Source organism: Apteryx mantelli, chromosome 2 (assembly GCF_036417845.1).
Source record: "Apteryx mantelli isolate bAptMan1 chromosome 2, bAptMan1.hap1, whole genome shotgun sequence".
NCBI lineage: Eukaryota > Metazoa > Chordata > Aves > Apterygiformes > Apterygidae > Apteryx > Apteryx mantelli.
In genome coordinates, this window is record NC_089979.1 from 7,653,101 (window position 1) to 7,724,598 (window position 71,498).

At 48.8% G+C, this 71,498-nt stretch overlaps 1 long non-coding RNA gene across 2 annotated transcripts; it reads right to left on the reverse strand.

Annotated features, from left to right (window-relative positions):
* Positions 1–30,013: 30,013 nt before the first annotated feature.
* LOC106498420 (uncharacterized) lies at positions 30,014–54,581 on the reverse strand. 2 transcript variants are annotated; one of them, XR_001294968.2, is made up of 3 exons: positions 54,315–54,581; positions 38,379–38,443; positions 30,014–32,100 (listed from the first exon to the last, which is right to left on the reverse strand). It is a non-coding gene; the product is annotated as an uncharacterized lncRNA (long non-coding RNA). The 2 variants fall into 2 exon arrangements; XR_001294967.1 differs by lacking the exon at positions 30,014–32,100 and adding an exon at positions 35,191–35,602.
* Positions 54,582–71,498: the final 16,917 nt, after the last annotated feature.

Here is a 71,498-nt window from a genome sequence, read left to right on the forward strand (position 1 = left end):
AGCCCAAAATCATCTCCTTGGAATAAGCCCCTACAGTCGTCCTGCTAAAGAGCTCATGTAATCATGACTTACTCTTTTCTTTTAAAAGAAGGAGGAGGAGCAGTGGTAGTGTCACCCTTTTCCTTTCAAGACAAGCAGCTTGAGTTCTTATTCACAAAGTGAGTTGGACACTGGTCCAAGGACTTTCTCGGCCAGAATGGCTTCAAAACTGCATCTGCCATCTGTTCAAACACCACCCCCACCACCGATAGGGATGGGGAATCCTCTTCCCCAGCCAGCTTAGCCTGTTGCCTGGGAGGAATTTGCTAAGTGATATGTCATATGGAAAAGGTTGGTAGTACCATCAGTAACACCAAAAATATAGATATAATCTGCAGCTTCCAGACAACTGTTGGTGTGAATGGGTTGTGCTGATTATGTGACTCTGAATAGACTGAATGGGCTCATCAAAGCACTGTGGACTTACTTTGTTTACTCTTTTGGCCCAATTGTGGCCAAGGTAGAAAGTAGGGAGGGTAGAGGCCTATCTGCTTACGTAGGGCAATTCTGGGTGTGCACCATGAGTCCAGGGCCAAGAGGAGAAACCTACTTTGGCTGAGGTGTTTCAATATTAGGCATCAACCGAACTGAGCGCAGTGTTGGATTTACTCCTTCCGTTTTTGTTTTACTTGCCTATTTCCTTTTCCCCTCTCCACCCTTGATCTTACCCTAATTCCTCTTACATCAGACAGTTAATGAGCAGTGCATCTTAGTGAAGCTGTGGTCAACTTTCAGTGATAAGAATCATTGTTCTTCCTAGTACCAGCAGTTGCCCCAGTGTCCGAGGGCACTTTTTAAAGAGCCCATGAATATGGATTTCTTAAGAGTGATGGCAGCTATACTAATAGGTTGAAACCCCCCTACTTAATTATTGAGAAAAATTCAAAGATTCTAATCGAGAACATGAGTTATTTAGAGGGAATAAATAACGTGGTTCAGTTGACTTGAGAGGGAGGTGGTAAAGACATGCCTTTCAACTTCAGCGCTCTGAGAGGTTGGGGCAATAATCCTCTTTAAGCTGTTAAATACTAAGGAGTTGACTAAAATGTTTCCCTTTCAGATTTTACTCAAAAGCTGATTTACCGGTGCTTTAACACTCAGGCACATTCAGTAAGTAGGACCACAGATGTGGCCATATTCCTGACACGATGAGCCTGATGAATTATGGGATATGGCAACTTTCTTCTTGCAGCCTGTGGTCAAAAATGAGTGCAGTGATCTCAGCCCCATTTCTAGCAGCCTGCTATCCACTTAGTGACCCTAGTTGTTGGCCTTTGCAGTTCTTTCTGATGACAAGATGATGACTTACTTGTTCCGGAGGCATATATGCAGAATAAATAACCTTAATAACATACTTGTCAATCCATGACAAAGAAATTTTCTTTGCTCTTCCCTGTGCTTTTCCTGTTCTGGACAACTTGTCACCTTCTCTGAGAAATATATTCTGTGCTTAAAGGAAAAAGTTATATTCTAGCATGAGTTAGTCAGTACCACTGTTTGACATTTTGTCACTACAAGGGGAAGATGGAAAAGATTTTTCTTCTTCTTTTCAGAACTCTCTTATCTCACCAGTCTACCAGTCCCATTTCCGTTCTTCTGTGCACAACACTGTAGGAGCACCTTTAGGAGCATAGGATCTTCCCTGGACCAAGCTCTCTGCTGCTTAAACCTTATGCAACTCCACCAAGACAACCAATTCTGTTTCAAAACTCTCCCGAAGCAGGAAAATTTTCCCTCATATTCTTTGTGGCCTTTGACACAATCAAAACAGAAGAGTAAAATTACTTTTATCCATTGTACCTGTTGGATCCATCTTTTCTGGGATTGTCTTCCTCTCCTACAGCCACTATTTTCATAAACTGCCTTAAAAACATGTATTACTGGTAACTACACTGCATTTTTATGATCTGTGATGGCTGTGGGAAATCAGTTCTGGGGTAGCCAAGCTGCTTCTACCTTTTCTGCAGGTAATATGGGGGATTATAGGAAGGGGGGAGAAGTGCTAATGAAAACCCCCTACCTAAATTTGACCTCACAGCTGAGTTAAGTCAGTTCTTGTCAAAGTATGGCAGAATTTCAGACAACTTAAGTCAAGAATAACAGCACAGAGGAATACTTCCCCTGTTTCACACAGTCTTGTTATTTTCCTTACAGGGCTTCAAAAGGCAAGGAAGACATTCCTGTGCACCGGCTTTGAAGGTGAGCTGCTTTGTGTAAGCTCCCTGCAGTGCTGTGCTGCTGAAACCAACGGTTTGAAAATTTGAGCTGTGCTTTTTTATCACCTATCTTTTAAGTGGCTGTAGGAGCTAAACACAACTCAAGCTGTTTCTTGAGCTACAACACAAAAGGTGCCCAAACTGAGCTGTGCTTCCCAGCTCCTCTATGCAGTTTCAGGTCCTGCTCTACATTTGACTTCATGTCCCCATAAAACCAAGGTCTTCTTCCTCTCTCATCCATGAGCAGAGAAGGCAAACAAGCCTGCTGCATGGCCCCGTAAGGTTCCCAGCCTGGGCACTCAGGGATGAGGAAACTCTGGATGGAGCCTTGCATGTTGGACCGTGATGCCTAGGGATGAACCATAATACGGAGTAGACAGAGAAAACACCGTCTTTCATTACTCATGATACTTGGCTATGTCTGAATCTTCTGGTCTGATGATAGCTTCAGACTACAGGCATACCTCATTTTATTGTGCTTCGCTTTATTGCATTTCGCAGATATTGCGTTTTTTACAAATTGAAGGTTTGTGGCAACCCTGCGTCAAGCGAGTTTGTCGGCACCATTTTTCCAACTGCGCATGCTCACTTCGTGTCTCTGTGTCACATTTTGGTAATTCTCGCAATTCAAACTTTATTATTATATCTGTTATTGGAAGAAGATGCCATCTAGGACTTTCATAGCTAGAGAGGAGAAGTCAATGCCTGGCTTCAAAGCTTCAAAAGACAGGCTGACTCTCTTGTTAGGGCCTAATGCAGCTAATGACTTTAAGTTGAAGCCAATGCTCAATTACCATTCCAAAAATCCTACGGCCCTTAAGAATTATGTTAAATCTACTCTGCCTGTGCTCTATAAATGGAACAACAAAGCCTGGATGACAGCACATCTGTTTACAACATGGTTTACTGAATATTTTAAGCCCACTGTTGAGACCTACTGCTCAGAAAAAAGATTCCTTTCAAAATGTTACTGCTCATTAACAATGCACCTGGTCACCCAAGAGCTCTGATGGAGATGTACAACGAGATTAATGTTGTTTTCATGCCTTCTAACACAACATCCATTCTGCAGCTCATGGATCAAGAAGTAATTTTAACTTTCAAGTCTTATTATTTAAGAAATACATTTTGTAAGGCTATAGCTGCCATAGATAGTGATTTCTCTGATGGATCTGGGCAAAGTAAATCGAAAACCTTCTGGAAAGGATTCACCATTCTAGGTGCCCTTAAGAACATTCGTGATTCATGGGAGGAGGTCAAAATATCAACATTAACAGGAGTTTGGAAGAAGTTGATTCCAACCCTCCTGGATGACTTTGAGGGGTTCAAGACTTCAGTGGAGGAAGTAACTGCAGATGTGGTGGAAATAGCAAGAGAACTAGACTTAGAAGTGGAGCCTGAAGATGTGACTAAATTGCTGCTATCTCATGATAAAGCTTTAACAGATGAGGAGTTGCTTCTTATGGATGAGCAAAGAAAGTGGTTTCTTGAGATGGAATCTGCTCCTGGTGAAGATGCTGTGAACATTGTTGAAATGACAACAAAGGATTTAGAATATTAGATAAACTTAGTTGATAAAGCAGTGGCAGGGTTTGAGAGGACTGACTCCAATTTTGAAAGAAGTTCTATTGCGGGTAAAATGCTATCAAACAGCATCACACGCTACAGAGAAATCCTTTGTGAAAGGAAGAGTCAATCCATGCGGCAAACTTCACTGTTGTCTTATTTTAGGAAATTGCCACAGCCACCCCAGCCTTCAGCAACCACCACCCTGATCAGTCAGCAGCCATCAACGTTGAGGCAAGATCCTCCATCAGCAAAAAGATCACGACTTGCTGAAGGCTCAGATGACGGTTAGCATTTTTTAGCAATAAAGTATTTTTTTAATTAAGGTATGTACATTGGGTTTTTTAGACAAAATGCTGTTGCACACTTAATAGACTACAGTATAGTGTAAACATAACTTTTAAATGCACTATGAAACCAAAAAATGCATGTGACTCACTTTATTGCACTATTCACTTTATTGCGGTGGTCTGGAACCAAACCTGCAATATCTCCGAGGTATGCCTGTATATTCAAAGTTTATGGAAAGATATTAATAGACCTTTTGTTGCAAGGCGATGATTGCTTTGAAGTTTTTACGCATCTTGGTACATCAATATTGAATTGATACAAGAGCATGTAACACATTTTGGAATTGCTTTAATTGCAAGACCCTGTGCAATGGTATTTGTGGATATATGTTAGTAATATGCGTATTAATTTCATGTCAGAAAGTACTGTTTGGACATGCTGACTTAGAGTAAGTACGTAAAAATGAATTGGTGTAAATTGTTTCATAGTAGCCCTTGTATTGTCTCTATTGAACAGTATTAAAACTAGGTACTATGTATCTTCATTTCCTCCTGAAAATTGCCATGAACTCATAGAGGTTTATCCAAAGTCCATTCAAATCAATGGGATATGAAAGGACTTTCAACAGTGAATTAATTTTTTCTGGTGGATTAAATGGCTTTAGGTAAAAGGCAAATTAAGTAATGTGAATTATCATTATCCTGAAGTGTTATTCTAATATTATTAGTTTTACTACAGTTTCCAGGCCAGGTTTTGAAATCAATTACTCTGGTATGAATGCAGCTAACTGTTGACTTAGAGCTACTAAACTTTTTCTGAACCTTTATTAATGTTATAAATCAAAATCTAGACCAATTGTTCTTCTTAGTATGACTTAAAATGAAGGTATCCTTTTCTAGTTTTCCACCTGATATTTCTGGCACACTCTACAATAGTAAAACACAATATTCTTTATCAAATTCATTCTTATTGCCAGACATGTCTTTTTTCCTTTTACCTTTCTGTGTTCTTTCTTCGGAGAAGAAAAAGTGATGCAGTTGCACAGTTAATAACTTTTTGCCTTACTACTGATTTAAGTCCTCGTTTTCTTTAAGAAGTTATCAAAAAAGAATCTCAGCTTTCCTCTAGCTTCTTTTAAAAAGGTACCAGAACAAAACACAATTCCTACCCATCTGGAAAGACAATATTTTAATGTCTGTTTCCCTAACAAAATCTAGGGAAAGTTTTATTTCTCCTACATATTCCTGTATGTGCATAAATGACAGGGTTTATAAACAAGTACCCTGATCCATATGGTCACCCAGCTGGTGGTGAAAGATCCCAAGGGAGATACCAATTAATGGGAGCACAAACATAAAGTTAGGAAAAGCTGCTAAAACAATGTTATTTGTATAGTTTGCAAGTGATGATAGACCCTGTTATCAAAATGATAACTAATATGTTTCTGAAGTGTCTTTCATCTTGAACAACCCTGCTGGCACTTTCCAAGGAGGGCTTATAATAAACTTAATTAGGTGATGAATCCTTGATATACAGTGGAATTAAAAATAAAAGAACTTTCTGAGGAAAAGTGCAGTGATTAAGGGCTAGATCTGCTACATGACTCCGCTGTTAAAGACCTGGCTCCCTTGGCTTAAATTCAGAGCTGTGACTTTAGCACACAGAGAATCTGTATCATGGTGCAGCACCTCCTTTAGGACGTGGTTGCTTTGTTTCCCTATTGTTTTAAACCTTGCTGACTTGAAATCAGCATGAACGCTCTCCGCAAAAACATGCATGCATCTTCGCTGAGTAATCTTAAGTATGAAAATGCTTGGATTTGGCAAGTTCTTTGGCGTGTGTCTGTGATAGTTGCCAGTGTAGTCTGGAACAGTCAGTGGATGCAGCCTGACAGCCCATCTTAAATCTGTCTGCTCTTATATCTAGATTATCTTTGGATTCTGAGCATTCCTGAAAAGAAAACAAATTGTGCAGGGAGCAGGAGCAGAGGTGTTTTTAAACTGTTTTAAAACAGTGTCCAGAGTTATCCCATCGATGTTTTTTTATAGACCGCACCTAGGTGGCCGCACTCAGAGCATGAATACTCTTGAAAGCTTTCTGCTCTGCCCCGGGTCTCATTTTGTGGTGTGTTATTCTCCACATGCCAGAGCCCAGGCACCTAGCAAAGTTTTGGACACCGCCTAGGGGGAATCAGACCTCTAAATATCATATATTAGCTTCCAGCCATACAGTTCTCTTATTGGATCCAGCTTAGGAAGGAAGAAGTACATTTAGGGGAGTGAGTATCTTTGGTGAGGAAATATTCATGTCTTTTTCAATGGCAAATGTAGGATACTGCAGCTAATTATTTCTGCCAATTTTTATTACTCAGATACTATTTGAATGTGATTTGGAGGAATTAACTAACTAAAAGACCCTCAACTGAATATTTTGGAGCACAGAATGATTAATTTTCCAGCAAGATCTGAAAGAATTTCTAATGTATGGAGTACTTTGATTGGTAGTCAGGGGGAATATTTCCAAAGGTCAGGAGAGAAAAGGAATGTGGAATTTATCCAGGGAAAGATTAGAGTTTGTTATATAAGCAGGTTAAATTTACATCAAATTTGAGGAGAGGTTGATGTTATTTAGACTTCCAGTGCTCAAAAACAAATGAGTGCAATGTATACTATTCTACCACAGTGGTGCAGTACACATGCAATAAAGATTAGGGAGTGCAGGTTATTATTGTAGGTATGTACGGTTATTGAAAAACTTTGGATCAGAAGTTCAATTTATGTAAGGTTTTCTGATTGCAGTTAGCTTATTTCATCCAGACGTCTGCATTAAAAACATGACAAAAGAAGAAGTTATAGCAAATCACGTTTCTCTTCTGATCAGTGACTGTAAGAGCTGTAATGCATCATTCCAAATGCGCGGGGCATTCACGCAGGGGCTTTGAGTCAAATGCGATCACTTTGCCAGTGAAAAGATGTGTGCTCATTTCTTTTCGTTAGTTTTCAGCTTGGAATATGGCAGTCAAACTGTGCTTTTCTCTGCTTGCACTTTATTGCCAGCAGCAACCATTCTGTAATACCTCTATAACCCTATTGCTGTTTGCTTGTCCCCTTCATTGCACCAAGACAAAACCGCGCTTCAGAAAATGTCTTTTTAGGGACAGAAATTAGCGTCGTGTGGAGACAGTGGGACACCATCTGAAGACAGTGTGTATAAAAACGTGACACCACCTTTATGGCCATTAGTGATATCAAAGAAGATAAAAGCACCTGAGCCGTGTGTATTCGGTGGGTCCAGAGCTACCAGAGCTCCCCAGGAGATGACTCCAGGAGGCAGGAACGAGGTGGGCACATCGATGTGGCGTTGTGCTGTGAAAAGCACCAGCTCTGGTTAGAACAGCGTAGGCAAGGGTCAGCATTTGTGGAGCTGGAAGCAATGAAGAAAGAAAACACTCAGCTTTTAAGATGAGCTTTTTTGATATGAAAATCACTGATATGCAATGCTTATGGAGCCCCATAGTCACTCTGAAGAGCAGAAGCACACTGTAAATAGCTATCAAAGACAATTTATGGGACTAAAATTATCTACAGAAAGAATAGGTACAATAAGACACTGAACAATGACAACAAAAAGAAATCTGTGCTTGCATTGTCAGCAGGAGGAAGAATACGGATCTGTGTCTCTGACTAGCATGTTGCATCAGGGACAGGCCCGGGCTGGGGCCGAGCTGAGCAGTCGCCTGCGGGTCAGGGTTGGGGGGCCCATGGCCGGGAAGGGTGGGGGAGGCCCGGGCGAGGGCTGTCATTTCCCTCCGGGTCCAGACAGTCCCTCCTAATTTACCTAGAGGTGTCAAGTGTAAGGCATGGAGCTGAAATCTTCATGGAGTTGAGGGCTGGTGGGTGAATGAAGAGAAGAGCTTAGTGAAATCCAGACACACTGATGAGACAGACTGAGGAAGGAGCCTTCATGAGGCAAGAGGGACTTACTGACCTGGACATTGCTTACCTGTCACACATGTTGCTTTTCGAGGGATTTTTGTTAAATAATAATAAAGAGGATGTTATTGCTGCCTCCCAAGGAAATGTCAGGAGAATCACATGAGATCTGGGGAGGAGGTGAGTAACACTGAACCGCAGCCTGCACTGCTGGAGTAAGGGACTCTTCTCTGTAATAGCCGGAAACAATTTTTCCTCTCAGAGGTCTCATTTGTAGGCAAGACACCGACGTGGTTCTTTACAACGTTGATCTTTCTCTGGGAAGCTGAGACACTGAGGAGGATACTAGCTGGTGCAGTGCTAAGGACCTCAGATTATGAGACTAACAACCTAATTTGAAGGACTTCAATGTAGGGCCCATCTACAATGGAGCTGAGAGACACAGGAGAGTGTTCTAACTGCAAGTTCCTTAAAAGAGACAGATATGTCCAAAAGGCAGTCTCTAAGCCTGAGCAGTCAACTATGAGTGGGTATAAAAGAGGGAGCAGTGGTTGGTTAACTCATCAGTGTAAGAGAGAGCGAGGGTCATGATTATTCCAAATGCTTGGTAATGAAGCAGGAAAATATCTTCTAAATTAATGGGGTATTAATATACCTTCCTAAATTTAGAGGTTGTACTAACTGTCTCATTCCCCCCAAAAGTTCTTTTTATTTTAAATTGTGAGGCTCACTCCTTTAGGTCCTGCAGCTGACTCTTCTCTGCCTGGAAAAGTGATCAGGCTTTTACTTCCTACCCATTCACCAGCTTCAGTATGAAAACTTGGATTAGCAATCCCTTGGCAATAACTTTGTTTCTCTAACAATGCTTGGCATACGATCTTGTCAAAAGACTTTCTGACAGTCCAAACATATTGTGTCTGCTGTATTCCCATTATCAACATGCTTATTGAACCCTCATAACACTGTGGCCAGGTTAGTGAGGCAGGATTTCCCTTTACAGAATCCCTGCTGACTTTTTTCCAACATGCTGTGTTTATCCATGAACAATTCTTTGTTACAGCTTCAACCACCTTATCAGTGATGGAAGCCAGACTTGCTGGTCTGTAGCTCCCAGAATGTGTGACCTCTTATTGCCTCCAAACTAGTTTTTCTATAATTGTGTCTCTTGAATTCGTCGGGTCAGAATGCACCTCTCTGGAGAACGGAGGTAAGAAATCTTAAGACGTTCCTTGTGAAGTCTTGTCAACTGTTATGTGACATCTTTATACCATATATATGGTACGGAGAATACCGTAGATGTACAGTAGATTGTTGTTACTGTCAAATCTTCCACTTTCAGAATGAACAAAGGGTGTGTTCAGGTTCTGCCAGAAAACTAAAGAAAATAACAATGATGTATGCTCCAAACTTTGCAAGGAGTAAGCAATATAGCTTCTAGAAGAAAGCATAATGCCCGGGATTTGGCTTTCTGGTTTCATAAAGCTGAGATTGTGTTTTCTGAGTGCAGAAACTCCTCATCAGGTTGGAGAAGTGTCCAAGTAGAAGCCTCTTTCATCTCCCCATGGCACCCTGGCTCTTGGAGGATATCTAGTCATGATGGAAGACAAAAGGAAACCAATGCCTCCATCCCCAGCCCAAGGGAGCTGCTTTGCACGGACACTCTTGCGCTTGGACCCTGCCATGTTACAGTCTCATCTGTGCCTTGCCACAGGCCTCGCTGATCTAGACACCAGCAGCGTTGAGTGTTTATAAGTAAAGAAACAGAGGAATTTGACAGAAGTCTAGGATAGTGCATCCAGTTTTGGAACCCCAATGCAAGAAAAACATCAACAAACTAGAGCGAGTTCAGCAGGGACTGCCAGGATGATTGGGGCTGGATTACTTGGCCAGTGAAGAAAGACTGATGGAGCTGGGGCTTGTTCATCCTGGAAGAGGAATGGCTTCAGGGAGAAATAACAGCAGTCCCCAGTACCAGTGGGGAGGTCAAGAAGGCAGAGTCCGGCTCTTCACAGCAGTGCATGGAGGTGGGGGCAAGAGACAATTGGCATAAGCTGAAACAAGAGTAGTTCAGACTGGATGTAAGAAGAAACTTTTTCCCATGGGGACAGTCAGGCAGTGGAGCAGGTTGCCCAGGGAGGTTGTGCCGTCTCCATCCTTGGAGGTTCTCAAGAGCCAAATGGATAAAGACCTGAGCAACCTGGACTGACCCCATAGCTGACCCTGCTTTGAGCAGAAGGTTGTGCTAGAGACCTCCTGAGGTCCCTTCCAACCTGAGTTATTCCAGGAGTCCATCATTCTATGTTATTGTTAATCATACATTTTTGTATTAGGAGCAACCAAGAATGGGTTTGTGCTAAACAGAGCCCAGCACAAACACAGCGTGACAGACAGTTGCTCTTTGATTGTCTTCTTTATTGCTTGACCTCTCCTTGGCTTCTCCTGCACTTTGATGGAATATTTTATTTCTTAGCTATGGAATGTTCCTGTCATAATAACACATGACAAGAATGGCATATATGCCTTTAAAAATTAAGGACAAGTGTTAATTTTCTTATTGAAAATAAACTGCTTAAAAACTCTTATGGAGCTTGTCATAGATTATTTCTGGAGGACTCTTGCTTTTATACTGTCCAGTGTATTTTTCCATTCATCTGAAAAACGATATTTGTTTAACGGACCCAAAATACAGCTTATGTGTGTAATATATGCAGCGAGACAAGTCCTTAGCAGCATAAATCAATGTGACGTCTTTGAAATCAGTGGAGGTGTATTAGTATGTCAGAAACTGATGTAACCATCTTTGCATGTGTATGTAAGGCCACATCCAAACTTGGCCACCTACAAAATTTCATTTAAGGCCTCATTTCATGGAGGTATTTTAATAGTTGCCAAAATTTACGTATGTCATTCTGTTGATAGTAAAAGGATTCATCCTGTCTTTAAGTAGGCTGCTGAATCATGACCTTAGGATAAGGAAAACAAGTGAGGGATATAAAAAGGACGGTTTTAAATACTGGAATCTGCCTAACAGCATACGGGAATGTTTTGAAATGCATACGCTCCTTTTTTCGCAAAAAAAAACAAAGGAAAAAAACAAAAGAGCATAACTTCTCTGCAGGGTTCCTGGTAGAGGATTTGCAGAGTCAGCAAATTCCTTTAGCGCTTGCTTTGCAGTGCAATACCTTTGCTTTGCAGTTGCTTTCCCTGTAACACGGACCTGTTCTTTGTCGCTTGACCTCCTCTGTCTCTCCCTTTACAAACTGCTCTTTTTAGAAAAGCCCTTCTGCTCAAAAGATTGTCAAGTGCTGTGGTTTCTATTTTCAGCTTGCAGTTAAAAGCTCTTTGTGATTTTTCACAATCCGCCCTTCTTTCTTGCAACTTATGCACTACACAAAGGATATCTAATTCCTGTCACAAGAATCCTGGTAAAAACACTCATCGGATGAGGCGATTTGAACGTAAGAAAAAATCCTGCCATGTTTTAGATTGCATTTGGATTAATATGCCTGAGGAAATAAAGAACAAAAATATACCAGAAATGCTTCAAAAATAAACAAGGGGGAAGGTTTGCTGTGGTAGTAGCATGTTATCCTTCTTGCACAGTCCCTGTGGCACAGTCCGGCTTGCTGATTAAGTAGCACCACAGGAAGATTTCAGTGTGATCTGGCAATGCAGCCAGTGACTAAATGTGGCGACGCTACGAGAAGGATCGCTCTGATGGACCAAGCAGCCTCGCTGTGCGAACAGGGTCAGAGGTGCAACTAACCATAAGGAAAACATGACTTTGTAAGAACAGGCACGCTCATACGTCGTTGGAATGAACAGCTGAACCAAACCCTGAAACCATTGCCCCTGAGCAGAGGGAGCTGGGGCCTTTGATCCCGGTGGCCCTTGATGGGGGCGGGTCAAGCACCCTCTTAGCCAGTGCTAGGGAGGGGTCTGTATAAGAGCCAGGCCTAAATAAGAGCCAGGCCTGAATAAGAGCCAGGCCTAAATAAGAGCCAGGCCTATATAAGAGCCAGGCCCAGAGTGCAGCGAACAGAGGCAGCAGTTTGTGCATGAAGGGACCTTCGTTTCTGTTCCCTGTGGTGTACGCTTCCTCAAGTATGGTCGTGACACGCCGCAGAGCGCCTTCCCCAGCGGCTGTTGGAGTTGCTGTGTCAGAGGCTTGGACCCAGACCGACCCTCTGACAGCAGATGCAGCTCTCCAGGTCTCAGGCTGCAGGGAGTGCTTGGGGCCTCTCCGGGAGGCCTGGGCTGGCAGCCAGCTCTCCTGCAGGAGGTGTGCTGCTGTTGACGAGCTGTGTCGTCAGGTAAGGGAGTTACGGGAGGAGGTCAGTAGGCTGCGCAGCATCCGAGAACATGAGCAAGGCATAGACAGGGTATTCTCGGAGACTGTACAGCTCCAGGAGTCCCAACCCCCTGCAGCAGTGGAGTTGCCAGAGGGCTCTGTGCCGTGTGAAATGGTACGTCATAACATTGTAGAAGAAGGCTGGAAGCTGGTCACTGCTTGTGGGAGGAGAAAGGCTCCTACTCCTCCTGAAGACTTGCAGCTGAAGAACAGGTTCAGTGCCCTCCAGGATGAGGAGGAGATGGGCATGGCTGCCAGGGAAGTACCTGGGACAACAGACCCTGTGCCCTGCCGGAACGCCCAGAAAAAGCGGCGGGTGATTGCTGTGGGGGACTCCCTGCTGCAGGGGACGGAGGCATCTATCTGCCGACCTGACCTCATGTCTAGAGAGGTTTGAGGCCTGCCAGGGGCTCGTGTGAGAGATGTCATGGAAAGACTGCCAAGGCTCGTCCATTCTTCGGACTGTTACCCACTGCTGCTCTTCCATGTGGTCGCCAATGACACCAAGGGCAAACTGGAGACCATCAAGCAGGATTTCAGAGCTCTGGGGATGGTGTCAAGGGTGTGGGAGCCCAGGTCATCTTCTCCTCAATCCTGCCAGTGAGGGGGATGGATGAGAAGAGGAGGAGACGGACTTTCCAAGTTAACGACTGGCTGCGCCGCTGCTGTTGGCAACAGGGTTTTGGTTTTTACGACCATGGGACCCTGTTCGAAGATCGACAACTGATGGTGAGAGATGGGATCCACCTCACGAGGCGGGGCATGTGGGTCTTTGCCAACAGGTTGGCCAACCTGGTAAGGAGGGCTTTAAACTAGGAAAGATGGGGGAAGGGGAGAGTTTTAATGCCAGGGTAGCTGGCAAAAGACTGCTCAAGTCGGGATGCCTCCAGCAGGTGAATGCAGCCAGGGAAGTGCGCATGGGATGTGGCTATGGAGGACCCTCTTTTACCCCTCCTGGGAAACCTGCATGCTCGATCATCTCCCTGAAATGCCTGTACACCAAGGCACGCAGCACGGGGAACAAACAGGAAGAACTAGAGATGTGTGTGCGGTCGCAGGGCCATGATCTCATTGCCATTGCAGAGACATGGTGGGATAGCTCGCATGACTGGAGGGCTGTCCTGGATGGCTACGTGCTTTTTAGGAAAGACAGGCCAGGAAAGCGAGGTGGTGGAGTTGCTCTTGATGTGAGAGAGCGACTGGAGTGTATTGAGCTGTGCCTAGGGGTGGATGAAGAGCGAGTGGAGAGCTTCTGCGTAAGGATTAAAGGGCAGGCTAGCATGGGTGACACTGTTGTGGGTGTTTACTACCGGCCACCTGATCAGGAAGAGGAAGTCGATGAGGCCTTCTACAGAGAGCTGGAAGTAGCCTCACGATCCCAGGCCCTGGTTCTCATGGGGGAGTTCAACCACCCCGATATCTGCTGCAGAGACAACACAGCTAGGCACAAGCAGTCCCGGAGGTTCCTGCAGAGCATTGGTGACAACTTCTTGACACAGGTGGTGGAGGAGCCAACGAGGAGAGGTGTGCTGCTGGACCTCGTACTGACAAACAAAGAAGGACTGGTGGAAGATATGAAGGTTGGGGGCAGCCTTGGCTGCAGTGACCATGAGATGGTGGAGTTCAGGATGCTGCGAGGAGGCAGCAAGGCACTAAGTAGGATTGCAACCCTGGACTTGAGGAGAGCCAACTTTGGCCTCTTGAGGGACCTACTTGGAGGAATCCCATGGGTTAGGGCCCTAGAAGGAAGGGACGTTCAAGAGAGCTGGTTAATATTCAAACATCACTTCCTCCAGGCTCAAGAGCGGTGCATCCCTATGAGTAGGAAGTCAAGGAAAGGAGGTAGGAGACCTGCATGGATGAGCAAGGAGCTCCTGGCAAAACTCAGCCAGAAGGAAGTGTACAGAAAGTGGAAAGGGGGACAGGCCACTTGGGAGGAATAGAGGAACGTTGTCAGAGTATGCAGGGATGCGATGAGGAAGGATAAGGCCTGTTTGGAATTAAATCTGGCAAGAGATGTCAAGGACAGCAAGAAGGGTTTCTTCAAACACATCAGTAACAAAAGGAAGACTAGGGACAATGCGGGCCCGTTGCTGAATGGGGTGGGCGCCCTGGTGACGAAGGATGCAGAGAAGGCAGAGTTACTGAATGGCTTCCTACCTTCAGTCTTTACTGGTAAGACCAGTCCTCAGGAATCCCAGACCCTGGAGGCAAGAAAGTCTGGAGAAAGGAAGACTTTCCCTTGGTCAAGAAGGACTGGGTCAGAGATCATTTAGGCAAACCTGACACCCACAGATCCATGGGCCCTGATGGGATGCACCCATGGGTTCTGAGGGAGCTGGCAGACATCATTGCTAGGCCACTCCCCATCATCTTTGAAAGGTCATGGAGAACAGGAGAGGTGCCTGAGGACTGGAAGAAAGCCAATGTCACCCCAGTCTTCAAAAAGGGCAAGAAGGAGGACCCAGGCAACTACAAGCCAGTCAGCCTCACCTGCATCCCTGGAAAGATGATGGAGCAGCTCATGCTGGAGGCCATCTCCAAGCATGTGGAGGACAAGAAGGTGATCAGGAGTAGTCAGCATGGCTTCACCAAGGGGAAATCATGCCTGATATATCTGATAGCCTTCATGGATGGAATGACAGGCTGGGTAGATGAGGGGAGAGCAGTGGATGTTGTCTCCCTTGACTTCAGCAAGGCTTTAGACACTGTCTCCCATAACATCCTCATAGGGAAGCTCAGGAAGTGTGGGCTAGATGAGTGGACAGTGAGGTGGATTGAGGACTGGCTGAATGGCAGAGCTCAGAGGGTTGTGATCAGCGGCGCAGAGTCTAGTTGGAGGCCTGTAGCTAGCGGTGTCCCCCAGGGGTCAGTACTGGGTCCAGTCTTGTTCAACTTCTTCATCAACGACCTGGATGAAGGCACAGAGTGCACCCTCAGCAAGTTTGCTGACGATACCAAACTGGGAGGAGTGGCCGATACACCAGAGGGCTGTGCTGCCATTCAGAGAGAGCTGGACAGGCTGGAGAGGTGGGCGGAGAGGAACCTCATGAAGTTCAACAAAGGCAAGTGCAAGGTCCTGCACCTGGGGAGGAATAACCCCATGCACCAGTTCAGGTTGGGGGTTGACCTGCTGGAAAGCAGCTCTGCGGAGAAGGACCTGGGAGTGCTGGTGGACACCAAGTTAAGCATGAGGCAGCAATGTGCCCTTGTGGCCAAGAAGGCCAATGGTATGCTGGGGTGCATCAGGAAGAGTGTTGCCAGCAGGTGGAGGGAGGTGATCCTGCCCCTCTCCTCAGCCCTGCTGAGGCCACATCTGGAGTACTGCGTCCAGTTCTGGGCTCCCCAGTACAAGAGGGATGTGGCACTACTGGAGCAAGTCCAACGAAGGGCTACGAAGGCGATTAGGGGACTGGAGCATCTCTCTTATGAGGAAAGGCTGAGAGAGCTTGGCCTGTTCAGCCTGGAGAAGAGAAGGCTGAGAGGAGATCTTATCAACGTGTACAAGTATCTGAAGGGAGGGTGTCGAGAGGATGGGGCCAGACTCTTTTCAGTGGTGCCCAGCGACAGGACGCGAGGCAACGGGCACAAACTGAAACGCAGACAATTCCACCTGAACATGAGGAAAAACTTTTTCCCTGTGAGGGTGACAGAGCACTGGAACAGGTTGCCCCGAGAGGTTGTGGAGTCTCCTTCTCTGGAGATATTCAAAACACGCCTGGATGCAATCCTGTGCAATGTGCTCCAGGTGACCGTGCTTGAGCAGGGGGGTTGGACTAGATGATCTCCAGAGGTCCCTTCCAACCTCAGCCATTCTGTGATCCTGTGGTTCTGTTCCAGGGATGGCCGTGCAGGTGTGCCTGGTGCCAGCGCAGGGTAGCAAGGTGCCAGCCAGAGCGACGCTCTTGGGGCCGGGAACGGAAGGCCCGGGAGGGGCTGGCGCTGCGGTTTGGGAGATCTGCAGCGCACGCGCAGACTGCCAGGCGGGCCAGCCGGCGTTCAGGCTCCGTCCCAAGCAGCAAGAGCATGCCGGCCAAAGAGCCCAAAGGTGGAAAAAGGGCCAAAGCGTCCTGTCCAAGGGACTTGCCAAGCACAGGCTTGGTCTTTCAGGCTGGGGGGGCTGCCGGCTGCTGCCGCTGAGAGCGAGCCCCGTGATGTCGGCGCAGCGTCCCTGTGACTCCCGCGACATCACGCCTGTGAGGCGGCCGCAGAGTCGGGGCCCGCTCACTTTGCCCCACGCTTGCGGCCAGGCAGCACGCGAGGCGCCGAGGGCCCGTCAGGGGTGCGGCTTCGCGGCCGGGGCTTTGCTCTGCGGCCAGCAGCGGTTCTGCCTGGCGGAGGTGGCGGCTGCGGACCCCGCAGGGCTGCTGTCCTGCCGCCGGGGTGCCCAGCGGGTGCCAGGGCGTTGCACAGCCCCGAAGGCTCCCGGGGTGCTCCTCGCTCTGCAGGGACAGGCTTTTGCCGGTGACCTGAGCTGCTCCGAGTGCGGCAGGTAGTGTGTGTGTGGGGGGGGTGCGTGGGGTGCTGGGGCGGCTTGGAGCTGCCAGCTCCTCTCCCGCCAGCGCCGCGGGGCAGGCAGCAGGGGCTTGTCCTGTGCGCGGTGCAGAGCGCGGCTTCACCCCTTGGCAAGTGGAGGGGCAATCAGGGCCCTGCCCTTGTGCCCTGCCGGCCACGCGCCGACAAACTCTGCCCAGGCACCAAAAAGCGCTCCAGAGCTCTGCCAGAGACCTGCTCTCTAGCAGCTTGTCCCTCTCTGATCCGGCAGCAGAGGCCAAACGTCTCCCAGCCTGTGCCTTTGCCCCATGCCTCCCTTGCCCTCCTTGGCCGGCGAGACCCTCTGCCCAGGAGCCCCCCTTGCCCAGGGGAAGCCTTCCTGCAGGAAGCCCAGCACCGCAGGTGTGCAGGGGGGCCTTTTGCCCCGACCCCTTGCCAACAGGGCTCCTGGGGGTTTTCTCGGCCCCCAAGGAGAAGATTGGGCACCTCGGGAGCTCTCGAGGTCGGCAGCTTTGCTGCCGCTTCTGGCTCAGCCTGCGTGGCTGCTCATGAGCTTTGCCCCCCCTTTCTTTGGCAGCGCTCGACGTCGGCAGCGGAGGACTTTGCAGAGCACAGCGGCTTTTGCCCCAGAGCCAGCGTGAGCCAGGTGCCCGGGGCAATGCGGCCGCACGCCTCTGGAGAGCAGATGTGCCCCATCTGCCTGGGCACAGTTGAAAACGTCGCCTACGTGGCCGGGTGCCTGCACGAGTTTTGCTTCGGCTGCATCCGGCAGTGGTCCGCCACCAAAGCGGAGTGCCCGCTCTGCCGGCGGCCTTTTCGCTCCATCCTCCGCCGGGTGCAGGGCGACGACGACATGCAGGAGTACGGCGTGGCAGGCTCTGAGCACGGCTCTGGGGCACGCCAGCCGCGAGGAAGACTTCCTGCCCGCCTTTTGGCGAGGAGGCGGCAACGTTCTTCCGCCCGCCGGCACAGGAGCTCCTCCGTGCCCCTTTCTGCCCGGGGGCCCTCGGGGGCACGCGAGAGGGAGCGAAGCAGGTCCCCGAGGAGGGACCGTGATGGCCACCGTCAGTCTCAGCCCGCAAGGGCCGACGACTCCTGGCTCCACACGGTCAGGGCGGAGGAGCGGGGCTCGGGCGACCACCGAAGGCAATGACAGGCCAGCTCCCAGCTCCGAGTGCCGACGCCAGGCCTTCTCGGGGAGGACCGAGCGGTGGCACCGGAGAGGAGGCCACGAGAGCTGCCATTGCTCCTGGCAAAGGCACCGAGCGGTGGCAGACGATGGCAGCGGAGGTCCTGCAGCCGTCCTGCGCGCAGGGACTGGGAGCACGCCACGGAAGCCCGGGATCCGCGCTGCTCGCCCTTTGGCCATTGGGGCAAATGCGTGCTTAGCCTCTTGCCGAGTCGTGCTCTTGTGAAAAATAAACAACGTCCCCCACGCGCCAGTCGCCTCGCGCCAGAAGGGGCGTTTTTGTCGGGCAAGGAGAGGGGCTGGGCGCAGAGACAGGCCCTGCTCTTGGGCGGGAAAGGCGCTTTCGCCACTTTGCAGGCTGTGCTGCCCAGGCTGGGTGCCGGGCGGGCGTCCGTCGGCACGGGGGGACGCTGCCCCGTGGGGAGTGCTGGTGCCAGCGCTGCCACGTGCTGCAGCTGTCTCCGGAGCACGGCTCCACAGGGAAAAGGAGTGGCAAAGCAGGCGCCAGGGCCGGGCCCTGCAGGGCCAGCCCAAACACCGCGCTGCCCCAGCTCGGCCTTCGCTGGCGCCTGGCAACCCCGCAGCAACCTGGCTGCCGCTGCCCGGGGCAGCCGGCGCGGCACAGCTCCACGGCCGCTGGCGCCCAGCTGCCGCTGCCGTTCCCTGCGCGGCCGACCTCGCGGACAGCCCCGAGAGCACCACGCAGACCTCTTAGCCGGGGGCCTGCCTTCCTCGGCTTTCCCGGGCGGCCTTTGGAGCACGGGGGGGTCCTGGCAGGGGCACTTGCTCAGCGCTGGCGCTCCTGCACCCGCCCTTGCCATTGCCGGCCAGGGCTCTGTCTGCGAGGGCGAAGCAGGCCTGGGGCTCAGCGGCCGCCCTCTTTGCTGGCGACCGCCGGGCACTGCTGAACGTGGGGCTGCGTCGCCTGCCGTTGCTCTCTGGGTGCTGCCGGGCAGGTCGTTTGGGGGAGCCGCTGCGATCCCGGGCTCCTGCTCAGCAGGGAGTCAGCTCTCGGCCAGCATTTTTTCGGCTGGAGTTTGCAGGGCAGCAGCCTGACCTGGGAGCGGGGCGCTGGCGAGGGCTGTGTTGCACTTGCCCCAAGTCTCCTCTCCGTTAGTCGCCAGGGGCTTCTGCTCAGCACAGGCGATGATGCTCTGTCCCTGAAACGAAGTGCCCAAAGCCCCTGTCAAGGAGCACAGGCCTGACGATACAGGATGCAGGGGCAGGAGAGGAGGAGATGGTGGCGAAATGCTCCCAAGCATCGAGTGACTTTAAACTAGGAGAGATGGGGGAAGGGGAGAGTTTTAATGCCAGGGTAGCTGGCAAAAGACTGCTCAAGTCGGGATGCCTCCAGCAGGTGAATGCAGCCAGGGAAGTGCGCATGGGATGTGGCTATGGAGGACCCTCTTTTACCCCTCCTGGGAAACCTGCATGCTCCATCACCTCCCTGAAATGCCTGTACACCAATGCACGCAGCACGGGGAACAACCAGGAAGAACTGGAGGTCTGTGTGCGGTCACAGGGCCATGATTCATTGCCATTACAGAGACATGGTGGGATAGCTCGCATGACTGGAGGGCTGTCCTGGATGGCTACGTGCTTTTTAGGAAAGACAGGCCAGGAAAGCGAGGTGGTGGAGTTGCTCTTGATGTGAGAGAGCAACTGGAGTGTAATGAGCTGTGCCTAGGGGTGGATGAAGAGCGAGTGGAGAGCTTCTGGGTAAGGATCAAAGGGCAGGCTAGCATGGGTGACACTGTTGTGGGTGTTTACTACAGGCCACCTGATCAGGAAGAGGAAGTCAATGAGGCCTTCTACAGAGAGCTGGAAGTAGCCTCACGATCCCAGGCCCTGGTTCTCATGGGGGACTTCAACCAGCCTGATATCTGCTGCAGAGACAACACAGCTAGGCACAAGCAGTCCCGGAGGTTCCTGCAGAGCATTGGTGACAACTTCTTGACACAGGTGGTGGAGGAGCCAACGAGGAGAGGTGTGCTGCTGGACCTCGTACTGACAAACAAAGAAGGACTGGTGGAAGATGTGAAGGTTGGGGGCAGCCTTGGCTGCAGTGACCATGAGATGGTGGAGTTCAGGATGCTGCGAGGAGGCAGCAAGGCACTAAGTAGGATTGCAACCCTGGACTTGAGGAGAGCCAACTTTGGCCTCTTGAGGGACCTACTTGGAGGAATCCCATGGGTTAGGGCCCTAGAAGGAAGGGACGTTCAAGAGAGCTGGTTAATATTCAAACATCACTTCCTCCAGGCTCAAGAGCGGTGCATCCCTATGAGTAGGAAGTCAAGGAAAGGAGGTAGGAGACCTGCATGGATGAGCAAGGAGCTCCTGGCAAAACTCAGCCAGAAGGAAGTGTACAGAAAGTGGAAAGGGGGACAGGCCACTTGGGAGGAATAGAGGAACGTTGTCAGAGTATGCAGGGATGCGATGAGGAAGGATAAGGCCTGTTTGGAATTAAATCTGGCAAGAGATGTCAAGGACAGCAAGAAGGGTTTCTTCAAACACATCAGTAACAAAAGGAAGACTAGGGACAATGCGGGCCCGTTGCTGAATGGGGTGGGCGCCCTGGTGACGAAGGATGCAGAGAAGGCAGAGTTACTGAATGGCTTCCTACCTTCAGTCTTTACTGGTAAGACCAGTCCTCAGGAATCCCAGACCCTGGAGGCAAGAAAGTCTGGAGAAAGGAAGACTTTCCCTTGGTCAAGAAGGACTGGGTCAGAGATCATTTAGGCAAACCTGACACCCACAGATCCATGGGCCCTGATGGGATGCACCCATGGGTTCTGAGGGAGCTGGCAGACATCATTGCTAGGCCACTCCCCATCATCTTTGAAAGGTCATGGAGAACAGGAGAGGTGCCTGAGGACTGGAAGAAAGCCAATGTCACCCCAGTCTTCAAAAAGGGCAAGAAGGAGGACCCAGGCAACTACAAGCCAGTCAGCCTCACCTGCATCCCTGGAAAGATGATGGAGCAGCTCATGCTGGAGGCCATCTCCAAGCATGTGGAGGACAAGAAGGTGATCAGGAGTAGTCAGCATGGCTTCACCAAGGGGAAATCATGCCTGATATATCTGATAGCCTTCATGGATGGAATGACAGGCTGGGTAGATGAGGGGAGAGCAGTGGATGTTGTCTCCCTTGACTTCAGCAAGGCTTTAGACACTGTCTCCCATAACATCCTCATAGGGAAGCTCAGGAAGTGTGGGCTAGATGAGTGGACAGTGAGGTGGATTGAGGACTGGCTGAATGGCAGAGCTCAGAGGGTTGTGATCAGCGGCGCAGAGTCTAGTTGGAGGCCTGTAGCTAGCGGTGTCCCCCAGGGGTCAGTACTGGGTCCAGTCTTGTTCAACTTCTTCATCAACGACCTGGATGAAGGCACAGAGTGCACCCTCAGCAAGTTTGCTGACGATACCAAACTGGGAGGAGTGGCCGATACACCAGAGGGCTGTGCTGCCATTCAGAGAGAGCTGGACAGGCTGGAGAGGTGGGCGGAGAGGAACCTCATGAAGTTCAACAAAGGCAAGTGCAAGGTCCTGCACCTGGGGAGGAATAACCCCATGCACCAGTTCAGGTTGGGGGTTGACCTGCTGGAAAGCAGCTCTGCGGAGAAGGACCTGGGAGTGCTGGTGGACACCAAGTTAAGCATGAGGCAGCAATGTGCCCTGGTGGCCAAGAAGGCCAATGGTCTGCTGGGGTGCATCAGGAAGAGTGTTGCCAGCAGGTGGAGGGAGGTGATCCTGCCCCTCTCCTCAGCCCTGCTGAGGCCACATCTGGAGTACTGCGTCCAGTTCTGGGCTCCCCAGTACAAGAGGGATGTGGCACTACTGGAGCAAGTCCAACGAAGGGCTACGAAGGCGATTAGGGGACTGGAGCATCTCTCTTATGAGGAAAGGCTGAGAGAGCTTGGCCTGTTCAGCCTGGAGAAGAGAAGGCTGAGAGGAGATCTTATCAACGTGTACAAGTATCTGAAGGGAGGGTGTCGAGAGGATGGGGCCAGACTCTTTTCAGTGGTGCCCAGCGACAGGACGCGAGGCAACGGGCACAAACTGAAACGCAGACAATTCCACCTGAACATGAGGAAAAACTTTTTCCCTGTGAGGGTGACAGAGCACTGGAACAGGTTGCCCCGAGAGGTTGTGGAGTCTCCTTCTCTGGAGATATTCAAAACACGCCTGGATGCAATCCTGTGCAATGTGCTCCAGGTGACCGTGCTTGAGCAGGGGGGTTGGACTAGATGATCTCCAGAGGTCCCTTCCAACCTCAGCCATTCTGTGATCCTGTGGTTCTGTTCCAGGGATGGCCGTGCAGGTGTGCCTGGTGCCAGCGCAGGGTAGCAAGGTGCCAGCCAGAGCGACGCTCTTGGGGCCGGGAACGGAAGGCCCGGGAGGGGCTGGCGCTGCGGTTTGGGAGATCTGCAGCGCACGCGCAGACTGCCAGGCGGGCCAGCCGGCGTTCAGGCTCCGTCCCAAGCAGCAAGAGCATGCCGGCCAAAGAGCCCAAAGGTGGAAAAAGGGCCAAAGCGTCCTGTCCAAGGGACTTGCCAAGCACAGGCTTGGTCTTTCAGGCTGGGGGGGCTGCCGGCTGCTGCCGCTGAGAGCGAGCCCCGTGATGTCGGCGCAGCGTCCCTGTGACTCCCGCGACATCACGCCTGTGAGGCGGCCGCAGAGTCGGGGCCCGCTCACTTTGCCCCACGCTTGCGGCCAGGCAGCACGCGAGGCGCCGAGGGCCCGTCGGGGTGCGGCTTCGCGGCCGGGGCTTTGCTCTGCGGCCAGCAGCGGTTCTGCCTGGCGGAGGTGGCGGCTGCGGACCCCGCAGGGCTGCTGTCCTGCCGCCGGGGTGCCCAGCGGGTGCCAGGGCGTTGCACAGCCCCGAAGGCTCCCGGGGTGCTCCTCGCTCTGCAGGGACAGGCTTTTGCCGGTGACCTGAGCTGCTCCGAGTGCGGCAGGTAGTGTGTGTGTGGGGGGGGTGCGTGGGGTGCTGGGGCGGCTTGGAGCTGCCAGCTCCTCTCCCGCCAGCGCCGCGGGGCAGGCAGCAGGGGCTTGTCCTGTGCGCGGTGCAGAGCGCGGCTTCACCCCTTGGCAAGTGGAGGGGCAATCAGGGCCCTGCCCTTGTGCCCTGCCGGCCACGCGCCGACAAACTCTGCCCAGGCACCAAAAAGCGCTCCAGAGCTCTGCCAGAGACCTGCTCTCTAGCAGCTTGTCCCTCTCTGATCCGGCAGCAGAGGCCAAACGTCTCCCAGCCTGTGCCTTTGCCCCATGCCTCCCTTGCCCTCCTTGGCCGGCGAGACCCTCTGCCCAGGAGCCCCCCTTGCCCAGGGGAAGCCTTCCTGCAGGAAGCCCAGCACCGCAGGTGTGCAGGGGGGCCTTTTGCCCCGACCCCTTGCCAACAGGGCTCCTGGGGGTTTTCTCGGCCCCCAAGGAGAAGATTGGGCACCTCGGGAGCTCTCGAGGTCGGCAGCTTTGCTGCCGCTTCTGGCTCAGCCTGCGTGGCTGCTCATGAGCTTTGCCCCCCCTTTCTTTGGCAGCGCTCGACGTCGGCAGCGGAGGACTTTGCAGAGCACAGCGGCTTTTGCCCCAGAGCCAGCGTGAGCCAGGTGCCCGGGGCAATGCGGCCGCACGCCTCTGGAGAGCAGATGTGCCCCATCTGCCTGGGCACAGTTGAAAACGTCGCCTACGTGGCCGGGTGCCTGCACGAGTTTTGCTTCGGCTGCATCCGGCAGTGGTCCGCCACCAAAGCGGAGTGCCCGCTCTGCCGGCGGCCTTTTCGCTCCATCCTCCGCCGGGTGCAGGGCGACGACGACGTGCAGGAGTACGGCGTGGCAGGCTCTGAGCACGGCTCTGGGGCACGCCAGCCGCGAGGAAGACTTCCTGCCCGCCTTTTGGCGAGGAGGCGGCAACGTTCTTCCGCCCGCCGGCACAGGAGCTCCTCCGTGCCCCTTTCTGCCCGGGGGCCCTCGGGGGCACGCGAGAGGGAGCGAAGCAGGTCCCCGAGGAGGGACCGTGATGGCCACCGTCAGTCTCAGCCCGCAAGGGCCGACGACTCCTGGCTCCACACGGTCAGGGCGGAGGAGCGGGGCTCGGGCGACCACCGAAGGCAATGACAGGCCAGCTCCCAGCTCCGAGTGCCGACGCCAGGCCTTCTCGGGGAGGACCGAGCGGTGACACCGGAGAGGAGGCCACGAGAGCTGCCATTGCTCCTGGCAAAGGCACCGAGCGGTGGCAGACGATGGCAGCGGAGGTCCTGCAGCCGTCCTGCGCGCAGGGACTGGGAGCACGCCACGGAAGCCCGGGATCCGCGCTGCTCGCCCTTTGGCCATTGGGGCAAATGCGTGCTTAGCCTCTTGCCGAGTCGTGCTCTTGTGAAAAATAAACAACGTCCCCCACGCGCCAGTCGCCTCGCGCCAGAAGGGGCGTTTTTGTCGGGCAAGGAGAGGGGCTGGGCGCAGAGACAGGCCCTGCTCTTGGGCGGGAAAGGCGCTTTCGCCACTTTGCAGGCTGTGCTGCCCAGGCTGGGTGCCGGGCGGGCGTCCGTCGGCACGGGGGGACGCTGCCCCGTGGGGAGTGCTGGTGCCAGCGCTGCCACGTGCTGCAGCTGTCTCCGGAGCACGGCTCCACAGGGAAAAGGAGTGGCAAAGCAGGCGCCAGGGCCGGGCCCTGCAGGGCCAGCCCAAACACCGCGCTGCCCCAGCTCGGCCTTCGCTGGCGCCTGGCAACCCCGCAGCAACCTGGCTGCCGCTGCCCGGGGCAGCCGGCGCGGCACAGCTCCACGGCCGCTGGCGCCCAGCTGCCGCTGCCGTTCCCTGCGCGGCCGACCTCGCGGACAGCCCCGAGAGCACCACGCAGACCTCTTAGCCGGGGGCCTGCCTTCCTCGGCTTTCCCGGGCGGCCTTTGGAGCACGGGGGGGTCCTGGCAGGGGCACTTGCTCAGCGCTGGCGCTCCTGCACCCGCCCTTGCCATTGCCGGCCAGGGCTCTGTCTGCGAGGGCGAAGCAGGCCTGGGGCTCAGCGGCCGCCCTCTTTGCTGGCGACCGCCGGGCACTGCTGAACGTGGGGCTGCGTCGCCTGCCGTTGCTCTCTGGGTGCTGCCGGGCAGGTCGTTTGGGGGAGCCGCTGCGATCCCGGGCTCCTGCTCAGCAGGGAGTCAGCTCTCGGCCAGCATTTTTTCGGCTGGAGTTTGCAGGGCAGCAGCCTGACCTGGGAGCGGGGCGCTGGCGAGGGCTGTGTTGCACTTGCCCCAAGTCTCCTCTCCGTTAGTCGCCAGGGGCTTCTGCTCAGCACAGGCGATGATGCTCTGTCCCTGAAACGAAGTGCCCAAAGCCCCTGTCAAGGAGCACAGGCCTGACGATACAGGATGCAGGGGCAGGAGAGGAGGAGATGGTGGCGAAATGCTCCCAAGCATCGAGTGACTTTAAACTAGGAGAGACAGGGGAAGGGGAGAGTTTTAATGCCAGGGTAGCTGGCAAAAGACTGCTCAAGTCGGGATGCCTCCAGCAGGTGAATGCAGCCAGGGAAGTGCGCATGGGATGTGGCTATGGAGGACCCTCTTTTACCCCTCCTGGGAAACCTGCATGCTCCATCACCTCCCTGAAATGCCTGTACACCAATGCACGCAGCACGGGGAACAACCAGGAAGAACTGGAGGTCTGTGTGCGGTCACAGGGCCATGATTCATTGCCATTACAGAGACATGGTGGGATAGCTCGCATGACTGGAGGGCTGTCCTGGATGGCTACGTGCTTTTTAGGAAAGACAGGCCAGGAAAGCGAGGTGGTGGAGTTGCTCTTGATGTGAGAGAGCAACTGGAGTGTAATGAGCTGTGCCTAGGGGTGGATGAAGAGCGAGTGGAGAGCTTCTGGGTAAGGATCAAAGGGCAGGCTAGCATGGGTGACACTGTTGTGGGTGTTTACTACAGGCCACCTGATCAGGAAGAGGAAGTCAATGAGGCCTTCTACAGAGAGCTGGAAGTAGCCTCACGATCCCAGGCCCTGGTTCTCATGGGGGACTTCAACCAGCCTGATATCTGCTGCAGAGACAACACAGCTAGGCACAAGCAGTCCCGGAGGTTCCTGCAGAGCATTGGTGACAACTTCTTGACACAGGTGGTGGAGGAGCCAACGAGGAGAGGTGTGCTGCTGGACCTCGTACTGACAAACAAAGAAGGACTGGTGGAAGATGTGAAGGTTGGGGGCTGCCTTGGCTGCAGTGACCATGAGATGGTGGAGTTCAGGATGCTGCGAGGAGGCAGCAAGGCACTAAGTAGGATTGCAACCCTGGACTTGAGGAGAGCCAACTTTGGCCTCTTGAGGGACCTACTTGGAGGAATCCCATGGGTTAGGGCCCTAGAAGGAAGGGACGTTCAAGAGAGCTGGTTAATATTCAAACATCACTTCCTCCAAGCTCAAGAGCGGTGCATCCCTATGAGTAGGAAGTCAAGGAAAGGAGGTAGGAGACCTGCATGGATGAGCAAGGAGCTCCTGGCAAAACTCAGCCAGAAGGAAGTGTACAGAAAGTGGAAAGGGGGACAGGCCACTTGGGAGGAATAGAGGAACGTTGTCAGAGTATGCAGGGATGCGATGAGGAAGGCTAAGGCCTGTTTGGAATTAAATCTGGCAAGAGATGTCAAGGACAACAAGAAGGGCTTCTTCAAACACATCAGTAACAAAAGGAAGACTAGGGACAATGTGGGCCCGTTGCTGAATGGGGTGGGTGCCCTGGTGACAAAGGATGCAGAGAAGGCAGAGTTACTGAATGGCTTCCTACCTTCAGTCTTTACTGGTAAGACCAGTCCTCAGTAATCCTAGACCCTGGAGACAAGAAAGTCTGGAGAAAGGAAGACTTTCCCTTGGTCAAGAAGGACTGGGTCAGAGATCATTTAGGCAAACCTGACACCCACAGATCCATGGGCCCCGATGGGATGCACCCATGGGTTCTGAGGGAGCTGGCAGACATCATTGCTAGGCCACTCCCCGTCATCTTTGAAAGGTCATGGAGAACAGGAGAGGTGCCTGAGGACTGGAAGAAATCCAGTGTCACCCCAGTCTTCAAAAAGGGCAAGAAGGAGGACCCAGGCAACTACAGGCCAGTCAGCCTCACCTGCATCCCTGGAAAGGTGACGGAGCAGCTCATCCTGGAGGCCATCTCCAAGCACGTGGAGGAAAAGAAGGTGATCAGGAGTAGTCAGCACGGATTCACCAAGGGTAAATCATGCCTAACCAATCTTATAGCCTTCTATGATGGAATGATTGACTGGGTAGATGAGGAGAGAGCAGTGGATGTTGTCTCCCTTGACTTCAGCAAGGCTTTCGGCACTGTCTCCCATAACATCCTCATAGGGAAGCTCAGGAAGTGTGGGCTGGCTGAGTGGACAGTGAGGTGGATTGAGGACTGGCTGAATGGCAGAGCTCAGAGGGTTGTGATCAGCGGCGCAGAGTCTAGTTGGAGGCCTGTAGCTAGCGGTGTCCCCCAGGGGTCGGTACTGGGTCCAGTCTTGTTCAACTTCTTCATCAGTGACCTGGATGAAGGCACAGAGTGCACCCTCAGCAAGTTTGCTGACGATACCAAACTGGGAGGAGTGGCCGATACACCAGAGGGCTGTGCTGCCATTCAGAGAGAGCTGGACAGGCTGGAGAGGTGGGCGGAGAGGAACCTCCTGAAGTTCAACAAAGGCAAGTGCAGGGTCCTGCACCTGGGGAGGAATAACCCCAGTCACCAGGACAGGTTGGGGGTTGACCTGCTGGAAAGCAGCTCTGCGGAGAAGGACCTGGGAGTGCTGGTGGACACCAAGTTAAGCATGAGGCAGCAATGTGCCCTTGTGGCCAAGAAGGCCAATGGTCTGCTGGGGTGCATGAGGAAGAGTGTTGCCAGCAGGTGGAGGGAGGTGATCCTGCCCCTCTCCTCAGCCCTGCTGAGGCCACATCTGGAGTGCTGTGTCCAGTTCTGGGCTCCCCAGTCCAAGAGGGATGTGGCACTACTGGAGCAAGTCCAGCGAAGGGCGACAAAGATGATGAGGGGACTGGAACATCTCTCTTATGAGGAAAGGCTGAGAGAGCTGGGCCTGTTTAGCCTGGAGAAGAGAAGGCTGAGAGGAGATCTTATCAATGTGTACAAGTATCTGAAGGGAGGGTGTCAAGAGGATGGGACCAGACTCTTTTCAGTGGTGCCCAGCGACAGGACACGAGGCAACGGGCACAAACTGAAACGCAGACAGTTCCACCTGAACATGAGGAAAAACTTTTTCCCTGTGAGGGTGACAGAGCACTGGAACAGGTTGCCCAGAGAGGTTGTGGAGTCTCCTTTCTTGGAGATATTCAAAACCCACCTGGACACAATCCTGTGCAACGTGCTCTAGGTGCCCCTGCTTGAGCAGGGGGGTTGGACTAGATGATCTCCAGAGCTCCCTTCCAACCGCAACCATTCTGTGATTCTGTGTTATTCTGTGACAGCTGGGCATTTGATAGTTTTTGCACATGTATACGTCTCTAGTGACAACTGGTTACGATGCTAGGCTTGAAGCCCTGGCAGGTTTCTGAGCAGAGTGAATGAAAGCAAGAGTCTTGGATTTTGTATATGTGTGTTGTTTGGGTTTTTTTGTTTGTTTGTTTGTTTTTAGCTAGACAGCAGTATGATCTGCCAAAGAAGATACAGACGTTTCCTCCATTTTTTTGGAGAAACAGAATAGAGAACAGGTACAGGTATGACACAGGTAGGGTGGATCCTGCTGTTAGGGAAGCTGCATGGTCTAGGTGACTTCTTGAAGGTCCCCTCCAGCTCAAATTTTCTATTTTGACTATTAAGAGAATGAGAAGCAGGAGGAAGAGCTTCATTTCTGCTAGAACAGAATAAATTGTTTTGAGAAAAAAAGTGAATATTAGAGATAAGGACTGGAACAGGCCTAAGTCAAGGGTAAGCTCTATGGGTGCAGATTACAGGCTGGATTTATTTATTTGTTTATTTTTCTGTGAAGATCCCTACAAAGGTAACCCATAAGAGGCAGTTTCCAATCATTGGTGACTCGTAATAAGAAAGTCTTTGGAAAAACTAGACTTAATAGAATTCTGCTTTCTTTTAGAAAGGCACAGTATTATTCATGAAGCATTCATTTGGCGTTAATGGAATTTGCACAAATGACATTCAAGAGAAAGCAAACCCCAAAAATCCAAAAAAGAAAACTTTTAAACAATGAATATTTTTGAAATTGTTTTGGCTGCTCCTTGTAAAATTATGCCTACATGCAGATGATCTGAGCTATAAAAACAAAATTGTTCTGCTCTGACACCTACCAACACTCCCACTGCTAGTAATCATTTCAAGTTATTGGCATCCATACGCTTGCAGGGGGAATGGAGGGAGAGCAGTTTGCTTCAGGTCAGCCTATCATTGTGAATTCCCTTTAAAACACTTCCCCGAAGAAAATTAGTTGATACTTAAGACCAAACCATTCCACTGTTAAAATGAGACATTCATTGCAATTAGATATCCTTGGAGATAATTTCTTTCTTTTTTAACATGCAATTTTTTTGACATGGAAATTATTTCTTAGATGCCCTTGAACATTTCTGAAGAAGGTTCTTTGCAAGAGTGTTTTAATTGTAAGTGGAGGGATCCATGCAGAGACGGTAGCTCTTCACCCGCCAACTAAGCACAGCCTATTGTTGCTGCAGATACAAACATTTTTTCCTTTGCTCTCTGAACTACCACAATTCCACTGTAACTATTCAAGTCTCTTACAAAAGAATTAAATTTCATTTGAAAGCAGAGAAAATGCTAAAGGAGCTAGTGCATCATCTTTCTGCTTCATTTCAACATCTTCCTTTTCTTTTAGCTATCTTTTATTTCCAGTTTTTAAGTTTGGTTGAAAAGTAAGCATTTGGTGCTGTAAACATGTTTATTTTCTATCTACATAACATGGTAAGCTTGATGTATTGCTTTATATAAATGTTACAGATTAAACCTGCTCTTAATATTTATAGGGATTTTAAACCTGATATTAATATAGCACTGCTGTCCTTAAAGGTATAACAAAGCACAATCCTCGAGGGAAAAGCTATGAAATAAATATTTTTTGAGATAACACATTTCTTCACTTTGCATAAATTTAACACCGTGCTCTCTGTACAATATGTGATCATTTTCCTAACTTCCCATAGACATAAATAGCTCTGGTGAGATGTCATGAAAGCAACAGAAGCTTTGGAAAACACCACGCATTAGAGATGCTGAATTTAATTTTCAACTTTTGTTTTGGATGACCTACTTATTCTTCAAAAGCCTTGCCATGTCATGATGCAGAGTGGGGCTGTAGGAACTGTCAGGCTATATTTAGCCACATACTAAACGTCAGCAGTAAACACCAAAGAAACAATATTCATGGAAGCCTTGAGGTGTCTAAACAAAATTAATGGGATGGTGTGGTCACCTCATTCAGTAGAAGAGTTTGTATGGTCTGCTGGTGGTTCTACCTGCAGGTACCGGGACCGAGATTGCTGTTATAGGTTGATAGGTATGGAGAGAACAGGTGCTCTACAGAGCTGACCTCTTGGAGATCCTGTGATTTCTTACCTGGAACAGCAGAACTCTCCTTTATTTTTTAAGCTGTTTCTAATGTTACCAAATGCCATCATGGCTTGGGCATGTGCTAAATGGAAATGCAAAATGCACAAGAGGAAAATTGCTAGGCAAAGCAGAAAAAAAAAAAAGTCATCGGCTAAATTTATTGAAGTTCATCCTCTCCATATGCATTACCAACCATTATTACATTCACTCTCTCTCCTCTTCACTTTGCACTTCCGAGTGCTATTCTGCCACAGATTCAGAGAGTCCTGGAAGATTTACTTCTTGTAAATCATCTCCTTGCTTTTTCAGCAGCTTCCTACACTTTTTTGGGTTGTCCCTTCATCTAGCCAGCTACTGGCCTAACCTTAGAGCAGCTGAAGTTGTGGGCTCCTTCGGACTTGCTGGCTGAGCCTAGACATTGCAACAGTTCAAGCACACTCTGTTACCTCACTCAGTTAACTTTTCTGAAAGTGAAGTTACAAGGATTATTTCTTTGGCTCTCCAAGGCCAGGCTCAACATGATATAAGCTGAGGTCCATCTGAAGGATGGGAACAGTTTCCCAATATTGTTTTGAATCCATGATCTATACCTGATTGCCTCATCTATACCTTTTTTCAGTACTTTCCCCAAATCCTCCCAATTTCCTGTCAATCTCTTTCTCCTCATGAGAAAACATGATCCTGTGTCCAAGGCAGCAGTCTCCATCGCTCCCACGAATAGCAGTCTTTCTCTTCTGTATTCCTAGTTAACCAGGAATCGTCCATGGTTAACAATCTTTTAGCTAGGCTAGATAAGGATAATTAAAGTCCTGTACTATTAGAAATTATATACTCGAAGTGTCTGAGGCTGTGACAGTGAACAGAGAACTACAGGCTAATGGATTCTTCTCTCCATCACATCTTGTGTCTATGTTACTAAAGGCCTGGAGTTTTAATTTAACGTTCCTTTAGACAAATTGATCGGGCAGCTAGAGAATGCTTGTATGACAAATTTTTGGTTCCTAGTCTCAGTATTTCAGCTTTGAAGGGTAAAGAGTCTGTGCAGGTGCAGATTCAAGGCTTCAGGATAGTAAACAAGTATAAAAGAACAAAGGCTGAGCTCTCCACATGCAGGCAAGAAAAGTTGTACCAAGTATCACATGATGAATCACTATCCCTTGAATGGCAACTGGAGCGTAGAGCTGACGTCTAATTACATGACTGTAGTTGATAACTGGTGTCTATTTTGGTAAAATTAAAATGGAATGCATTATTATTCAATATCAGTAATAAACTTGTACTGATTTAGGAATTAATGATTGCCTTGCACAGTTTGTTTTCCTTTGCTTTACCAAGGGTTTGGCATTCAGCCAGACTTCGGTGCCTGACTTCAATCGTCAGTTCAGTTTTCATGGTCAAGCAGGTCCAGCTGTTCCATTTTCAGGTCATACCTAGGATGCGATGATCCAAGCAAACATAAAGGCTTTCAGGAACGGAGAGGGAAAAGTTAGAGTGAGAGAAGTGTCATAACATGTAAGCTTAATTTCAGTAGCATTGATAAATTTCTAAATTCTTAAGGTTGTAACATTAAATAAACCCATCTTAGAGGGTATAATCAGCATACACTTGATTAAGTATTTTAATATATGAATTAGCCTTATCATCAAAGAATTTGCTCAAATTCACAAAGTGGAGATGACTCAGGTTATCTCTATGGAAGGAAACAGTGGATTTGGGCTGCTGGAGTAGCACTTCCTTGTCTGACTGCATTCAAAAGTAGCTGGAGTGTAACAAAAAAGCTCAAGTGAAAAATTTCAAAGGTAATGGTTCATCCAGGGTTACTATGTTTCACTAGTAAAAGTAGCTTAAGTCATTTTTTAAAGTTTTACTTTGGTGAATGAAGAAAAAATTCATTAATTCTGAAAGAGCTTCCTGAAAACATGATGTGAAACCACACGTGAAATGCTCAACAAGGAATGGCATAGATCTGAAATAACTTTTTTTCAGATAGTAATGAGCCCTGTAGTGAATAAAGGATTTGTTTACTCATCTGGTTGGGAAAAATTGGTTGTTGGGGAGAATTCCCACTTGTGGAAGAAATAGCATTTTTTTATAACCTTACTTAATGAAACCTCCAGATGAAATACATATTTTGGTTTATCCTGATGTGTCCCTTTTTATTTGGATAAAACTGTTAATAAAATGTACTGCAAATTTACAAATAAGTATTCTTCTTAAAATCCTTTTTTCAGTGATTTATGAATTAATAACATGGAGCTTAAACAGTAGGTATGGAGCTAGGTGAAGTATGTTTATTTCTGTTTTGACACTGAATTTAAAAATTGTGAAAAAGTATTCTGACTCAAAATGAAAAAGAAATGTGATCATCTTGGGTCTTGGCAAAAGAAAATGATATCTAAACTCATTTTCTTTCAATCTAAAACATTTAAAATATATACTGCCTCTTATATGCTCCAAAACTTTTTTCCAGGTGTACTAGTTTGTATAACAAAATAATTATTTCTTATAAAATTTTGCAGACTACCTCATTAAATCATTATTATGAAAAAAATATACCTGGAAAATAACACTTTGCATTTTATGATGTAAGACGTGTAATACATTCTTTAAAAGAAAAAAAAGAAAAATGTACAAAACTCAACAAGCATTTGTGATTAATTCGTCTCTCTTCTCACCAAAGCCCCAGTGTTTCAGAATTTGTCAGCAAATTGCTGGTTCTATTCGAAGTGCACATTGGTATTAAAATCTGAATAGCTGCAAATCTTCAGGCTTAAGGGAGATACACTTCGAGCTGTGCTCAAGGAGAATTTCCCTTTGGTGCCATAGCACAGCACAGCTATGGGCATTATCAGGATATAAGCTTCCCTCCCACTCTCTCCTGTGCTAGCTGCTTTCCCAGATAGGGCATGTGAAGCCACATTGCAGTTCTTATCATTTTAGGCAGATTATAATTACATTCTAAGTAAATTGACTTTACAAGTGGTAACAACATTTAATTCAGTCCATTAATCCACCCCTAACTGTTTTTCAGTCCTACAGAAAAAAACTCTCATATGCCTCTAATATTTACACCATGATCAGCTAGACGGCGACTACATCAGATTCCCAGGAAAAGCTCTTTCTAGAAACCCTTCGTATTAGGGATGTGCAGAAAAGCTCTTGTTCTTACACCTTACTGCAAGCATCAACTGCATCTGTCTTCTCAGTCCTCCACACGTTAACTAGATTTTCAGAGTTAAAGAAAAAAAAAAAAAGATTCTGAGAAACTCCTGACAAAGTCTCAAAGCAAAAATTATCTTTTTATCCTGAAAGTAAGAAGTCACCATAAATTGTTCCTGCATGACCTTCCTCTGTAGACCAGTGATTTCCTTCAAATTAGCCCAATCAAATAAATATGTTGTATATCCATATTTTCATATTCAGAGATCTTGGTGGCAGAAGGGGTGACACTGAGACATCTAAAGGTTCCTGGTAAACTTCAGAAACCACTGCTTGGAGCCCTTACCCTGACGATGGCAAAAAAAAAAAAAAAAAAAAAAAAAAGACATATTCCCTGGTTCCTGCTTCCCTCTTATGGGTACATTGCCCATTAAAACAAACAAATTTTTTTTTTTTAAGACTGAGGACGTGGCAGAGACTGATTTGGAGAGGAAGAACTTTGAACACAGGACAGCATGCATATAGGAAGACCAAGAAAAATGTTTCTCCCTGCACTGTGCACGAGGCAGCTACTTGCCCCATTTTCTCACCACTGTGTGAACACTCAGTGAGCAAATATCCCTTTCACGTTCTGCTCTCTGCTTCCCCTCCTCACAGTGCTCCTCCCAGCATTTGTCGCTCCCCTTCCCCCTTTCTGTAGTGACTTCAGCTCTGCGGATGTCCCAGCGAAGGGAGGTCCTTCTGCCCCAGTGCCTTAAGGCTGCCCCACACCTTCCTCTCGTTGCAGTTTCCGGCAGGCACCAGGGACTCGGGCTAGCCCCGGGAGTCGCAGCAGTCCCAGGGTCCTGTGTAGGGGCATGTGTCCCTCTCTGCCACCCTGCAGGTGACCTCTGGCCCCTGGGAGCTGCATTTCTGCCTGGACTGCAGAGCTCCCCGCAGGGCCCTGCGCGGGCCACCCGGCTTTCTGCAGCAGAGCCAAGCTCAGTCGAGGAAGCTGTGCAGAAGGGCTTAACGGCAATGCAGACCCTCTTGCCCATGCACCGTAAAACCATCTCTTTGCACTGCAGAACAACCTCTTTCTCTTATAGCTAAGCTCCACTCCCTAACTTTGGCTGTGATTATAACTAACTTCCCTGTTCGTCCTTTGGTCATACAATAAGGATAGCTACACTCCCTTACACTCCCTTCACGTAACCCAGAGTTACTCCACCACTTCAGCATCTCCTCGGTTCTTCCCTTTGGGACACAATTAGTGTCCTGAAACCCAAATTCAAGGTAGATACCTATTGTGAAAATAACGCCATAAATGGCTGTATTCACTTGATAGGGGATAATGGGAGGGGAGAGGATGAAAGACAGGTTTCCTAATATACTTGTGGAAACTTTTCCCACACTATTTTTATTTTTAGAAAATGTTTGTGCCAAAACCACCAGTGTCACTTAGGTAAATTAAGCCAACCATTCTCTCTTTCTTTCAGGTGTATCAATAAATGGTGGAAGCAGTTCATCATGTCTTTTTGTTGTGGTTCTTGCACAGAGAGAGAGACTTAGTCTCCATTACAAAGTTCTGCTGGCATTGGTTAGGTATCAAAAACCATGAAAGAATCTCAGAGCCTTCCTGTCCAACCCCTTGGGTTAGCACAGCATTGAGGAAGAAGAGCGATCTGTGTTGGTCCGATGTATGGCACAGGAGATGCAGCACACCTCAACTAGCAGAGAGTTCCCACCTATCAGTAGATGTTGCACCACCAAGAGAGGCTCTGCTGAGACCACAGTCCTGGCAAGACGTCTCTAGGAGGATATACCTTTAGAAAAGAAAAGAAAGAAAAAAAAAGGAAAAAAAAAACAGAAAAAAATAGGATCGGGTTTTCTTCCAAAGATATGCAAATTTTTTAATGAATGGAGGAGAAGAAAAGTATCATTGAAATACACATGAGGAGCACCAGGAAGGCCTTTCAAAGAGCCAGAAATCCTACTGATTTTATCAGAAACCTCAGTATTGGCTTGAAAGTGCTTATTTTCCTATCTAGATGATTTCACACAGCCTTGTGGTATTAGAGAATGGCAACTGTTATTTATTAACAAACTTAATGACCATTGGGCATTTGCATGCAAATCATTCATAGTTCTTTGTGGATCAGGAAGGACCAACATATGGGGAAGAAAGAGTTAAATAAAAGCATGAAATTAAGTAACAGATTGCTATAGGGCTGACTAGTGAAAGCTTGCCTTCATATTTCTATCAATCAGGGCAAGACAGATAAAGTACATTTTTACTGGATCAACAATTGCTGTAAAAGGCACTAAAGGTCAAAATGGATAAATATCAAGCCATACAAAGCCCATCTGTAGCTAAAGGCAATTTGGAAGATTGTGCTGTTTTTATCACAATCCATTGTGTAAGAGCTGCTACAAACACATCACACAGCTGCTGTAGAAATCATACATTGAAGCACTGCCTTCCTAGCTATTAATAATACTTCAACAAGTATCCTTCTGTATCATATCAGTGGCTTTTAACCATAAATATTTCATAAATATTTCTAGAGTTGGTTGAATTAGACTTCTAATGATTTCTCCATTAAATGTGGCCTGATCAATTTTTACATCATTGCCTGAGGAATGAAATCAAACAAATGTCATGCTGCACTTGCATTTCCTCTATGGATTTTTGAGGTATCCCTTTAAAAATATATTTTTGTTTGACAGCAGAGATGTCTATTTGACAACCTGCTTTACAAAATTAGAGTAGCTTTCAAGTAAGGTAGTTAGGCTGGGTGATCTGTGTACCGCTTCACTATTATTTGAGGTTTCAGCTCACATCCCAGTCACATGGGGCAATTTGTCATTATCTCTGCTAATGACTATGTGAGTCTGGATCAAACTGAGTAGCTGATATATAAATATGTTGATTTCTGGCAAGCTACTGACAAAGAACATGATTTTAATATTTGTCATTAAAAAAGTGACATGACATCCTAAATATTACAAGCTTAAAGCAACATGGAACTCTGGAAGGCGAGACATAGCGCTTATCAAAGGTATCATTTCACACTTAATTTGTGAGCACAAGACAAGTGAGCTACCACAGTGAGCCGGGCTAAAGGCCCTCCAGTCCAGTATCGTGTCTCTTAGCCTGGTAAGTAGTTGCTGCTTAGAGAAAGGCAATGACCACTGTTGAAGTTAATTGGGATAGCTGAATATTACATGTTCATCTATTAAATGAGGTATTGAGAGTCATTTTAACTTGAAAAATGAAGAGATTTGCTAAGCTACATTGTAATAGAAGCTCAGGAAAGGTAGGACTGAGACAAAGAAAAAGAGAAAAATACATCGAGCCTAGCTAAAAGCACCTCATTAAAGCCCCATTTCATTAGCACAGCTTGTTAAATCAGAAACTTAAGGCTTAACAAAGGTCTATGCACTGCAGCGGCTGTGGTCCTGGAGGGTTCTAGGTAGAGCATCAATTGAATTATCCTGACAAGCAACAGAGACAGGTCTAACAGCTTTCTCATTGAGGTGACAGATACTTTCGTTGGTGCACACTGAAAAGAGAGCAGGTAGTGCAGGCAACCTTTTTCAAGTCTTGCTAAACCACTAAACATGGCCAGGGTTCAGCACACCTGAACAATAGCTTTGATCAATTACCATCTATTTAAAAAAATTGGTTAATCACATTGCAATGGGATCCTGCAGTGAGCTTGCGGAAGACTTCTCCCCCCTTTTGAAATGGTTCTCCTTGTGTTTAATAAAAATATTCAGTGGCCCTTTTGATTTTACATTCTTTAGGGGAGTGAGACTTTAACTTATCTCAATTTTCCCTAGATCCAGAGAATAAGAAGTCAGAGAAGGCCATTATAAACTTTTTATCCTGCCCCATCAAAGCTCTTGCATCAGTTCCCAAACTTTCTGCCAACTGAAAGCACATTATTTAAGAAATAATTTCTGCTTTGTTTTAATGACATTGAGTAACCTGAAAGAAGAAAATCAGTGGTGTCAGGCAAGCCTGTATGTCTTGTATCATGTCTACATGACATCTGAGTGCTTTTTAGCACTGAAGGGACAAATGCATTGTCAGAAAAATAAGCATGGCTCATTGAAGTACATGGAATTGTATCCATCTGCAAGACTGAAGAACGTAATGTTTTATGAGCACTACCATTAGAGAAGACATTATCAGCATGGCTTCAGTGAGTGTCCACCACTTCACACAGAGGTAGAATCAATCCAAACCTTGTACAATGTGAGGCTTGAGAAAATTTGTCCAAAGTGAGATGGCTTCAACACAGTCTCTGGTGCTGAAATACCCTTTACCATGCAAGGCAGAGAGCTCATGTTTCAGTAGATCCCAGAACCCTGGATCTCCAGGACAGATGGAGACTGTAAAAGCTCACCCACAAATACATTTTCTCCTGGTTGTGGTTCAGGTTCCTTCCTAAGAGATCTTATAGGCAGAAGACAGATATGATGCTGAATCTCCCAAGACTGGTATATATTCTAGCCATTAGGTTATGGGGTAAAAGATTAACATTCACTACCACCGTTTTGTTCAGTTCTGTTCTGTACAATAAGCCTGCTCACCTCCCAGGATGTCCTTGAAGATGGGTCTCACTGGTAACAGAGGTCGAGCTATAACAATGTCTTGACTGCAAATTTAAATAGGGAGAAAGAATTAGATAGACGATAGCTATTCAGAATGGGCAAATGGTGTCTGATCCTAGGCAATGTTACTGCCGAAAAAGGACATGCTTAAGATTTTCAGGTCCTTCAAAGTTTGGTAAGCAACAGAGGAGCTGATAGCATAAATTCTATGATGGCAAATAAGCAGCAGTTAGGCACCTTACTCCTTCCATGGATCTAGCTATAGATTAATAAAAATAAATAAAATCAATATTTACAACTACTCACTCACATAGATGTTTATAATATTTTACCCCTGAAAATCTGAGTTGAGTGAGGCCTGATCTGAGGACATCACATGCGCACACACACGCACACACCCCTCAAACATTTTGTACCTAGATTTTTCCTGTATTTCTAAAAGAATTCGGCATCAGCCTACATTTGTTTCAAGGTCTGACTGCTCTCATGGCTTCCATATAAATCCTGTTTCTCAGAAATATACACACCTTGGTCTCTGTTTCACCTTGTTATAGAGCTAAACTGCAGTTAATTAGATGACTGGCATCTTAGGTAAAAAAAAAAAAAAAAAATCCCCACAGGGCTATGGTGGGGGTTAAAGTATTTAACACAACATTCACTCAGCACAAAACGTCTGCACACCCAAACCTCTTCCATCCTGTTACATACTTCATATCCAGACTGGGTCTCTATACGTGCAGGAATAATCCAGCTCTTTGTGAGAACAATTTCCTGAAAAACAAGCCATTAAATTAACCTTAGTGATTTTATTTTCCTGATTTGGGGAACTCTCATGGAGGACTGGCAGGTCCTATGAGTTATAGTGCTGTGATGTCCCTGACATTTTGCTGAACCCTGTGCATAGCTTGAATTCCGGCAGTGAAGTGGGCAACATAATTTCTGATGTATTGGAGTCAGATAGCAACACGCACGCATCTGCCACGTCAGGACAGCTTCTGCTGATGCCTTCAGAAGATGCCTTCAGAAGGGAAAACCTTTGGCCAGGCTCCTATTTCCACGAGCTATCTTACTGTTAGAATGTTCAGCAGTCAAATAGATCATCCCTCAGATGAGTGATTGCAACAGCAGTACCACGCAGAAGTATTTGGAGGTTAGAAAGAATGTGATATTGAACAGAAGCCAATACTGCAATGCTGTCACAAAAAGGCGAAACCTGCACTAGGCTAAATTTGTGGAAGTGCAACCTACTAAAAATGTTCGTATTTCACTATGTATTTCGCTAAGTATTTCACCATGGCTGGCTTTGGTTAGGTCTCAGTGGCAGTGACTTACTGCCTTTGGTTCTGGGGCTACTGATCCAATTCATCACTGGTGTCACGACACTGATTTATTATTATTACTTTTATTGCTTTAGAAATAGTGAATCGTCCTTGTGAGCCATGACTGTCTTGGTCTAGGTGCTTTACCAGAAGTAGGGCCTGGGCCCAAAGAGCTTAGATGTAGACAGATGGGAGAGCAGAAGGAACCAATGTACTGGTACTGATCTGCGTGGTCAGTGCTGGTCTCGGCATGACAGAGGTCCAGCAATACCGGGTTTGTCATAGTCACTAGAGCACAGAGAGATTTGAAGGAGAGATTTGAAGGAGGGCAATGAGAAGTTTGGGGGACTAACTGGAGAGAGCTACTCCCAAGCATATGGGGAGGCCTGGACAACTCACAGCTGGCACAGCTGGTGGGGGGAGATGCTAACTTGATAGTGCATGGGAAAAGTCTGGGCAGTGAAAGGTCTTGGAAATGCAAGAAAGAAGATATGTTTGATATGATGGAGAAGGAGAAGTTCAAAAAGAGAAGAAGAAGAATGACATGGACAAAAATGCCATAACAGGAAAGTAATTTTTGCAACGATATTTTGAATGGATACAGGCAAATATAAATAGACAAGAATATAGACACAAATAAAATGAATAAGGGAATGCAGCGTAAGAGAACTAAAGCATGGCTGAGCTTGTTTGGCAATAGATAAAGGAAAAATGGTTTAGGTCCTGGACCATGATACAAGACTTCTTTGGTTCTGTCCCTGGCTGTCACACAGCAGCCTGGTGAGATCTTGCACAGACCACTTAATCTGCCTCTGTCTGTTCCTCAGCTCCTTACCTGGAAGAGAAGGATAATAACATTTTGTTGTTGTTGCTGTTGTTGTTGTTGTTGTTGTTGTTGTTGTTGTAAGGAGATATTTCTTTATTGCAGAGAGCGTTTTGATCATGGTTTATTCATTGCTTAATATGCATTTGACCTGATATCAAATCAGGACTTTAACTGCACTGCTAAACATTAGTATCTTTAAAGAGAGATTAACAAATCTAAAGCAGTTCATGGATGAGAGGGGGGGAAAAAAAAAGAAGTTACTAACCAGAGAAAAGAGGAAAGAGCCACTCTGAGAACTGACCTCCATCCCCAAGTTTGCATGATCTCTGGTAGGAAGCCACTTGCATGAGTGCAGTACCGGGACCACATCAGGCTAATACATCCCGTTTCAAAGCGGCTGTCCTGGCAGCGAACAGAAGCTCAAGCAGCTTGTCTCTGACACGAACTTTAAAAGTCTCTGAAAGGCTTCCAAACTGCTTTATCAGTTTGATTTTTAGTATGTTACAGGGCATCTGGGAAGAGAGAGTTTGGCGACTTTCACCCTGTCTGGATAATGTAGAGAAATGTTGATACTAAATGCAAGCCAAAAGTGTCTGTGTGGGAAAACTCAGAGAACTGGACATGTTTATATATAAGAACAAATTACTCAGTTCCTTGACCTCTTTTTTTCTCTATGCCTTATTAACTTACATTGTTTAGTTAAGAAAAAAAAAATGTTTCTGCTTATCCAAACTTGAACACAAAGAGCCACTCTGTCGCCAGCATATCACAGAGGTTTTGCCACTTGATTCCCATTACAGATTGCCCATGTGTTTATTGAAAAGTTAGAGTAAAACATTCTCTTTGCAAAATGCATAGCATCTAGGTAAATTGGACTTGGATTGCCAGCCTGTACCCTTAAGCAGAATACAACTCTGTCCCTGCTTTGCGAGGTCAAATACTGAGCTCAATCCATTAAAAAAATGCAATTTGATGTAAAAAAGAAAAAAGAAAAGAAAAGAAAAGAAAAACAGCAACAACAACAACAAAACGCTAAAAGATCTTTAATAGGGTTTCTACACATCAGACTTTAAAAAATCAAGAAACAAACAAACAAAAATACCCAGAACAGATTAGGTAAGGGCATTCCCTCTTTCCCCCTTCCCTGAAAATGCCATTACAATGAGGGAAGAGAGGACAGGGTTATACCATGAAAATCGACACTTTATATAACAAATAAATCAATACCTCTGCAAAAGTATTTCTAAAAACCGCATACAAGAAGACTCTGTAGTAAAAACAGAAAGGAAAAATGAAATCAACCTGGAAGCAAAACTTGTTTTTATTATTATGATGAGAACCTGATTTGTGTTGGGAAATTAAATTCCAGTGAAGAGTCCAAATTACATCTTCTCACTCATGTGTGAACATTGAGAAAGAGGATGTATGTCCTAGTTAGGAGAGAGTAACCTTTGAGCAAAAATGCTCAGGAAGAAATTAATACTATAGCTGTTATAAAAGAATGATGAGTATTTGTATATGTTTCAGCTGTAAACGGATCCCAGTGCAATCCCAGAGGAAAACATCACAAATGATATTACCATGGTAGAGTCTGTGGTTAAGGTTTGTATATTATAACCCAAATTTTTTTTTAAAGCAAGTGATTAATTTGCTTCATATTGTAAATCTGATCAGCTGGTAGGATGATTAATCAGACATGCTGGCCCCCTTTCTCAGATCATTTCTTTTTTATTGATTATTGTGTGGCTTTTTCTTTCCTGCAGTTAATGCTCACTAGTTTTCACTTAAAATGAACAGATTAGACCTGAAATGTTTACTGTGTGCAAGCTAATTCTAGGCACTTGAAACTTCATGTAGCATATATTCTGCCTAAATCTGATTAAAATGGACAATTGACTTCTGATTTACGCTCACTTCAAGGGACAATATAACGGCCCCTAATGTGTAATTAGACGAAGCACACAGAATTCCCCGTGTGGAGCGAGGAGGGAGTTCCTGGCCAGTCTGCCACTTACCATTACCTAAACCAACAGAGGATGTCAGTGAAGCAAGAGCTGAAGTCAGAAGACAGAGACTTAAATTGCCCAGTTTCTGAGTGCTATAAATGACCTTGAGACATCTCCTATAAATGTCAGGGAGGCTGACTGTATTCTCAGACTAAAGCCCTCGGTCATGGAAGACTACTTTTGAAATACTGTTCTCATACTATAAGACTCCATGGAATAAATAAAATTTGAAATAGGCAGATCTATTTATATTTATAAGAGGTGTTGAGCTCCTTCTGGATTCTGGACTATTTTTGATTGTCTGTGACTCCTTCTTTACATTGCTATTTAAGGTCTTCAGAGAGCTCTTGACCATAATAAAACTCAAGTGTCTAATTTCTTCTCATCTGCCTTGACCTCTCAGATACTTCATGCAGTCAGCCACATTCTTCCCTAAAATACTTGTTCTGGTTCCTTGTAAATGGGTGACCTGTAACTTTAGGTTCCTCCTTCCTCTTTTCTGTTCATGTTTTTAATCTTTCCATTTTGTAAATTTTTGTTTTCTACCTTCCCACTTCTACATAATCCTCAGCAGCTCAACCTCTGCACTGATCTTCTGATTCCTCTCATCTGATTTTGATCAGTGCCCACAGGCATATGTTTCCAACCTCAGCCTGTCTCTCCAGCCAACCTGCGGTACTTCTTTCCTTGCTAGCAACTAAACGTTGCTGAAGCAAAATGGGATGCTTTGGCCTCTTACCCAAGCCAGCCTTTCTGTGTTCATTGCAGAAGGAATGCCAGCCTAGGTGTTATCTCCTATCTCCTGATTGCTACCCCACTCTTAAGTCAGATGTCTGATACTCTACTAGCTTTTAGCTACACTAGACTATATGTTAGCACTGCACCCATTTTCTTGAGTCGCTTCATAAGCCCTCTGTGAGTCACCAGCTTCAAATGCAGGTTGCCTGTGCATCTTTACCTGCATGAAAATAGCCCTACTTGCCCATCTACTTTCTCATGACCTCCTTCTTCCCATGTATCTCCTGTTCATCTCACTCTCCTGCAGAATCCCTTATCTGACCTTTGATGATATCTTTTATGTCTAATCCACAACTCATAAATAAACTGTAAAGCCTGACCCTCTTTCAAACCCCTCTTCAAAGTGTCTGCAAGAATTCCCTACTCCTGTGCTTCCCGTAACAAATTGCCAGTCATTGCTAAGTTGCTAAGGAGAATCTTTTGATATTTGCGTCTCTCTCATTCTTTATATCTAACATTAACTTACTAAATTCCATGTAGATGCATGTAAAGCTGATCATTCTGAACATATGCTTTTCTTCCTGATCCATTGTTCTCTCTTCCCTGTGCCTTTCTGCGGACTGTGACAGCTAGTTGTTGCATTTTCCACAAATAAGACGTTAATATGGTAAATGCATCTTAGAACAGCACTTAGAACAGAGGAATGATCCCGATTGGAAAGTCCCAGTACTCTTGAAATATAAACAGTAGAAAATAACATCATAAGAAGACTATGAATTAAGTTTCTTTTTTTAAAACAGGTGGCTTTTTGACGCATGCATGCAGGCATGAATCCTAAGAAGTGCTGATTTTCACATAATACATAGAGAACTTATGATCTTGTAAATATATCTCATAATATGACAGCATTAGGCCAAAAAAATCTTTCTGTAGGACAAAAAGATGGAGGAAATGACCACTTTGATCAATGTAAGGAAATAAACTGACTGGTTTCCCTGATAAGAGATTATTTTTATTATTTATTTGTATGACAGAACTGAATTCCTTTTCTCTCATTAAATACTACCCATTTATCAGCCTGTAGGAATATAAAGTGCCCTTCCACAAGTGTCCTGGAGTCTATTTTCTAGCCTCAAAATAACAAATATTACAAGTGGTTTAAAAATGGATCAGTATATAGAGGCAGGAATAGATGTAGATTTTAATTTAGAATAGTGTATTGTTTTATGTAGTATTATTACACCATTTCAGAGTAATTTGGTGTTTTATGTAGTGTTTAAAGTTTTAGAGCTATAACTTCTAAAGAAAAAAAGAAACTAATAAAAAACACGCAATTCATTGCCCTATCAATGACTGCAATTTTTTTAAACCTGAAATTAGTTCTCTCAGAAAAAATTCAGATCATGGGGGTAAATTTAATCAAAACAATTGCAAAAAGAAAAAAAAAAGTGAAAAAACTGGGTGAAACAATGAAAAGAGAAAATTGTTTCTTAACTGTAATATGAAACTGTCTATCAAAATGTCCCTCTTCTACCCAAAAAAGGTAATAATCAGAGCATGTAAAATTAGCCCAGTCATTTTTGTGTGATCATTTTTCTGTTTACTGGATAGTTAACAGTGGGTTTGGAGAAGAGTTTTGAAGAGCAGCTATATGTCAGTGGGCAGAACATGTTAATGCCCCCTCACACTCATCCAGCTCACAGAGTGAAGACCTGCAGATCAGAGGCACAAAGGTGACTCATCCATGCCCCAAACCAAGTCGGTGACCTGTAAGCCATGTTTTCCAACATTGAAGATTATGGTAGAGAATATCTTAATGTCTTAAGGTCTGGCCTGAGCTTAATAACTGTATCAGACACATCTTTTATAGGTTAGCTATGTATGGTACAACTGAGTATATTATCTGAAACTGAGCCCTGCAAAGTCCCATCACACAGGATCTGTGCTGATGACAATTCCCCAGTTAGACATTTTGTACAAATATCCTAAAATAAAAGGACCAGTTATCTCAAAACCATATAGTCATGGATTCCATAATTCGGAGAGAGGGTGGGGTTCACAGGACTGAACATATCTTCATCTGAGCAAGTTACATTGGGCTCCAGGTCTAGTCAAAGACATTTAAGACATGGTTCATTTCCTCTTAAAGCTGGCATTGACATTTGGTCTGATGAATCAGACCTAAATGCCATTGACAGCCAACAGGATCTCCACTGAATAGGCAACAAGCTTAAATATGGATACCTACATCATTGCCGCTTGAGGTTAGGCGAGATGGGTGCCACCTAAAAATAGATGTCGATTACACATCTTTGAGATGTACTAGAACATCCTACACATCTATCCGCTTCCAGTAACCCACATGGCACAGGACCCTTGTGAGACCCATGTCCTCATGGGATTTAGCCTAGAGATCAAACAAGATATCATAGGGCATTTTACCTGGAAATCCTTGATAACTGGCGCCAAACTCACATATGGATTATATTTTGTAACTTGGCATTGCAGCCTGAATAGAACTGGGAATGTGATGAGGAACATCACTTCTAGAAACTGTACAAAGCAGAGATAAAGTGGAAGGAGATTTCAACTGTATTAATCTCTACATGAACTAGAGAGCATAAAGTCTTCTAAGGTGGCAGGTAGCTCTGAGCAAAAAGACAGTAAACTGGGGATGCCTGATACATAAGCATTAGCACATGGCTGTAACTCTAGAGACAAGTCAGAAAGTAGAAGAAACAAGTTTAGAGGGAGATGTTAGTAATTTGTGACATTTCTCCCATTTCTTCAATGTTATTGAGGTCTGCTGATTTTCTTTTGCTTTGTCAATATGCTCCCTAGCTTCAAGTGTCCATTTTATGTCTGGTTATGCATTTCATGCTGTTTATTTGTTTATATGTCAAAGCCCCTGTTTTAAAAGCAATACTTTTAGTTTTACTTACACACAGAATTCATTTTCTCAGCGAAATTCCCCTCAAAGACAATGGCTTTTATTTCAGAGGAAAAATAACAGTTCTAAAGTGCTTTAACCAAAATTGTATGGTATGTTGTGTAGGAGACAGCAGAAAGAGAGATTATAAAACTTGTAATAAAGATGCATATAATTTGTCCTTTATAATGAATAGTTTGATGTCTTTTCTTTCTTCGTTTCCATGGTATTCTTTTGTGACTTTATTTATAACTTCCTTATGTAGAACTCATAGTCTGTAGATTTTTCTCAGGTTCTTGGTTTCAGATTTTTTTATACCTCTGCATATTGCCAAACTCTCTTCCTATGCCCAGATTTCAACAAGTTCAAGCACTGAAAATATTCAGATCTGAGATTTTCTTGGAGAGCTATGGGATAGTTGGTACGTAAATTTTATCAGAAATCAGATTGCCTTTAGCACAGGTGTTCATGTTCTTCTTGTTATTACTGTCTTTTAAAGGCATGTGAACAATGAACCATTGTCTCCTCTAAACTCTCTGTAAAGATCAATAAAGGATCACAGATTCTTATTGGAAATCCTCAACATGAGGTTAGTGAAGTTCTCCAGGTAATATTCAAACGTTTTCCTATTCCTTTTTTTAACTTTCCAAAACCAATAAAACTTTCATGGTCCAGAAGATGAGAAAGCCCAAATCTATATGCCAAAGATTAGGTCGCCTAACTGCAATACAAAAATACTCATGCCTAAAAGTGTGGAATGGCTCCAACACAAAAGACAAGAAATTAACACTAAAGTATCCTGCAGCCTGGTGATGGGTTATACACTTGGAGTATGGGTTCAAAGATCTCTGTAGAATAAAAGACTGAATCCACTCCTCCCTCGTCATAAATCAGTGCCGCAACCACAGTAAAAAGCTGATGCTGGCTGGGCTCCAGTGTTTCTTCTGTAAGATTTCAGCTCTGCTCAGAAGAAAAAGCCTTTGAAAACCCTGCTTCAGGGCTTCCGCTACAACTAAGGACCTGAGCAGCATGTGAATGTCAACAGGCAGAAATTAGATGCCTCGGGGATTATCCAACAGCTAAGTTTGATCCTGAATGCTTAGAAAGATAGACTGGAGTTTTAAGTCCACCTAGACTTCCGTGGCTTATTAGGCTAGCATGGTTTAGGCAGACCGCTTTTGAAAGCTAACGGTTCACAAAAGAGTGATGAGATTATTGTTAGTTCCAGCCAAAATTGATACCCTGGAGGAGATATTTATTCATGGGCAAGGGCAGGTGAATCAGAAGAGAGGCTTCTGCTTTGCTTCTGTAGTTGTGTCGGGACACCAGAGCTCTCTGCTGTCGCTCTGGCTGCACAGGGGGCTCCAAGGACCTGCTCTTCCCCAGCTCCTCAAAGCACAAAATCACGGGGATCTCCCCACTCAGGGCTGTCACCTCACCCCAGACGGGTTCAAAACTGCAAGTCTGAAACTGCAGACTGTTCTGCCCGGCCATTACAAAATCACACGATGTAAGTGAAGTCATCACTTCTCGCAAGCGGTCATTCCTATCGGTTGTCAGTCACTATAGTCCACAGACAGTCTGTGAACAAGATTCAAGTCAAAGTCTTCATACAGGTTTTTACAGGCTGCAATCATAACTATTTTTTTTTTTATGATTTGAGGGTCATCCTAGTTGTTTTGTATGGCAATTGTAACTTTTACTTCGCTGGTTGTAGATACTGTCTCTGTCCCGTTGCACACTAATCCTGGAGCAGCACTTTGCAGTCCCGGTGCCTATTTATGCAGCCATTTCAAGGTTCGAACTGTGAGTCTCCTTTCCTCCCTGCACAGCCCATGATGCTAAATTTGTGGTGTCTTTTTCTGGGATACTGCAAGAACACACTGCTTGTCTCTTACTGTTCCCGTTATATTTTGATTCTTTCCCTATGTCCCAGAAATTCTACATAACCAAAACATATATAATAAAGATGTTCTTTGGTTATATTGTTTTCTGCATAGCAGGGAAAGGAAACAAGACCGGTTCTGAGTGATACTTTCAGATGCTCACAAGCGATATGGTTAGCTCTTCACCAGCTGGCTTAACTGCTCCTGTGATCTTGTCTGGTTGTTGTCATATCACTTGCTTTTCTCTGGAGCGTTTCACACTGATGCTACCATCCATCTTGACTTCTTGTATGCTGAGAATTACATCTGCTATAGGACCTCTTTTCACTTTGGCGTCTCTGTTGAGACAACCATTAATTCGTCTGTTTTACTTTATGATTGTTATTCAACTTTTTGTTAAACAGATGTGATAATCATTCTGACAGTGCAGTGACAGGATTACACAAGTTTGATTAGTACATAATGAAAATTGCCTGTAACATAAGTATTTTGCAATTATGTAGAAAGCACAATGCCATCTGGGTCCTGCTCATCTTTCCCTCCCTTTCTTTCCCTTTTTAATTTTTTTCATAAATGACAGCTAGCAATAAAATTTCACTCTGTAGTAAAATGTGAAGTACAGCAACAAGAATTTATATTAAAAAAAAGTGTTTTCTCTGAGCATTTTAAGACTTAGAAATCAGTTCAACAAATGTTTAGCCTGCTGAGCAGTCCTTATTCACAGAAGAAGCCAATGACTTTAATAGTGTGACCTATCTGATTAAAGATTATTTACAAGAGCCAAATGTTTCCAGGTCTGGTAGATAGATTGATTCAGGCTCCTGCTGAGTAATCATTCCCTTATCTTTCCTTCATTCATCTGTTCTTTGAAAATATGGTAAACTGTAATGCTCCAGACAATAGTGTAATACATCCCTTCTATTACTGGTGTTATTTTCTGCGTGCATATACCAAGGGTTTCCAAATGGCATGTCCCACTACAGGCACACACTGGTGGCCTGACGTCCACTAGGCTCCTTCTCTTTGACCTCGCAGCAACACGGACATGTTCCACTGAAATCAAATTCTTGGTTTCTCAAGGTAGACATCCAGAAGCGAAAAATGAAGCCAAACAGCCTTGGTGAAGGCCCTTGAAAATGTTGATGCAATAACCTGACGAGAGCACAGGTAAGACCCAATGAAGGAACTGGGATTACAACTGGATCTCAAGCGTTTGCTACCTCCTCTGCAAGAGAAGTAAGTTTATACAACTTCTTTTTACAACAGTGGGGGGGGGGGGTGAGAGGAGGAAGGTAATTATACTTCTATAAATGTTGAAAAGCAGATAAGAATTTCTGATAAAAGGGTCTGCTGGATTTGGGCTTTTATCTCTGCAGAACGGTATTGCTTAGGCACCAAAATACATGGTTAGAAAAGTTCTTGAAAGATTCATGTATCCGTGCACATATAATGAATTCAAACAAGATTTATAATAAACCTCAGCTAACTACTTTCATCTAAGTCTGGGAAGTCCTCTGTGCTTTCAGAGTTCAAATGCAGTTTGTGATTACTTTGGTTGGGTGTAAAGAACGAACAGTTTACATAAAGGAAAACAGCACAATGTTTCTCTGTAGCTACAGAGAGAGCTATAAAAAAAGAGCTCTCTTAAAAAGAGCATGTGGTGCGTGCTGGATAGTGGCTTTCGCTGATTTTCTTGTAGCCATCTGGGAATACTTTGTTTTCTTTGGGAAGATAGTGCTGAACACAGAGCAAAGGGAAGACGAGAGATTATGGAAATAGAAAATCCTACCTCTGAGATGGAAGCAAAAGTCGAAACTTTCGTTGTGGTCAGGCAGGCAGGCTGGACTGCCGCCTTTCCCGGCCTCAGGAAGGCCTGTCAAATGGAGATGCACTAGACAGCAAGCAAGGGAGTATATCAATATACCCGGAAAATAATTTGCTTTCAACTGAGGGGAGAGGCAAAGGATTAGAAAAAACTGTGCTCCAATGCTCTGGCTTCTGTATTAGGAAAGGTTAAAAAAAATAAAAGGTGGGGAAAAAAAGTTAGTGACTTGAGGTAAACGGAAAATGCGATAAAATGTAAAACACCCTACAAAGGCTGACAATGCCAGAATAATCAGATATCTCCCTCTGATAGCATAACTGATTACCCAAACAAAGGAAATGCAATAGATGTAATCTATCTGAATTTAACTAGAGCGTTAGACATGGTGCCGTGCAGGAAAATACTAGTAAGGCAGAAAAATGGAGAATCAATATAACATCTGTAACAAGGGCAGAGGCTTAGCTAAGGGGAGCTGATGACAAACTGTACTGTGGTAGGGTGGTGCCGGTCTCTCAGAGAGGTTATATATTCTCCAGAGCTCCTTCAGACTTGCCATTCTTAGTATTTTACTTAACAAACATGGCATGAAAAGCCTACTGGAATTTGCCGTTGGCCTGAAGTTGAGAGACTTGCACAGAGCCGGACTTCCTGGATCCAGAGGAGAGGCGTATGTCTGAGTCCTGCCACCCTAGAAATGGGAGGATGTTCGCTTGTATTGAAGGCAGGGTCACGTACTTGTGACTAATAGCAAACATTTGTACTATAAACCTCACCTCCATCCCTGGAAAGATGATGGAGCAGCTCATCCCGGAGGCCATCTCCAAGCATGTGGAGGACAAGAAGGTGATCAGGAGTAGTCAGCACGGATTCACCAAGGGTAAATCATGCTTAACCAATCTGATAGCCTTCTAGGATGGAATGACAGGCTGGGGAGATGAGGGGAGAGCAGTGGGTGTTGTCTCCCTTGACTTCAGCAAGGCTTTTGACACTGTCTCCCATAACATCCTCATAGGGAAGCTCAGGAAGTGCGGGCTAGATGAGTGGACAGTGAGGTGGATTGAGAACTGGCTGAATGGCAGAGCTCAGAGGGTTGTGATCAGCGGCACACAGTCTAGTTGGAGGCCTGTAGCTAGCGGTGTCCCCCAGGGGTCGGTACTGGGCCCAGTCTTGTTCAACTTCTTCATGAATGACCTGGATGAAGGCACAGAGTGCACCCTCAGCAAGTTTGCTGACGATACCAAACTGGGAGGAGTGGCCGATACGCCAGAGGGCTGTGCTGCCATTCAGAGAGAGCTGGACAGGCTGGAGAGGTGGGCGGAGAGGAACCTCCTGAAGTTCAACAAAGGCAAGTGCAGGGTCCTGCACCTGGGGAGGAATAACCCCATGCACCAGGACAGGTTGGGGGTTGACCTGCTGGAAAGCAGCTCTGCGGAGAAGGACCTGGGAGTGCTGGTGGACACCAAGTTGACCATGAGGCAGCAATGTGCCCTTGTGGCCAAGAAGGCCAATGGTCTGCTGGGGTGCATCAGGAAGAGTGTTGCCAGCAGGTGGAGGGAGGTGATCCTGCCCCTCTCCTCAGCCCTGCTGAGGCCACATCTGCAGTACTGCATCCAGTTCTGGGCTCCCCAGTACAAGAGGGATGTGGCACTACTGGAGCAAGTCCAGCGAAGGGCTACAAAGATGATGAGGGGACTGGAGCATCTCTCTTATGAGGAAAGGCTGAGAGAGCTTGGCCTGTTTAGCCTAGAGAAGAGAAGGCTGAGAGGAGATCTTATCAACGTGTACAAGTATCTGAAGGGAGGGTGTTGAGAGGATGGGACCAGACTCTTTTCAGTGGTGCCCAGCGACAGGACGCGAGGCAACGGGCACCAACTGAAACACAGACAGTTCCACCTGAACATGAGGAAAAACTTCTTCCCTGTGAGGGTGACAGAGCACTGGAACAGGTTGCCCCGAGAGGTGGTGGAGTCTCCTTCTCTGGAGATATTCAAAACGCGCCTGGACACGATGCTGTGCAACGTGCTCTAGGTGACCGTGCTTGAGCAGGGGGGTTGGACTAGATGATCTCCAGAGGTGTCTTCCAACCTCAGCCATTCTGTGATTCTGTGATAAACTGGGAGTAAAGCTGGAATCACATGGAAACCCTCGGAAGATGTAAAATGAAGGAACCTATTTTTCAGCTGTTTCACCCTCCAGCCATCAATGCTCTCCTCTGTTTTCGCTCACCTAGTGAGCGCTGTGTCTCAGCTTCATGTCTCAGTCTCTGTGTCTCACTGCGAGTACGATGTCTTGGTTAGCTCCTCTTTGCCACCTGCACAGCTCTAACGTAGGTGTTGAAAAAGCAAAATAATTGTTCATATTGCAACTCCGTGCTTCAAAAGGGCTTTGTAAGACTTTCTTGCTTTTTTTTCAAAAAAAAAAAAAAATCTTTCTAATACTGCTCAAAAAGCAGTCTTGCTTACAAAAATTTCAGACTAATACAATCCATGATAAAAGCAGTACTAGCCGTTTCCAGACAACATTGCAAAAGTTACAAAATCCCTGTCTTTGTGTCTTTTTAACTTCAAAGGAATTTTTAATAATAATACTTAAGATTTGTAACCTGCTTTTCTGCATTAATCTGAATTGACTAAACAAATGATATGGCGTGGGGACAATTTCCTGGTTGAAAATTGTTTAAGTCCAGTACTAGCTTGTGATAATTCTTGTGCATGAAATGTATTAATCCTGTGGAAAATGAAATACTTACTATCATTTGTTTAATGAAATCATTATCACTAAATGCTTATCATCTATTTAATGAAAGTCAGCAATTCACACGTGGCTGTTCTGTTAAACAGGAAATGCATGTTTAACAGAGAGAATGTTTAGAAATAAACATATTAGAAAGTATTATAAATCTGACTTTTTTGCAAAAAAACCCTGCAAAACAGGTTTCTTTCAAACAGAGATATGGACTTTCAGTGCAGAGTAAAATTTTCATCTATTCTGAAGAATCCTCTTTAAAACTAGAAAGGGAAATGATCTGCTGTTTGAAATAAAGAATTAAAAAAAAAAAAGTGATATGTTATCCTGATGCAGAGGCTAACAACTACCCAGACTTCACAAATCTCCAGCTAACATGTGCGTAATAAACTTTGGTGAGGCTGATAATTACACTGAGGAATTACCCAGGATTACAATAGCAATCATTGTTATCACCTATCCAAAACTGGTATAAATTTAGCCAGCCTTCATCAGAAGCACATTTCTTTTGTTATGCAGAATATACAGCTTTGCAGTTTTCCTCCTGCTGCAGATTTGGGCTGCCCGTAGGCACGTACCCCTCGCTGCCTGATTTTGTTCTGCTTCGCTTTAGTCGTTCTCGGTTATTTAGCTGCTCGCACATGAAATCCTGGGTCTGCCTGAAGTCATGTCATGTCTTACTGAAGCCGAGATGTTAAAGCATGTGACGGAGCCGTACAACATTGCCTCACTCCTCTGCCACTTCTGGAGAAGCTCTGGAGATAGCGCCTGATAAAGTGTGCGCAAAATCAGACTGCTTCTCAACGTTTTGTCCTTGGATTCATTCTTCCCGTGCACAAGGACAGTAAACAGCAGAATAGCTGATATAGGAAAGGAAGCTGGAAGGGAGCATTTACTTATGGGGATTAAAATGATACAGCATAGCGACTTTGCAATCTGCACATTAAAGTACCAGATGTCCCATTACAGTAATCCCCTTATTTTAAAGGAATACACATACGATTTTTTTTTTCTCCTGTCTTGCTCTCATTAATAAATTCTATGTTGCAGTCCTGCCGGAAAAGGTCAAATTTTTCTGTTATTTTAAGATTGCTAACAATCTCAGCATGAAAACATAATGATGGCTTTATTGAAGAAATAAATGTCAGGTGATAGCTACTGTTTTATGGTAAAACTTGGCAAGAGCTGGCTGCATTAGAGATGTAATTGCTTAGACTGGGTGAAATTTTAATTCATTAAATATAGATTTCATATTTTTCCACTTCAGCACTCTGTAAAACTGGGAGAAGAGCTGCATGTCACAATATTCTTCCAAACAAATTACAAGTGAATGTTTTCACAAACAAATTGCATACAGCCAGATCTAAAAGCAGTCAATGACCAGTGCTAACAGCCTGGAAGAGCTCACAGCTTTAGTATCAGGCAGAGGAACAGATTTGCGGGTTTCTATTGCCGTTTTTTTTGTTTCACTGTGGTTCAGGTCTAAGGAAAAAAGGCTGATTTGAGGCAAGGCTAGAAGCAGATTGGGATGAAAAAGGAAATCCGAGCAGACGGGAGGAGGTGGAATAAAGTAGCCATCAGCCTTCAGCCTTAGGGAAAATCTGGGGTATTATTAATCCAGTTTGAATTTCTGTAGCTTACCTATGGTTCCTTTCTATGGCTGGAAAAAGCCCTCTTGGAGGTAGCATAATTCCAGCTGTAGGACGTCCGGAGAACAGGCAGGAGAAGCAGGAAACCCCATAGCCCAGAGACAAATCCTTTCTGCTAATAGCTCTTCTCATGCAGAAGTGCTGAAGGAATCAGGGCAGGAGCATGGGTCACTTCTCCTTCCACCCTACAAGGCAGAACTTGATCCCCCAAAAGAAAAATAAGAGTTGCAGAAGCAGTCAGAAATATTAGGATCAGCAGAAAAATTATGATCTCTTTGGATCTCCTTTCCTGAGAAATGTCTGCAGGATCAGTCCAAGCTAAGGTGGTTACCAAGGATATTTTCCCTCTCTGTTTAAGGACAGCATATTTAGGGAACCAGAAATATAGAGGCTGCCACTCTGGGAATGCTAATATTTAGGGATAAATTCCACTTTCAATTACACCAGCGAAATAGGAGAACTTGGCCCTGCTGAAAGTCTCTGTGGAATCTCAAAGCCTAGGTAATTACTGCACATTTTCCTTCCAAGTGCTTCTCAGTCATTTTGTGTTTCTCAGACTTGTGTTATTAAAAAAAAAAAAAAAAATCTGAAGGGCATTTTCTCCCCTCTATTGCATAGTTAAATCTATTCTATTTCTATTTCTTTCTATTTTCATCTAGTGTGGATCCTCCTCAGCCTTATCCCTGCCCACCCTTCAAGCAACAGCAAATCCAGATTATGTGTTATAAATACAAAGAATTCATGGCATATACACATTATATTTAAAAGACTTCTTTTTTTCCCTGGAGTCTCCCTTTAAAGCTTGTGTTGTCCTTTTTTTATTTTATTTTTTTCCCCCAGCAACCAAGACCATACTTTTTCCTTTCTTTATATTTTCTGGTGGCCCTCAACTTAGCAGTGCCATGTGTTTAATTTAGTTAAGAAAATTTAGTTTATATCAGCGGGTTTGCTGTTCCTGCCAATGCACTGAGCCTGCTATTAGTTCAGTGACTGTGGGAACAGCGTTGAAGATGTATAGACAACAGAGGAATTTACAGCACTGGCAGACCCGAGTGTTTGTGCTGGAGTATGATCCATCAACCATTTCAAGAGGCTTTTGCCAAGAAGGTGAAATGGCCAGATGTCTTATTTTGGTAAGTTTATAATTCTTTTTGAACAGGGGAATAATCTTTCTCCAGCAGACATGAATCTCCTCCAAAATCACCTCTAATTATGAAGACCCAGGAAGGAGAGTTCATTGACTTCCAGCACACCATCTAAGCTCAAATGTCCCATCTCCACCAGATCGCATGATATGATTTAGTCGCTGAGTGCATTTACATCACCAAGTTTACTTGATGATTTCGTTTAGAGTCAAAAATCGAAATTTTTTGCTTTGTGGATGTATTTACATTTTGGAGTAAGTTCACATCATGAATCAAAATTAATTTTAACTTACAAACTATCAGTTGGTTTCATGGTAACAAAAGCCAGGAGATGCTTTTCTTGGTCTTCTGCTTCATTGAGTTTTAAGTCACAGTACCACTGAAGACTGTAAACCTTCCCCTGCCACATCCCCAGCAAAAATAGTGTATCTGGCTACGGCAATGCCTACTATTAATTTTTTTTTCCTCATTTTCATGAAATAACATAAAAATGAGCCAAAAAGTACAAAATAATAAAATTAAAAATTTTGAAACCAACTTTCAGAGTAGGTTTTTCTCCAAAATCCAGATCCCCATTTTTCCCATTCCAAAATATTTTCCCGGTGAGATTTTTCTTTTCAATTGATACAATTTCAGAAAAACTGTTTCAGCCTACTTTGCAACAACAATAAGGAAAAAAAAAAAATCGCATCTCTTCCAACCACCACACCTGCAACTGAGTAGTCACTGAGCTTCCTGACTGCTCTCATTACGGCCTTGTGAGTGAACAGAGCCATTCGATTCAGACACATGTTCTAGCTGATGAAAAAGACATCTTCCCTGCCCCATAAATCTTGTAATCTTAATACCAATTTTATCCTTACATGCATTCACAAGCAGCTACCATTGTCAGCAAGCAGAGCAATTTGTTCAACAGAGCGCTGAACCGAGCCGTTAGCCTAACTCGAACCTGCTGTCACACACCTCGGTTTGAGGAGTGAATCAAACACATCTGCTGTAACTGGGAACAAGAGGATGTAACAAACAGAGTAAATATTTTTTCTGTGCTTTGTGGATGAAGTGCTGACATCATGTAAAAAACGTTAGGAGGTAAAAAGTCAAGAGGGGAGACAATAATATTAATAGCAGTGCCTCTGAAAATATCTTCTTATGGTTGTGCTCTGGATCCGAGGGATAAATTAACATTTCCCACTTGCTTTTTATATATCAAGAAAAATAAGAGGGAAATGTTAATTTATCCCTTGTAATGACAAAGTATTGGATTATTATCCTCATTTGCAATGATGAGTGATGCAATGAAGACTGGAGCTCATTGCTTGAGCTATTGTATGGATTTACTGAAAAATAGAGACCTAACAACAATAAGCCAAATGAAAGAGGAGTAGAAAGGATTGTTTATCATCCATTTCTAAGGTAGGGTTTAGGTGGGAAGAAACTAAAAAGTTTAAACAAGGTTATTTGAAAATTCTAGTATTGAACCAAGAATTGCATCTAGAGCTTCCAAATTTCCATCTGTGCAAAAAATACTGGCTCGTGCCATCTTTAATAATAAGTAGTGATCCTAAGTTAGAAAAAATGTTTTGTGGATTTCCGCCTACTCTAAAGAATAGCTTGCAGGGAAGATGGATTATAGGCAATCAGTTTGCAACTTTGTCTCCATTTTTTTTAAGCGCATATCTGGAGAGAGAAAACATTTGTAATAAATATTATTTGGAAGAACAATAGAATGAGAGAGGTCCTTTAATAACAGAAACTAGAAAACATCTGTAGTGTGAAGTTTTGTCAAGGCATATTTTGGGGACAAATTCCAACAGTTCTGTGGTGACAAACCCGAATGACCACCTGAGGTGACTGAACAAGAATGACTGACGGGGCACCAGTGAGCTTGCTGGGCACACAAGTCCATTAAATTGACTCATTTTCTTGGTGTGTAAAAAAGTAATAATAATCTGACAGTCATTTTCAAATATGACTAAGCATCTATAGAATAACATGATCACAGAATGACAGAATGGCTGAGGTTGGAAGGGACCTCTGGAGATCATCTAGTCCAACCCCCCTGCTCAAGCAGGGGCACCTAGAGCACGTTGCACAGGATCGCGTCCAGGTGAGTTTTGAATATCTCCAGAGAAGGAGACTCCACAACCTCTCTGGGCAACCTGTTCCAGTGCTCTGTCACCCTCACAGGGAAGAAGTTTTTCCTCATGTTCAGGTGGAACTGTCTGTGTTTCAGTTGGTGCCCGTTGCCTCGCGTCCTGTCGCTGGGCACCACTGAAAAGAGTCTGGTCCCATCCTCTCGACACCCTCCCTTCAGATACTTGTACACGTTGATAAGATCTCCTCTCAGCCTTCTCTTCTCCAGGCTAAACAGGCCCAGCTCTCTCAGCCTTTCCTCATAAGAGAGATGCTCCAGTCCCCTCATCATCTTTGTAGCCCTTCGCTGGACTCTCTCCAGTAGTGCCACATCCCTCTTGGACTGGGGAGCCCAGAACTGGACGCAGTACTCCAGATGTGGCCTCCCCAGGGCTGAGGAGAGGGGCAGGATCACCTCCCTCCACCTGCTGGCAACACTCTTCCTCATGCACCCCAGGATACCATTGGCCTTCTTGGCCACAAGGGCACATTGCTGCCTCATGCTTAACTTGGTGTCCACCAGCACTCCCAGGTCCTTCTCAGCAAAGCTGCTTTCCAGCAGGTCAACCCCCAACCTGTCCTGGTGCATGGGGTTATTGCTCCCCAGGTGCAGGACCCTGCACTTGCCTTTGTTGAACTTCATGAGGTTCCTCTCCGCCCACCTCTCCAGCCTGTCCACCTCCCTCTGAATGGCAGCACAGCCCCCTGGTGTATCGGCCACTCCTCCCAGTTTGGTATCGTCAGCAAACTTGCTGAGGGTGCACTCTGTGCCTTCATCCAGGTCGTTGATGAAGAAGTTGAACAAGACTGGACCCAGTACTGACCCCTGGGGGACACCGCTAGCTACAGGCCTCCAACTAGACTCTGCCCCACTGATCACAACCCTCTGAGCTCTGCCATTCAGCCACTTCTCAATCCACCTCACTGTCCACTCATCTAACCCACACTTCCTGAGCTTCCCTATGAGGATGTTATGGGAGACAGTGTCAAAAGCCTTGCTGAAGTCAAGGGAGACAACATCCACTGCTCTCCCCTCATCTCCCCAGCCAGTCATTCCATCCTAGAAGGCTATCAGATTGGTTAAGCATGATTTACCCTTGGTGAATCCGTGCTGACTACTCCTGATCACTTTCTTGTCCTCCACATGCTTGGAGATGGCCTCCAGGATGAGCTGCTCCATCACCTTTCCAGGGATGCAGGTGAGGCTGACTGGCCTGTAGTTGCCTGGGTCCTCCTTCTTGCCCTTTTTGAAGACTGGGGTGACATTGGCTTTCTTCCAGTCCTCAGGCACCTCTCCTGTTCTCCATGACCTTTCAAAGATGACGGGGAGTGGCCTAGCAATGATGTCTGCCAGCTCCCTCAGCGCTCGTGGGTGCATCCCATCAGGGCCCATGGATTTGTGGGTGTCAGGTTTGCCTAAATGATCTCTGACCCAGTCCTTCTTGACCAAGGGAAAGTCTTCCTTTCTCCAGACTTTCTTGTCTCCAGGGTCTGGGATTCCTGAGGACTGGTCTTACCAGTAAAGACTGAAGGTAGGAAGTCATTCAGTAACTCTGCCTTCTCTGCATCCTTTGTCACCAGGGCACCCACCCCATTCAGCAACGGGCCCACATTGTCCCTAGTCTTCCTTTTGTTACTGATGTGTTTGAAGAAGCCCTTCTTGCTGTCCTTGACATCTCTTGCCAGATTTAATTCCAAACAGGCCTTAGCCTTCCTCATCGCATCCCTGCATACTCTGACAACGTTCCTATATTCCTCCCAAGTGGCCTGTCCCCCTTTCCACTTTCTGTACACTTCCTTCTGGCTGAGTTTTGCCAGGAGCTCCTTGCTCATCCATGCAGGTCTCCTACCTCCTTTCCTTGACTTCCTACTCATAGGGATGCACCGCTCTTGAGCTTGGAGGAAGCGATGTTTGAATATTAACCAGCTCTCTTGAACGTCCCTTCCTTCTAGGGCCCTAACCCATGGGATTCCTCCAAGTAGGTCCCTCAAGAGGCCAAAGTTGGCTCTCCTGAAATCCAGGGTTGCAATCCTACTTAGTGCCTTGCTGCCTCCTCGCAGCATCCTGAACTCCACCATCTCATGGTCACTGCAGCCAAGGCTGCCCCCGACCTTCACATCTTCCACCAGTCCTTCTTTGTTTGTCAGTACGAGGTCCAGCAGCACACCTCTCCTCGTTGGCTCCTCCACCACCTGTGTCAAGAAGTTGTCACCAATGCTCTGCAGGAACCTCCGGGACTGCTTGTGCCTAGCTGTGTTGTCTCTGCAGCAGATATCAGGCTGGTTGAAGTCCCCCATGAGAACCAGGGCCTGGGATCGTGAGGCTACTTCCAGCTGTCTGTAGAAGGCCTCATCGACTTCCTCTTCCTGATCAGGTGGCCTGTAGTAAACACCCACAACAGTGTCACCCATGCTAGCCTGCCCTTTGGTCCTTACCCAGAAGCTCTCCACTCGCTCTTCATCCACCCCTAGGCACAGCTCATTACACTCCAGTTGCTCTCTCACATCAAGAGCAACTCCACCACCTCGCTTTCCTGGCCTGTCTTTCCTAAAAAGCACGTAGCCATCCAGGACAGCCCTCCAGTCATGCGAGCTATCCCACCATGTCTCTGTAATGGCAATGAGATCATGGCCCTGCGACCGCACACACATCTCTAGTTCTTCCTGTTTGTTCCCCATGCTGCGTGCGTTGGTGTACAGGCATTTCAGGGAGGTGATGGAGCATGCAGGTTTCCCAGGAGGGGTAAAAGAGGGTCCTCCATAGCCACATCCCATGCGCACTTCCCTGGCTGCATTCACCTGCTGGAGGCATCCCGACTTGAGCAGTCTTTTGCCAGCTACCCTGGCATTAAAACTCTCCCCTTCCCCTGTCTCTCCTAGTTTAAAGTCACTCGATGCTTGGGAGCATTTCGCCACCATCTCCTCCTCTCCTGCCCCTGCATCCTGTATCGTCAGGCCTGTGCTCCTTGACAGGGGCTTTGGGCACTTCGTTTCAGGGACAGAGCATCATCGCCTGTGCTGAGCAGAAGCCCCTGGCGACTAACGGAGAGGAGACTTGGGGCAAGAGCAACACAGCCCTCGCCAGCGCCCCGCTCCCAGGTCAGGCTGCTGCCCTGCAAACTCCAGCCGAAAAAATGCTGGCCGAGAGCTGACTCCCTGCTGAGCAGGAGCCCGGGATCGCAGCGGCTCCCCCAAACGACCTGCCCGGCAGCACCCAGAGAGCAACGGCAGGCGACGCAGCCCCACGTTCAGCAGTGCCCGGCGGTCGCCAGCAAAGAGGGCGGCCGCTGAGCCCCAGGCCTGCTTCGCCCTCGCAGACAGAGCCCTGGCCGGCAATGGCAAGGGCGGGTGCAGGAGCGCCAGCGCTGAGCAAGTGCCCCTGCCAGGACCCCCCCGTGCTCCAAAGGCCGCCCGGGAAAGCCGAGGAAGGCAGGCCCCCGGCTAAGAGGTCTGCGTGGTGCTCTCGGGGCTGTCCGCGAGGTCGGCCGCGCAGGGAACGGCAGCGGCAGCTGGGCGCCAGCGGCCGTGGAGCTGTGCCGCGCCGGCTGCCCCGGGCAGCGGCAGCCAGGTTGCTGCGGGGTTGCCAGGCGCCAGCGAAGGCCGAGCTGGGGCAGCGCGGTGTTTGGGCTGGCCCTGCAGGGCCCGGCCCTGGCGCCTGCTTTGCCACTCCTTTTCCCTGTGGAGCCGTGCTCCGGAGACAGCTGCAGCACGTGGCAGCGCTGGCACCAGCACTCCCCACGGGGCAGCGTCCCCCCGTGCCGACGGACGCCCGCCCGGCACCCAGCCTGGGCAGCACAGCCTGCAAAGTGGCGAAAGCGCCTTTCCCGCCCAAGAGCAGGGCCTGTCTCTGCGCCCAGCCCCTCTCCTTGCCCGACAAAAACGCCCCTTCTGGCGCGAGGCGACTGGCGCGTGGGGGACGTTGTTTATTTTTCACAAGAGCACGACTCGGCAAGAGGCTAAGCACGCATTTGCCCCAATGGCCAAAGGGCGAGCAGCGCGGATCCCGGGCTTCCGTGGCGTGCTCCCAGTCCCTGCGCGCAGGACGGCTGCAGGGCCTCCGCTGCCATCGTCTGCCACCGCTCGGTGCCTTTGCCAGGAGCAATGGCAGCTCTCGTGGCCTCCTCTCCGGTGCCACCGCTCGGTCCTCCCCGAGAAGGCCTGGCGTCGGCACTCGGAGCTGGGAGCTGGCCTGTCATTGCCTTCGGTGGTCGCCCGAGCCCCGCTCCTCCGCCCTGACCGTGTGGAGCCAGGAGTCGTCGGCCCTTGCGGGCTGAGACTGACGGTGGCCATCACGGTCCCTCCTCGGGGACCTGCTTCGCTCCCTCTCGCGTGCCCCCGAGGGCCCCCGGGCAGAAAGGGGCACGGAGGAGCTCCTGTGCCGGCGGGCGGAAGAACGTTGCCGCCTCCTTGCCAAAAGGCGGGCAGGAAGTCTTCCTCGCGGCTGGCGTGCCCCAGAGCCGTGCTCGGAGCCTGCCACGCCGTACTCCTGCACGTCGTCGTCACCCTGCACCCGGCGGAGGATGGAGCGAAAAGGCCGCCGGCAGAGCGGGCACTCCGCTTTGGTGGCGGACCACTGCCGGATGCAGCCGAAGCAAAACTCGTGCAGGCAGCCGGCCACGTAGGCGACGTCTTCAGCTGTGCCCAGGCAGATGGGGCACATCTGCTCTCCAGAGGCGTGCGGCCGCATTGCCCCGGGCACCTGGCTCACGCTGGCTTCGGGGCAAAGGCCGCTGTGCTCTGCAAAGTCCTCCGCTGCCGACGTCGAGTGCTGCCAAAGAAAGGGGGGGCAAAGCTCATGAGCAGCCACGCAGGCTGAGCCAGAAGCGGCAGCAAAGCTGCCGACCTCGAGAGCTCCCGAGGTGCCCAATCTTCTCCTTGGGGGCTGAGAAAAGCCCCAGGAGCCCTGTTGGCAAGGGGTCGGGGCAAAAGGCCCCCTGCACACCTGCGGTGCTGGGCTTCCTGCAGGAAGGCTTCCCCTGGGCAAGGGGGGCTCCTGGGCAGAGGGTCTCGCCGGCCAAGGAGGGCAAGGGAGGCATGGGGCAAAGGCACAGGCTGGGAGACGTTTGGCCTCTGCTGCCGGATCAGAGAGGGACAAGCTGCTAGAGAGCAGGTCTCTGGCAGAGCTCGGGAGCGCTTTTTGCTGGCTGGGCAGAGTTTGTCGGCGCGTGGCCGGCAGGGCACAAGGGCAGGGCCCTGATTGCCCCTCCACTTGCCAAGGGGTGAAGCCGCGCTCTGCACCGCGCACAGGACAAGCCCCTGCTGCCTGCCCCGCGGCGCTGGCGGGAGAGGAGCTGGCAGCTCCAAGCCGCCCCAGCACCCCACGCACCCCCCCCACACACACACTACCTGCCGCACTCGGAGCAGCTCAGGTCACCGGCAAAAGCCTGTCCCTGCAGAGCGAGGAGCACCCCGGGAGCCTTCGGGGCTGTGCAACGCCCTGGCACCCGCTGGGCACCCCGGCGGCAGGACAGCAGCCCTGCGGGGTCCGCAGCCGCCACCTCCGCCAGGCAGAACCGCTGCTGGCCGCAGAGCAAAGCCCCGGCCGCGAAGCCGCACCCCGACGGGCCCTCGGCGCCTCGCGTGCTGCCTGGCCGCAAGCGTGGGGCAAAGCGAGCGGGCCCCGACTCTGCGGCCGCCTCACAGGCGTGATGTCGCGGGAGTCACAGGGACGCTGCGCCGACATCACGGGGCTCGCTCTCAGCGGCAGCAGCCGGCAGCCCCCCCAGCCTGAAAGACCAAGCCTGTGCTTGGCAAGTCCCGTGGACAGGACGCTTTGGCCCTTTTTCCTCCTTTGGGCTCTTTGGCCGGCATGCTCTTGCTGCTTGGGACGGAGCCTGAACGCCGGCTGGCCCGCCTGGCAGTCTGCGCGTGCGCTGCAGATCTCCCAAACCGCAGCGCCAGCCCCTCCCGGGCCTTCCGTTCCCGGCCCCAAGAGCGTCGCTCTGGCTGGCACCTTGCTACCCTGCGCTGGCACCAGGCACACCTGCACGGCCATCCCTGGAACAGAACCACAGGATCACAGAATGGCTGAGGTTGGAAGGGACCTCTGGAGATCATCTAGTCCAACCCCCCTGCTCAAGCAGGGGCACCTGGAGCACGTTGCACAGGATTGCATCCAGGCGTGTTTTGAATATCTCCAGAGAAGGAGACTCCACAACCTCTCTGCGCAACCTGTTCCAGTGCTCTGTTACCCTCACAGGGAAGAAGTTTTTCCTCATGTTCAGGTGGAAGTGTCTGTGTTTCAGTTTGTGCCCGTTGCCTCGCGTCCTGTCGCTCGGCACCACTGAAAAGAGTCTGGTCCCATCCTCTTGACACCCTCCCTTCAGATACTTGTACACGTTGATAAGATCTCCTCTCAGCCTTCTCTTCTCCAAGCTAAACAGGCCCAGCTCTCTCAGCCTTTCCTCATAAGAGAGATGCTCCAGTCCCCTCATCATCTTCGTAGCCCTTCGCTGGACTCTCTCCAGTAGTGCCACATCCCTCTTGGACTGGGGAGCCCAGAACTGGACGCAGTACTGCAGATGTGGCCTCAGCAGGGCTGAGGAGAGGGGCAGGATCACCTCCCTCCACCTGCTGGCAACACTCTTCCTGATGCACCCCAGCAGACCATTGGCCTTCTTGGCCACAAGGGCACATTGCTGCCTCATGCTTAACTTGGTGTCCACCAGCACTCCCAGGTCCTTCTCAGCAAAGCTGCTTTCCAGCAGGTCAACCCCCAACCTGTCCTGGTGCATGGGGTTATTCCTCCCCAGGTGCAGGACCCTGCACTTGCCTTTGTTGAACTTCATGAGGTTCCTCTCCGCCCACCTCTCCAGCCTGTCCACCTCCCTCTGAATGGCAGCACAGCCCTCTGGTGTATCGGCCACTCCTCCCAGTTTGGTATCGTCAGCAAACTTGCTGAGGGTGCACTCTGTGCCTTCATCCAGGTCATTGATGAAGAAGTTGAACAAGACTGGACCCAGTACCGACCCCTGGGGGACACCGCTAGCTACAGGCCTCCAACTAGACTCTGCGCCGCTGATCACAACCCTCTGGGCTCTGCCATTCAGCCAGTTCTCAATCCACCTCACTGTCCACTCAGCCAGCCCACACTTCCTGAGCTTCCCTATGAGGATGTTATGGGAGACAGTGTCTAAAGCCTTGCTGAAGTCAAGGGAGACAACATCCACTGCTCTCCCCTCATCTACCCAGCCTGTCATTCCATCCATGAAGGCTATCAGATTGGTTAGGAATGACTTCCCCTTGGTGAAGCCATGCTGACTACTCCTGATCACCTTCTTTTCTTCCACATGCTTGGAGATGGCCTCCAGGATGAGCTGCTCCATCACCTTTCCAGGGATGCAGGTGAGGCTGACTGGCCTGTAGTTGCCTGGGTCCTCCCTCTTGCCCTTTTTGAAGACTGGGGTGACATTGGCTTTCTTCCAGTCCTCAGGCACCTCTCCTGTTCTCCATGACCTTTCAAAGATGACGGGGAGTGGCCTAGCAATGATGTCTGCCAGATCCCTCAGAACCCATGGGTGCATCCCATCAGGTCCCATGGATTTGTGGGTGTCAAGTTTGCCTAAATGATCTCTGACCTAATCCTTCTTGACCAAGGGAAAGTCTTCCTTTCTCCAGACTTTCTTGCCTCCAGGGTCTAGGATTACTGAGGACTGGTCTTACCAGTAAAGACTGAAGGTAGGAAGCCATTCAGTAACTCTGCCTTCTCTGCATCCTTTGTCACCAGGGCACCCACCCCATTCAGCAACGGGCCCACATTGTCCCTAGTCTTCCTTTTGTTACTGATGTGTTTAAAGAAGCCCTTCTTGTTGTCCTTGACATCTCTTGCCAGATTTAGTTCCAAACAGGCCTTAGCCTTCCTCGCCACATCCCTGCATACTCTGACAACGTTCCTCTATTCCTCCCAAGTGGCCTGTCCCCCTTTCCACTTTCTGTACACTTCCTTCTTCTGCTTGAGTTTTGCCAGGAGCTCCTTGCTCATCCATGCAGGTCTCCTACCTCCTTTCCTTGACTTCCTACTCATAGGGATGCACCGCTCTTGAGCTTGGAGGAAGCGATGTTTGAATATTAACCAGCTCTCTTGAACGTCCCTTCCTTCTAGGGCCCTAACCCATGGGATTCCTCCAAGTAGGTCCCTCAAGAGGCCAAAGTTGGCTCTCCTCAAGTCCAGGGTTGCAATCCTACTTAGTGCCCTGCTGCCTCCTCGCAGGATCCTGAACTCCACCATCTCATGGTCACTGCAGCCAAGGCTGCCCCCAACCTTCATATCTTCCACCAGTCCTTCTTTGTTTGTCAGTACGAGGTCCAGCACCACACCTCTCCTCGTTGGCTCCTCCACCACCTGTGTCAAGAAGTTGTCACCAATGCTCTGCAGGAACCTCCGGGACTGCTTGTGCCTAGCTGTGTTGTCTCTGCAGCAGATATCAGGCTGGTTGAAGTCCCCCATGAGAACCAGGGCCTGGGATCGTGAGGCTACTTCCAGCTCTCTGTAGAAGGCCTCATCGACTTCCTCTTCCTGATCAGGTGGCCTGTAGTAAACACCCACAACAGTGTCACCCATGCTAGCCTGCCCTTTGATCCTTACCCAGAAGCTCTCCACTCGCTCTTCATCCACCCCTAGGCACAGCTCATTACACTCCAGTTGCTCTCTCACATCAAGAGCAACTCCACCACCTCGCTTTCCTGGCCTGTCTTTCCTAAAAAGCACGTAGCCATCCAGGACAGCCCTCCAGTCATGCGAGCTATCCCACCATGTCTCTGTAATGGCAATGAATCATGGCCCTGTGACCGCACACAGACCTCCAGTTCTTCCTGGTTGTTCCCCGTGCTGCGTGCATTGGTGTACAGGCATTTCAGGGAGGTGATGGAGCATGCAGGTTTCCCAGGAGGGGTAAAAGAGGGTCCTCCATAGCCACATCCCATGCGCACTTCCCTGGCTGCATTCACCTGCTGGAGGCATCCCGACTTGAGCAGTCTTTTGCCAGCTACCCTGGCATTAAAACTCTCCCCTTCCCCCATCTCTCCTAGTTTAAAGTCACTCGATGCTTGGGAGCATTTCGCCACCATCTCCTCCTCTCCTGCCCCTGCATCCTGTATCGTCAGGCCTGTGCTCCTTGACAGGGGCTTTGGGCACTTCGTTTCAGGGACAGAGCATCATCGCCTGTGCTGAGCAGAAGCCCCTGGCGACTAACGGAGAGGAGACTTGGGGCAAGTGCAACACAGCCCTCGCCAGCGCCCCGCTCCCAGGTCAGGCTGCTGCCCTGCAAACTCCAGCCGAAAAAATGCTGGCCGAGAGCTGACTCCCTGCTGAGCAGGAGCCCGGGATCGCAGCGGCTCCCCCAAACGACCTGCCCGGCAGCACCCAGAGAGCAACGGCAGGCGACGCAGCCCCACGTTCAGCAGTGCCCGGCGGTCGCCAGCAAAGAGGGCGGCCGCTGAGCCCCAGGCCTGCTTCGCCCTCGCAGACAGAGCCCTGGCCGGCAATGGCAAGGGCGGGTGCAGGAGCGCCAGCGCTGAGCAAGTGCCCCTGCCAGGACCCCCCCGTGCTCCAAAGGCCGCCCGGGAAAGCCGAGGAAGGCAGGCCCCCGGCTAAGAGGTCTGCGTGGTGCTCTCGGGGCTGTCCGCGAGGTCGGCCGCGCAGGGAACGGCAGCGGCAGCTGGGCGCCAGCGGCCGTGGAGCTGTGCCGCGCCGGCTGCCCCGGGCAGCGGCAGCCAGGTTGCTGCGGGGTTGCCAGGCGCCAGCGAAGGCCGAGCTGGGGCAGCGCGGTGTTTGGGCTGGCCCTGCAGGGCCCGGCCCTGGCGCCTGCTTTGCCACTCCTTTTCCCTGTGGAGCCGTGCTCCGGAGACAGCTGCAGCACGTGGCAGCGCTGGCACCAGCACTCCCCACGGGGCAGCGTCCCCCCGTGCCGACGGACGCCCGCCCGGCACCCAGCCTGGGCAGCACAGCCTGCAAAGTGGCGAAAGCGCCTTTCCCGCCCAAGAGCAGGGCCTGTCTCTGCGCCCAGCCCCTCTCCTTGCCCGACAAAAACGCCCCTTCTGGCGCGAGGCGACTGGCGCGTGGGGGACGTTGTTTATTTTTCACAAGAGCACGACTCGGCAAGAGGCTAAGCACGCATTTGCCCCAATGGCCAAAGGGCGAGCAGCGCGGATCCCGGGCTTCCGTGGCGTGCTCCCAGTCCCTGCGCGCAGGACGGCTGCAGGGCCTCCGCTGCCATCGTCTGCCACCGCTCGGTGCCTTTGCCAGGAGCAATGGCAGCTCTCGTGGCCTCCTCTCCGGTGTCACCGCTCGGTCCTCCCCGAGAAGGCCTGGCGTCAGCACTCGGAGCTGGGAGCTGGCCTGTCATTGCCTTCGGTGGTCGCCCGAGCCCCGCTCCTCCGCCCTGACCGTGTGGAGCCAGGAGTCGTCGGCCCTTGCGGGCTGAGACTGACGGTGGCCATCACGGTCCCTCCTCGGGGACCTGCTTCGCTCCCTCTCGCGTGCCCCCGAGGGCCCCCGGGCAGAAAGGGGCACGGAGGAGCTCCTGTGCCGGCGGGCGGAAGAACGTTGCCGCCTCCTCGCCAAAAGGCGGGCAGGAAGTCTTCCTCGCGGCTGGCGTGCCCCAGAGCCGTGCTCAGAGCCTGCCACGCCGTACTCCTGCACGTCGTCGTCGCCCTGCACCCGGCGGAGGATGGAGCGAAAAGGCCGCCGGCAGAGCGGGCACTCCGCTTTGGTGGCGGACCACTGCCGGATGCAGCCGAAGCAAAACTCGTGCAGGCACCCGGCCACGTAGGCGACGTTTTCAACTGTGCCCAGGCAGATGGGGCACATCTGCTCTCCAGAGGCGTGCGGCCGCATTGCCCCGGGCACCTGGCTCACGCTGGCTCTGGGGCAAAAGCCGCTGTGCTCTGCAAAGTCCTCCGCTGCCGACGTCGAGCGCTGCCAAAGAAAGGGGGGGCAAAGCTCATGAGCAGCCACGCAGGCTGAGCCAGAAGCGGCAGCAAAGCTGCCGACCTCGAGAGCTCCCGAGGTGCCCAATCTTCTCCTTGGGGGCCGAGAAAACCCCCAGGAGCCCTGTTGGCAAGGGGTCGGGGCAAAAGGCCCCCCTGCACACCTGCGGTGCTGGGCTTCCTGCAGGAAGGCTTCCCCTGGGCAAGGGGGGCTCCTGGGCAGAGGGTCTCGCCGGCCAAGGAGGGCAAGGGAGGCATGGGGCAAAGGCACAGGCTGGGAGACGTTTGGCCTCTGCTGCCGGATCAGAGAGGGACAAGCTGCTAGAGAGCAGGTCTCTGGCAGAGCTCGGGAGCGCTTTTTGCTGGCTGGGCAGAGTTTGTCGGCGCGTGGCCGGCAGGGCACAAGGGCAGGGCCCTGATTGCCCCTCCACTTGCCAAGGGGTGAAGCCGCGCTCTGCACCGCGCACAGGACAAGCCCCTGCTGCCTGCCCCGCGGCGCTGGCGGGAGAGGAGCTGGCAGCTCCAAGCCGCCCCAGCACCCCACGCACCCCCCCCACACACACACTACCTGCCGCACTCGGAGCAGCTCAGGTCACCGGCAAAAGCCTGTCCCTGCAGAGCGAGGAGCACCCCGGGAGCCTTCGGGGCTGTGCAACGCCCTGGCACCCGCTGGGCACCCCAGCGGCAGGACAGCAGCCCTGCGGGGTCCGCAGCCGCCACCTCCGCCAGGCAGAACCGCTGCTGGCCGCAGAGCAAAGCCCCGGCCGCGAAGCCGCACCCCGACGGGCCCTCGGCGCCTCGCGTGCTGCCTGGCCGCAAGCGTGGGGCAAAGTGAGCGGGCCCCGACTCTGCGGCCGCCTCACAGGCGTGATGTCGCGGGAGTCACAGGGACGCTGCGCCGACATCACGGGGCTCGCTCTCAGCGGCAGCAGCCGGCAGCCCCCCCAGCCTGAAAGACCAAGCCTGTGCTTGGCAAGTCCCTTGGACAGGACGCTTTGGCCCTTTTTCCACCTTTGGGCTCTTTGGCCGGCATGCTCTTGCTGCTTGGGACGGAGCCTGAACGCCGGCTGGCCCGCCTGGCAGTCTGCGCGTGCGCTGCAGATCTCCCAAACCGCAGCGCCAGCCCCTCCCGGGCCTTCCGTTCCCGGCCCCAAGAGCGTCGCTCTGGCTGGCACCTTGCTACCCTGCGCTGGCACCAGGCACACCTGCACGGCCATCCCTGGAACAGAACCACAGGATCACAGAATGGCTGAGGTTGGAAGGGACCTCTGGAGATCATCTAGTCCAACCCCCCTGCTCAAGCACGGTCACCTGGAGCACATTGCACAGGATTGCATCCAGGCGTGTTTTGAATATCTCCAGAGAAGGAGACTCCACAACCTCTCGGGGCAACCTGTTCCAGTGCTCTGTCACCCTCACAGGGAAAAAGTTTTTCCTCATGTTCAGGTGGAATTGTCTGCGTTTCAGTTTGTGCCCGTTGCCTCGCGTCCTGTCGCTCAGCACCACTGAAAAGAGTCTGGCTCCATCCTCTTGACACCCTCCCTTCAGATACTTGTACACGTTGATAAGATCTCCTCTCAGCCTTCTCTTCCCCAGGCTAAACAGGCCCAGCTCTCTCAGCCTTTCCTCATAAGAGAGATGCTCCAGTCCCCTCATCATCTTTGTAGCCCTTCGCTGGACTCGCTCCAGTAGTGCCACATCCCTCTTGTACTGGGGAGCCCAGAACTGGACACAGCACTCCAGATGTGGCCTCAGCAGGGCTGAGGAGAGGGGCAGGATCACCTCCCTCCACCTGCTGGCAACACTCTTCCTGATGCAGCCCAGCAGACCATTGGCCTTCTTGGCCACAAGGCCACATTGCTGCCTCATGCTTAACTTGGTGTCCACCAGCACTCCCAGGTCCTTCTCAGCAAAGCTGCTTTCCAGCAGGTCAACCCCCAACCTGTCCTGGTGCATGGGGTTATTCCTCCCCAGGTGCAGGACCCTGCACTTGCCTTTGTTTACCTTCATGAGGTTCCTCTCTGCCCACCTCTCCAGCCTGTCCAGCTCTCTCTGAATGGCAGCACAGCCCTCTGGTGTATCGGCCACTCCTCCCAGTTTGGTATCATCAGCAAACTTGCTGAGGGTGCACTCTGTGCCTTCATCCAGGTCATTGATGAAGAAGTTGAACAAGACTGGACCCAGTACCGACCCCTGGGGGACACCGCTAGCTACAGGCCTCCAACTAGACTCTGCGCCGCTGATCACAACCCTCTGAGCTCTGCCATTCAGCCAGTCCTCAATCCACCTCACTGTCCACTCAGCCAGCCCACACTTCCTGAGCTTCCCTATGAGGATGTTATGGGAGACAGTGTCAAAAGCCTTGCTGAAGTCAAGGGAGACAACATCCACTGCTCTCCCCTCATCTCCCCAGCCAGTCATTCCATCATAGAAGGCTATCAGATTGGTTAGGCATAATTTACCCTTGGTGAATCCGTGCTGACTACTCCTGATCACCTTCTTTTCCTCCACGTGCTTGGAGATGGCCTCTAGGATGAGCTGCTCCATCACCTTTCCAGGGATGGAGGTGAGGCTGACTGGCCTGTAGTTGCCTGCGTCCTCCTTCTTGCCCTTTTTGAAGACTGGGGTGACACTGGATTTCTTCCAGTCCTCAGGCACCTCTCCTGTTCTCCATGACCTTTCAAAGATGATGGGGAGTGGCCTAGCAATGACGTCTGCCAGCTCCCTCAGAACCCATGGGTGCATCCCATCAGGGCCCATGGATCTGTGGGTGTCAGGTTTGCCTAAATGATCTCTGACCCAATCCTTCTTGACCAAAGGAAAGTCTTCCTTTCTCCAGACTTTCTTGTCTCCAGGGTCTGGGATTCCTGAGGACTGGTCTTACCAGTAAAGACTGAAGGTAGGAAGTCATTCAGTAACTCTGCCTTCTCTGCATCCTTTGTCACCAGGGCGCCCACCCCATTCAGCAACGG